This window comes from Chrysemys picta, chromosome 12, assembly GCF_011386835.1.
Source record: "Chrysemys picta bellii isolate R12L10 chromosome 12, ASM1138683v2, whole genome shotgun sequence".
NCBI classification, from domain to species: Eukaryota; Metazoa; Chordata; order Testudines; family Emydidae; genus Chrysemys; species Chrysemys picta.
In genome coordinates, this window is record NC_088802.1 from 4,769,457 (window position 1) to 4,830,404 (window position 60,948).

Sequence of the window (60,948 nt, forward strand, 5' to 3'; positions counted from 1 at the left end):
TAAATAGCTGGTGCGTTCTGGTCTCACGGTGATTCCTGGAGCCGGGTTCAAGAGTCATTTTACAGAGTCTCTGCATTGTCGGGGAGGGGGAGGGGGAGGTTCTTTGTCACACTTCAAAGGACTTTGTGAAACAAACCCGTTGGGTGGGAGCTGGGCGGGGCCGGGCGCTGCAGCTGCAGGAAGATCCCTGGAGGGGTCAGCGGGGGGCAGGTTTCTAGAGGGAAGGGGAAGCTGCAGATGAAGGCTCAGAAGGAGAACGGAGGCTGGGCCCTGCAGCTAGGGGTCACCTTAGCACTAGCGTTGGGCCAGGCGGGCAGAGGGGGGAGAGGCTGGACTGTGTTAAAGCTGCAGCGAGGCTGATGTCATGGGGGGGCAACTTTGCTGTCCGGCCCCCGGCCCTGAGCCCCCAGACAAAACCTGGACCCTCCTCCTGCTGCGTGGACGGGGGGCTGGGAGAGGGGGGGCTCTAACTGCAGGGAGATGCACGAGGGGAAGGGGCGGTCCTGCTCTGGGTTAAGGGATGTGCAGGAAGGGGAGGGGGAAGCAGGACCCTCTGGAGGACGCTGTCCCCTAATTCTCACCCCTCCCACACGTCCCTTTAGTCTCCTGGTCTCCGCAGCTCCAGAGCCCAGAACCAGGGGGGTCTCCAGGAGGGGATTTTGAGGCAAGAAATCCACAGAGGAGCCAAATAGCTCAGCCGCGCGGCCTGCTTGTTATTCTGGAGCCGAGCTGTAAAGATCACTCAAATTCCTGGCAAACTGCCCTAACTAATCCAGACCTGCAGGAGCCGGAGCTGCAGCCGGAGAGGAGGCGTAATGCTATTTACTCTGTCAGGCTGAAAGCAAAAGTTCCCCAGACTGGAGTTCTGATAATAACTCCCTTTCTGGGAAGCCGTGGGGGTTGTGAGTGCACCATCTGACCTATCGACTGGCCATTATTGGTAATGGTACATGGTACTGCTGAGAAGCCTGTCCCTGCAGCGTCTGGCCAGTGTCATAGAAATTTCTGTCCGTTCCAGCTGAGGACTAAGGAGAGACGGACACAGCTCGCCGAGCAAGGGGCCCCGGGAGGGGCGATCCGTTTATTTCAATTGCAATTGGGTTCGAGCTCATAAGTCAGCAAGAACAAAGAAAATACTCACCCAAAGCATTCTATGCAGTTGCTTATGATAATCTATCGCTCTATGATTGGCCAAAATTTGCCATCATTACCATACATAATTAGCAAGCTACATGTATCTGCCCCTCTTATGACCCCTTATTGTTCATCTACTTGCTCCCCCCTTGCGTTATTTTGCAAACCAAGCAGTTAGTTCTCTACAGGACGCAGGCACAGAAAGGTCCATTGTCTGCAGGTTTGGAGTTTGGCTACATTTCCTCTCGAAGGAACTTCCTGAGTTAAGATATAGCTGACGCTGCATGTTTCCCATGTGTAGGTGACAAATTTCCCCCCTGGCAGTTAAGTAGAATAATTTTATATCACCAGTGGCTATGTTACCTGATCCCAAGAAGGGCCGGTGCTCGGGTGATTCTGGGCTAGGACTCAGCCGCTTTGGATTCGATTCCTGTCTCTGACACAGTCCTTGGGCGAGTCACAGAGTCAGCTTGTGTCCAAGGGCTCGGCGCTCACAGCAAGGGCCAGATTGTCGAGAGATCTCAGTAACCAGCACGCTCTTCGAATCCCCCTGGGCCTCAGCTCCCCATCTGTAAAGCGGGGATAGTAATTCTGTCTATCTGCTGTGTCTGTTGATTGTAACCTCCTTGGGGCAGGGACCGTCTGTCCCTGTGTGTCTGTGCAGCGCCCGGCACAACGGGGCCCTGATCTCAGCTGGGGCAGGGACTGTCTCTCCCTGTGTGTCTGTGCAGCGCCCGGCACAACAGGGCCCTTATCTCAGTCAGGGCCTCTGGACCTCCTGTCATTCACACATTAATCAATGTATTAGTTGTGCCCTCAAGGGATGTGACCAAGTCCCTCTTCTCCTCCAGAAGATTAAAGTGACAATCTCTCGGTGTGGTGCCTGCCCACAGGGATGTGTGAGCAGGTGCCCCACTAGGCTGTGCAGAGAGATGCTAGGGCAGAGTGGGCAAACTACGGCCCGCAGGCCTCATCTGTCCCGCAGGACCATCCTGCCTAGCCCTTGAGCTCCCAGCCAAGGAGGATAGCCCCCTCCCCTGCTGTCCCCCCTCCCTTGCAGCCACACCGTTGCATGGGCAGCGCGGCTGGCTCCGGCTGGGCAGCTGCCAGTCCTGCTGCTCTGAGCAGCATGGTAAGGGGGCGGGGAGTGTGGGGGTTGGATAAGGGGCATGGAGTCCCGGGGGGCAGTCAGGGGACAGGGAGCAGGGGGGGCTGGATGGGGGTGGGAGTCCCGGGGGGCCTGTCAGGGGGCAGGGGTGTGGATAGGGGGCGGGGCAATCAGGGCACAGGGAGATGGGGGGGGTTGGATGTGGGTAGGGTCCCAAGAGGGGATGGTCAAGGGACAAGGAGCAGGGCGGGTTGGATGGGTTGGGAGTTCTGAGGGGGGCAGTCAGGGGGCGGGAAGTGGGAGGGGGTGGATAGGGGGCAGGGCCAGGCTGTTTGGGGAAGCACAGCCTTCCCTACCCGGCCCTCCATACAGTTTCGCAACCCTGATGTGGCCTTCGGGCCAAAAAGTTTGCCTGCCCCTGTGCTAGGGGGAAGTGTAGAAAAGAATGAGTGAGAGGGAAACACTGGGGGAGGTGGGAAAGGGGGAGACGGTGGGACTCAGCGTGTGGGGAGGAAGGAACGCAGGGCGAGCTGGGGGTGTTTGCAGAGTGGAAGGGGATGATGGAGCGCAGGGAAACGGAGAGAGCTCAGCCAGAAGGGGAATGAGGAAGGCTGAACTGGGGGTTAAGTCCCTGAACTGCCGATCTCGGTTCTATGCCTGACTCAGCTTCGCAGGGTGCTGTGGTAAGTCCCAGCCCGCTCCTGTGTGTCAGTTCCTCGTTCCTCCATGTGTTTCCTGGGAACGATACAGCCCAGCCGGATGGGGATGTGGTGCAGACAGCCTGACAAATATCAACGTGACCTCAAACCTAGGAGAGCCATGCCTCATGGGAGTGAGTCAGGGCAGAGAGATGCAGGAAAACCCAGGTGTGAAGGAAGACAGGAGGAAGTTGTGCAAAGGGGAGGCAGATGCCAAGTGGAAGGGAAAGGGGGGTGTGGGGAGACCCCCTGAGGAAGGAGGAGAGAACAGACTAGCCAGGCAGGGCAAGGAGCGCGGCAGAGGCTGTTCTGGCTGGGGAAGAGGCCTTAGAGTAAATGCACGTGACCCCCCTGACATGTCTCCGTCCCCAGCCAGTGTGCACGGCTGTGAGGGCTCAGTCTGCTGCCAGCCCCAGATGTAGGGAATGGACTGCAGGCTGTGGCCAGATGCCCGTCGCTATGTCTGCCTGCCAGGAGCTGTGGGAGCAGAGTTCAACTTAGAGCTGCCCTTAGACTGCTCTACCTTATCCCAGGGGCTGGGCCCTGCAGGGCCACAGAATACAGAGCACAAAGGAGGCTTCAAGCTGCCTTGACCCACCTCTGTCCCTTTCCCAAGAACAGGAAAAAAGGAATGAGGCCCAGTAAGATTGATTGGGAGTTACCAGAGCGATGTGACTGTGGTACACGGAGGGCTTGTGAGAACTAGCTGTGACTGGCAAGGTGCGCTGTGCTCCAAGGTTTAACTGGTGTAGGTTTACAGGCCTGTTACTGGATTGTCAATGTCTTTATAGATGGGTGTTGGCGCAACCTGGTGATATGCCAGAGAGTTCAGAGCAGTGGGTTCCTCTCCCACTTCTTGGCATCCTTGTAAAAAATGCCCCTTGTCTCCCTGGCAGATTATTTTCATAGTGTGAAATTCACCCGGGTGAAATGTGTTTCTCTTCTGCAGTGCAGGAAATCGCAGCTGGTATTTCCCAATGCTCCAGAAATCTGGGATCTTTCTCCCCTATTGCATAACCTTCTTTCTCAACAACTTCCCTACAACCCAAATCCCATGAACACTCAAAACTGCTTAACATAGTTGGTTAGAAAACATTTTTTCCATTAAAAATTATTTTTTTAGTGGAAAAAATCAAAACCCAAATATTCAGAGGTGAAAAACAAACATTTCAATTCAGAAATGCTACCCCAATGCCTTGTGGGGGTTGTAGTTCAGGTGCTTCATGCCTCTGTTCTTCTCTATAGGCCAGGCTCCCTGGCAGGACTACATCTCCCATGATGTACCATGGCCGCCTCTCTTGTTCAGCCACTGCAGCACATCATGAAAGTCCAGTGGCCGATATGCATCATAGAATCGTAAGATGGGAAGGGGCCTCAGGAGGTCGTCTAGTCCGGCCCCCTCCACTGAGGCAGGACTAAGTATTATCTAGACCATCCCTCACAGGTGTTTCTTCAAATTGTTCTTAAAAACCTCCAATGCTGGTGATTCTGCAACCTCCCTAGGTAACTTATTCCAGTGCTTAACCACCCTGACCGTTAGGAAGCTTTTTCTAATGTCCAACCTAAATGTTCCTTGATGCAATTTAAGCCCATTGCTTCTTGTCCTTTTGATCCGCGACCGAGTCCCCAGTGAAGTGATCAGACAGCAGAGCGAAGTGCGGGATGCCGTTGTTAAAAGCAGGTAGAGTAAAATGCGATGGGCCAGGCATAGAGCGAGGCTCCCTGATAATCGATGGACTGCAGCTGTCGCTGAGTGGTATCCACGGGAACTGAAATCACCACTCGGCCGACCTCCAAAGAGAGGGGAAGATTTTTATCTTGGAAAAGCCTGGCTGCACACGGAGAAGGAAGGCCAGGGTCAGAGAAGAATGGAAGACGGGTTGTGATCGGCGCAATCTATATGAGGCTGAAGGACCGATTGATCGAGGTGATCAAGGCTACTTGTCCCGTCCTCAGTGGATAAGGAGAACAATGAGAAGTCCTAAGGAATCTCCATCCTTAGAGGTTTTTGAGGCAAGCCCTGGCTGGGATGATTTAGTTGCTGTTGGTCCTGCTTTGAGCAGGGGGTTGGACTAGATGACCTCCTGAGGTCCTTCCGACCCTGATATTCTATGGTTCCGGGGCTCTATTCCCAGTTCTACCACAATCTCTTTTGTGCAAGTCACTTCATTCATCGTAACAGCCTTTTATGTCCTTGAAGACTGTTATCAGGCCCCTCCCTCAGTCTTCCATTCTCCACATTAAACAAACCCAATGTTTTCAGTCTGTCCTTATGGGAGATGTAGTCCAGTTGGAGAGTCAGGGAGCAAGGGCAAGGGTGAACGGGGCCCGGTCTGGTTGAATCAATATTAAATAGTGCATTCACGCTAAACAGAGCGCCTCCGGGACAGGGGATACGGCCCTGGTTAGGCAAATGGAAAAGGAGCCTCATTTGAGATGGAAATTTCTCAGCTGAGCGGGATTTGAATAGCAAAGAGCCTGGGACACACACTTTTGAGGAAGCTGCTCCAGCCGCAGTGTCTATATCTGCTGACACTCCGCAGCGGTGGAATCGGGCGCGTGGTCCAACGTGACAGTGGATAAGGGTGGGAGGGGACAGCGTGTGTGTGGTCCAGTCGAGGGGTGGGGCTGGAAGAACTGTGCCTATGTGCTGTGCAGATCCCACTCCCAGGCTGTGGGTGGTTGGGGCTCGGGTCCCTCACAAGAGGCTGTTGAGAAATCTTAAGGTGGCTGATCCAAGGCCCAGTGACATCCACGAGTGGCTTTGCATGAACTTCAATGAGCAGTGGGGTGAGGCCCAGGATCAGAGGCAAATTATTAATATGGGAGCGTCTGTCACCAGCCCTGTGCAAACACACCACAAAGAGACCTGCTCTTTTGCAAGAAGCTGTGGGAGACGAGTGGGGACAAGTGGAAACCTGTCCTGTGCTCTCCACACTGCTTTCCCATGGAATATCCTGTCAAGTTCAAGTCCTTGATCCTTACCTTCAAGACACTCCGTGGGCTGGGCCCAGGGTCGCCGAAGGAGCTGAAAGCTCCGAGATGAGGATCACGGGTAACAACTCTGCTTCTCAGGCACAAGGGAGCCTCTGCCTTAATGGTAAAGCACGTCAGTGCAGGGCAGAGCTTTCTTGGGGGGCTGCTTTGAAACAGGCCTGGATTCCCCTAGGCACCAGCACAAACCTCCCCACTAAAACTAGGTGAAATATTTCAATCAAAAATTTTTTTGGCAGAAAAGAGTAGATGAGTCGACACTGAAACAGTTTGTGATGTCACCAAATTGCTCATTTTGGGGAACGGGAAACCCCCGTAAATTCTGAAGAAATCAAAATGTTTTGTTTTGACATCTTCCGTTCAAAATGTCTTTTTTTCCATTCAGAAATTTCCTTTCATTTTAGTTCTATAAATTCAACAATTAAAAGAAAAAAGGCTTGAAATCAAAACAAAATGTTTCATTTTGAGTCGAGCTAAACGCTTTAATTCAACCTCTTTTTTGTTGTTTATTTTTTTTGCTTTTCATTTTGCCAATTTTTTTGAGACTTTCAGTCCAACCCGACATTCCCCTCCCACCCACCCACCCCAACTTCTCAATATGGCCAGTCAACTGGAAAATGCGTTATTCACCTGCGCTACTCTCCCCCTTCCACTCTGATCTGCTTTCTCTGGTATAAACACAGGTCAGGCTGTAGATAAGAGAAAAACCCTCCACTTCACGCCCACATAATTTGCCCCCCGGGAAAGGATGAGAGAAAAAACAAACTCTACTGTCTGTTGATTCGTTTAATGCACACCTGGCCTGGCGCTCAGATATTATGGTGACGAGGGCGGGATGAGAACACACTGAACAGAACTGATTGTCACCCACTCACTAATCAAAAACCTCTCAAGGGCTTTTGCTGAAGCTTTCCCATGAAATGTTTCCTCTGCTCCCACACTGAATTTTTTCCCTTCTCGCTAGGCTGAAGGACCTCCTTAATTAGCAAATTTCTGCTTGGTTCCCACTCATGCTCTCTGCCTTTCCCAGCCAAGCCTCTTTCTATAGGAAGATGGAAAATGAAACATGTTTCTCCTATCTGGGCAGCTGGCTGGCCTCTGCTCTCCGATGAGGATGAGCTAGACACGCTCTGGACTCTAAAGATTTATGTATGTGATCAACTTTATGCACAAATGAATTCAGCAAGTGACTCAGGTACTTCAAGCCAAGCATGTGCATAAGTCTTTGCAGCATCAGTGGCTGGTTCTGTTTCCTAGCTACTGAACTCCCTGGATGGTTTTGATCTTCCCCTCTGTATGTCACCGAATTTTCAAATACCTGGGTGGGGCATTTATATCCCCGTCACTTGAGGATGGGTTCCAGTGGAGGGAATTGGGTGGCTATCTCCCTTGAGCTGTGATGCTTCAAAGAAACCTTAAAGCAAATCATGATCATTCTCTGGGTGATGGCGTGCACAGGGGTTAAATTCAGCCGGAGCTATCCAGAGCAGAGCTCCAGTAACTGTTTTCAACCCCTCTGGAGTTTTCATAACATGTTGGGGGTGGGGAGTTCCAGGAAATACTCTGTGCGTGATACAGGGGACATGTTCTAAGGTCTGTTTGGAAGAGAAAATCTAATCTTGAATAGCATAAAACTGCACCCAAGGTTATTGGCTCTTTAGCCGAGACATTCAGCCAGGGCTGAGCAATATATTTTTTTACGATACTGTAATTGCAAACGTTCGCTCTGACACTGAACGCGCTGGTTGATTTCAGATTCTGTGCATAACACCTAACTCATGCTGAAGGGGCCATTCTGACCATCTAATCTGACCTCCAGTGGGTCACATGGGCCAGAGAAATTCACCCAGGGATTCCTGAATCGAGGCCATAACATGTGGGGGAGCCAGAGTGTATTTCAGAGAGACCCAGTCATGACTGAAAGCCTTCAAGTGAAGGAGAATCCACCAGACCTTTTTTTAGAGATGGGGGGAACTGAAAGATAAGAATTGCACCTGGATCTCATAAATACCTCACCACGACCTTAAATGCAAGGCCAACCTTGCACCGCTCTGCTTATCAAGCTGAATTCTTGTGCCAAAGCTAATCAGTCATTCTGACTTTCTGGAAGGTAGGTGACAGGGGTCAGTGTGCCTGGAGCTCAGAAACCAAGGTTAGCGTCCCCAACCTGCAGGTGTGCGTGACTTATTATGGAACAGCTCTCCCAGTTAAGGCTGCAATGAGAAGCCCATTGCAGAGTATGTCTGTATCCGGGAGGGTGATCAGGATTAGATCCCACCTAACTTCAGTGTGTTTTCCTAATGCAGACATACCCTGCAGGGCAGATTTCGTTCCCTTCGTTTGAGGATATAACCGAGGGCCTCTCTCCCCGGGTCACTTTGCATGGCTGGGGGGCTGTCAAAGCCACCCCCGAAGGCAGAGGTTCTCACAACAAATTTTCTGGTAGCCTCGGTGTGCGGCCACCAACTCTTGCTGATGGTCGCTCTGACCACTTTTTCCTAACATACTTAATTAACTTTAGGAAAAACAAAAAAATATGCCCCAATACACACCCAAAGAATGGTAATTTTTTTAATTTTGCAGACTCAGTACAAATAACACTGGGAAAAGTGATATATGTATGTTCACTAATATCACTTTTCACAGCAGACTTAGTAGCTAACTGGGAAGCCCTGATAAGTGATATTAACAAGCCTACAAGTATCACTTATCAGGGCCTCCCAGCCAGTGCCGGCTCTAGGTTTTTTGCTGCCCCAAGCAGCAAAAAAAAGCGCCGCCCCCAAGCCCCCCCGCCGAGCGCCGCGCCGCTCCCCCACTGAGGGCCGGAGCCCGCCCCCCTCGTGCCGAGCGCCGCCGGAACCCCCCCCCCGACCGCACCGCCGGAGTCCACCCCCGGCCCCTGCCGAGCGCCGCCGGAACCCCCCTCCAGCGCCGCGCCCGCGCCGCACCCCCACCGAGCACCGCGCGCTGGAACCCCCCCCCCCCGAGAGCCGAGCCCCACACTGCCCCCCCCCCGCCGAGCGCCGCGCCGCCGGAGCCCGCCCCTGCCGAGCGCCGCCAGAACCCCCCTCCAGCGCCGTGCCTGCGCCGCCCCCTCGCCGAGCCCCGCGCAACCGGAGCCCGCCCCCCCAGCGTCCCCCCCCTCCCGCGGAATGCCGCGCCGCGCTCCCCCCACCGCCCCTTACCAGGTGCCGCCCCAAGCATGTGCTTGGGTGCCTGGTGCCTGGAGCCGGCCCTGTTCCCAGCTAGCTTTGAAAAGTGATACTTGCACGTTTGTTAATATCACTTTTCTCAGTGAGACCCAGGGCAAATTAAGCCCTGGACAGGCGGGTCATAGGAGGAGGCAGCAGGGGCCGGGTTAATGGGGGAGTGGCTGTGGGGCTGGGGGAAGCATTGGGGGCCCAGGGCAATGGGGGTGGTGGTGAGCCTGCGTGGCTGCAGCTAGGGGTCAATGCCCACCGCTGCGTGATCAGAGCTGGGGGCAGCACGGCTGAAGCCAGGGATCAGAGCCCGCTGCCACGCGGCTGGCACCAGGGGTCAGCACCCAGGGCCAGCTCCCACGGCCACGCAGCCAGAGCCAGGGTCCAGAGCCTGAAGCCGGGGCCACATGGCTGGAGCCAGGGGTCGGTGCCTGAAGCCCCATGGCCAGGCTCCCAAAGTCCCACATACAGCGGGACAACTACGCCTGTCTGACAAGGGCCCAGTTCTCTCCTCCTTTCCACATGTAACCCCAGCCGTGTATTGCCCCTGTAACACCAGCTTGGAGCGTGGGGCCGTGTCTGGCGTGGGATGGGACCTGAGCGCCAGGTTCTCCATGTGCTGTGAGTCAGTAGACTCCTGGGGCGTGGGTGGGGCCCCACCAGTGAGAGGGGGAAGTAAGATCAGTTCCAAATAACCTTATCTCTGACCCACACTGAAAACTCCTCTTTCAACGGCAAGACTGTTTGCACGGTGCTGAGTTGTGTATGGTTTAGATTTGATAAGACTGTTGCTTTTCTTTATTACACAGGAGGTACAAGGGTTATGAGACTCTGCTCGGTTTTTTTTTTCTTGATTTTTTAACTGCCTGTTGTTGGTTTTTTTTTAAACGATTAGATGGTAACTGGGCCGGTGTCACTAAGCAAACACGTTCCATTTGGGGTGGAAGGTGACAGCGCTGTGACACTTTCAGAGTATTCTGCACATGGCGTCTGGGGACCAGGGACACTAGTGTAGATATGCTCCAGGCAGGATGGGAACATGCATGGGTGGTGGGTAGCATAGGCAGGGGAAGGCTGTGCCTCTCCAAACAGCCCTGCGAGGCCCCACCCATGCTCCGCCATGAGGCCCCCTCCTGCTTACCACTAATTGGTCCCAGCCCAGGCAGACGGCTCCTCTTTCAGGAATTCTGCTGGGGCTGGGGCGGCTGGGAGTTGGGGGGGCTGGGGCCGCTCAGCGCTGGGGGGCCGCTCAGCACTGGGGGGCCCCTGGTGCTGGAACTGTGCTGCCCAGAACTCCAGGGCTGGGGGGAAAGGGAGGGGTGGCCGTGTGGCACTCACCCGCCCGCCCGCCCAGTGCTCTGGGGCTGTGGGGGTGTGCGCGCACTGCCTGCTCAGTGCTCCGGGGCTGGGGGGCCCACACACTGCCCACCCACCCACCCGCTCGGCATTCTGGGGCTGGGGCAGGGGGCCATGGACTACCCACCCACTTGGCAGTCCAGGTCTGGGGTGGGGGGCACACCATCCACTGGGGGCTCTGGGGCTGGAGGAAGGATGGTGCAGAGATCAAAGCACTAACTTGGGAGACCCCAGTTCAGTTCTGAGCTCTAATCCAGACTCCATGTGGTCTAGGTTAAAAAAGTCCCTTAGTTTATTTTCCCTGCCTGTAAAATCACCATGATACAGACCTTTCTATCTCAGGGGCTGTCCTGAGGCAGTTACGGTGCTGGGGGCGGCATCTGTATCTAACACAGGCCAAGGGAAATCCCACCCGCTGGGGGAAAGAACAAAAGCATTTCCATAAAGGTCGATTACAAAGGAAAGGCTGATGGGAGAAGCAGAGCTGGGTGGGGAATAATTTTCCTACCTCATGAAAATCTTTGCGACTTTTGAAAAAATGTCCTGTTTCTCATCAGGATGAAAACCGAACCCTTTTGGAATTATTTTGCAAAAAATGAGAGAAAAGATTAAGAACATAAGAACGGCCATATTGGGTCAGACCAAAGGTCCATCTAGCCCAGTATCCTGTCTTCAGACAGTGGCCAATGGCAGGTGCCCCAGAGGGAATGAACAGACCAGGTAATCACCAAGGGATACATCCCCTGTCACCCCGTTCCCAGCTTCTGGCAAACAGAGGTTAGGGACAACATCCCTGCCCAGCCTGGCTAATAGCCATTGATGGACCTATCCTCCATGAATTTATCTAGTTCTTTTTTGAACCCTGTTATAGTCTTGGCCTTCACAACATCCTCTGGCAAGGAGTTCCATAGGTTGACTGTGCGTGGTGTAAAGAAATACTTCCTTTTATTTGTTTTAAACCTGCTGCCTATTAATTTCATTGGGTGGCCCCTAGTTCTTGTGTTATGAGAAGTAAATACAATTCCCTTATTTACTTTCTCCACACCAGTCATGATTTTATAGACCTCAATCATATTTCCCCTTAGTCATTTCTTTTCCACGCTGAAAAGTCCCAGTCTTATTAAACTCTCCTCATATGACAGCCGTTCCATACCCCTAATCATTTTTGTTACCCTTTTCTGAACCTTTTCCAATTCCAATATACCTTTTCTGAGATGAGACGATCACATCTGCACGCAGTATTCAAGGTGTGGGCGTACCATGGATTTATATAGAGGCAATATGATATTTTCTGTCTTATTATCTATCCCTTTCTTAATGATCCCCAACATTCTGTTCACTTCTTTGACTGCCGCTGCATATTGAGTGGATGTTTTCAGAGAACCATCCACAATGACTCCAAGATCTTTCTTGAGGGGTAACAGCTAATTTAGACCCCATCATTTCATATGTATAAAGGCAGATGGAGAGACCCACCCTAGAATACCCCATATGGCCAAGTGACGTGGGCTGTGGGAGATCTAGTTTTAAGTCCCTGCTCCAATAATGATTTAATTATTTATACAAAGTGGACGAGTTCCCACGGGAATGCCGGGGGAAGGACACACCCTATATCCCAGCAGTCAGGAGGCTCACCTGGGGTGTGGGAGACCTTCACTCCGTTGTTGCTCCCCGTCAGGCGGAGCGGTTGGGGTTTAAACCTGAGTCTCTCACATCCCAGCTGAGTGCCCCAAGCAGGTTATAATGAGTGTGGGGTGGGAGTGTCTCTCTGACCAGAAATTCCATCCCGGCCCTGATGTCCCGTCTGCCTAAATGTCAGGGTTCAGTAGGTTCTTCCGGCCAAACAGGAACAGGGAATGGGAACCCAGCCCCGATGAGGTCAGTGGAAAAGGAGCCTGATCTGAGATGGAAATCCCCATGCGGAGACGGAATTTGAATTTCAAAGCGCCGACAGAACTAAGGGTCCTCAGCCGTGGGACCGGCGCGGTTCTGCAGCACAGGGGGTGTGGATGGGTATGTGTTTAGGTGGGTAGGGTGGGTTGGGGGATGGGGTGCTGGATTAAGGTGATCCAGGCCCACCAGAACCTGTCCCCTCTCCCCTTCCTGCCTTGCAATGGCCCCTGTGCCCTACCCTGACCCCTCTTGCTGTGACAGGGACTAGGCACACAACAGCTATGTGCTGGCTGGATTGGGGGGTCCTGCCTGGTCTGTTTTAGGGTCAGGCTGAGATTCTCTTTCTCCCCAGAAGGAGAGGAGCAGCAGCAGGGATCACTGTCCCATCAGGAGAGCAGGGGTAGCAAGGAGTCCCCACCCCACTCCACAGATGCCAGTCTGGCAGTGGGAGCCCCCAGCACTTAGCCGAGGAGCTGAGGTGTCTGTGTTTGGAGGAGGGGGACATTGTACTCCTCCCCCTCTGCCACACACACACAGCCCCATGCTGGAGTGGGGTCGACAGGGTGCCCTGAGCAGTGGGGTTGGGAGTTAGCACTCTATTGAGATGAATGGTCAGTTTTCCCCCCCCCTCACAGAGCAATCGGTTCAGGCTCTCTGCAGATTCAGGCAGCATTGCTGCATTGGTTATACTCAGAGCCATTCCATTATTTCACAGCAATCAGTTCAGGCTCTCTGCAGATTCCGGCAGATGTCACTGTGTTGGTTACACTGTGGATAGTCTTTCAAGGTTTTCCACACAACCTCAAGAGCTAGAAACCGACTACTTCATTTAATATGAGCTGAGACACCCGACAACAGTTCTGATACTGGTCCATGTTCCCTCAGTCACCAGTTTCCTTGGGAAAGACTGCAAACATACCATCACTACCAATACAGAATTAAATTATGGACTTGATTGTGGAATCTTTACATTGGGCGATACTTTCTCATATGAGTAGTCTCATTAAAGTCAAGGAAAAAGGCTAACGAATGCAGGTGCGAGCATGGCATTAACAAGCCCTGGAGCTTTCGTATAAAACTATAGAGAGAAGCGTTTACAAGAGAACATCAGTTTGAAGTTTAGCTTGGGAAGCTGCAAATGCTGAGTTGTTCTCTTAGAAGGCGGCTACTGGGAAGAATTGCTCTGTGCATTGGTTTGTTTTTGCTGCACTCATCGTGATGGCATGTGAGATCTTTATATGGTTGCAAAATCCACCCTGGAATGTCATCCTCTCCAAACGGAGGAGTAGGAAACCTGGGTGTCCCCCTGGAGAGTGCCCAGGGATTCAGAGAGCAGTGCCTGGTGCAGGGCAGCGGAGGATGGAGGAGAGGCCGAGGGATGGGGCCGGGGAGGTAAGGAGAGAGCAGGGGAAGGAATGGAATGCTAAACTGTATTTCCCTGTCCTATCACTAGGTGGCACCGTGCGTAACATACCTTATTGACGCTAACCTCCGCCATCCCTGGCCGGGTATTAAAGGCATCTATGGAACACACATTTCTGGTTTCTGTCTCTCTAAAGGAAGCTCTGTAGCCCATCCGGAGCTGACGCCTGACTTGCTAGGAGCTGCCCCATGCCCTACCAAGTACAAGGTGTCTGTGATGGGGCGGAGAGCTGGGCTGAGAGGAGAGGAAAGGGGACAGGGCTGAGGGGAGTTGAGAAGAAACGGGCCTTCCTTCCCCACCCCACACCCAAAGAATCCCGTGACTTTGAAGCCATCGTGAATTCTCGCGTACCTTTGTCTCATGATGGTTTTTTTGCCCAAGAGGATGACTGATGCTGCGGCAGGTCAGCTGGGCTGGGGGATGGAAATATCAACCCCCCCACCCAAATCAAAGCCCCCTCCTCCAACCCTGCATCCCGTCAACCCATGTTGCCTCCCCCAAAGGCCAATCTGTGTCCCCTCCCCTGCCCCGATTCCCAGGCCTCCAGCATTCCTGACGACAGCTGTTATATGCGTGTGGTTTAACTAGGGGCATGTGAATAATCTGGGAGCAGCCTAAAATAAATTCTCTTTTAAATCCCCTGTGACTGATACGGGGGCCACTGTGCTGACTGGCCCATGTGTTTCCATTTTAGGTCATTGAGAGCCTGGGTCTCAGTTTGATTAAAGCTATTCCAGGATCCCCAGCCAGCCGCACCGCAGCGCTGCAGAAACCAGAGAGGGGCCGGTACAAAATGCAGCCCTTGTCTGGAGAAAAACACTCACGCCAGGAGCTGCACGGGGACGTAGGCGATGTGACACTGAGTGTCCCAACGCCTAACTTTTCGGTGCCTAGAAAACCACAGGAACAATCTGGCGATCCACCAAGCCCGAGTTAGCTGCCTCGGCTCCCTGTACGATATACGGGGAGAAAGGGGCACCTAGGAATGGGATCAACAAAAGCCAGGGTGTTAGGTGGGTAGCTGCCTAGGCCAGTCCATGGGCGATGCTGACCCCTGGCTCCTCACGCAGTTAGGTGCCTACGTCTGGGTGGCTGAGTGACGTCTATGGCCGGGTCTGACCCAGTATGGCACCTCTTAGAATCATAGAATCATAGAATATCAGGGTTGGAAGGGACCTCAGGAGGTTCTAGTCCAACCCCCTGCTCAAAGCAGGACCAATTCCCAACTAAATCTTGTCTTAACCCCGCTCTGGAATCTGCTCGCTTAGGTTCCAAAGTGACACCATCTGTGCTCCACAAAGCCCAGAGGAGAAGGCGTATCTTTCAGCCTGGGCAAGGCGCTCACCTGGGTTGTGGGAGATCTAGATCCAGAGAAAGGATTGGAGCAGGGTTCTCCTATCCATCAGGTGGGTGCTCAAGCTATGGGATATTCTTTAGGGCTCCCGTGGGGTACGTCTACACTGGAATAAAAGATATGAGGCACAGCTGCGCCTGGCCAAGCTTGTGGGGCTCAAAACTGACCCCTTGAGTGGGGAGGGTCCTTGAGCCCAGGGTCCAGTCCAAGCCTAAATGTTTACATCACAGGTTTGCAGCCTGAGCGCAAGTCAGCTGACCTGGACCAGACCCAGGGGTTTAATTGCAGTGTAGACGTACTCTCGGTTTCTTCTATTGCAATTATTCCACACCATATAATTACTGAAAGAGTCACAGGGGAGGAGGAGACAGAGAGCAAGAGATGGTGAGAATGTGTCTGTAGCCTGGTGGCAGGGCGCTCACATGTGAGATCGAAGACCTACATTCTAATCCCCCTGCTCCAATCACTCATCAATTATTTATCCGATCGAGTGCAATTAAGGCTGCACTGAGCTGGAAATAGGGTGACCAGACAGCAAATGTGAAAAATCGGGACGGGGATGGGGGGTAATAGGAGCCTATATAAGAAAAAGACCCAAAAATCGGGACTGTCCCTATAAAATCGGGATATCTGGTCATCCTAGCTGGAAATAACCACACAGATATTGTAATGGCCACGCCGGTCAATGAGAACCAACCAGTAGAGGTGCCGGGGCTCAAGCCATTTTTTTACATTCATAAAGGACCTGGCAAGCTCAGAGGTGCTGGGGCCTGAAGGTGCCAGGGTCCAGCCTTGGCACATATTAAGCAATGGACCCAACCTTTTCTGGGAATAGAATTTAAAAGGACAACAGGCATCAAGTTGATGCAAATGCAGGTTCTCCATGTGCTGATTGAACGCATGATTAAATTGGGTGATTTAAATCACGCCTCCCTGGTTTAGTCAGTTTCAACACCTGTAGCGTAAAGGGAGGCACCTGTGTTTTGCTCTAGGTGCTGCTTGACCCATTTGTAGCACACCTTTATACAAAGAGACTGTGCTAGGCCCTGCCTTCCCCCGGTCATTAGCAGAAATCATAACCCAGCAGCTGAGCGTTGCACGCTCACAGGTGATATAAAGCCAAGTTAGCAAAAATCAGGCGGTGAGCAAAGGTCAGGCCTTGCTACAAAACCTGCCTGCTTGCAAGCTCACAGAACCTGGCCAGAACAGGACTGGTGCTGCAAAAACACAACCATGTCTAGGTACTCAGTATTCATGTAAACACATTCAGAAGTGTCATGCTAGAACCCCCCGCCCCCCCGATACAAGGTCATGGGGTAAACACACTCCCAGAAGGTGATATGGGGACACACTGACCCCCTCAGAAAGATAAGGTCAGCGTGATGGATACAGATCTCTTGAGCAAACCAACATGTACAAGGTGAAGGTAAAAACAACTAGGAGACCTTGTGGCACCGACCTTAGAGACTAACACATTTATTTGCGCATAAGCTTTATGCCCAAATACATTTGTTAGTCTCCAAGGTGCCACAAGGTGAAGGTAGTAACTGACCATGTCAGAGAGTGGTAACTAGTCATGTCAGTGGGGCAATATGTAACTTGTTTGTATTCATGTATAAAGATGGGTTTCAGAGGAAGGTGTCTTTGTCAGGCCAAGGGGGAAATGTAAAATCCCGCCATTCACTGAGTCGAGTCCATTCTCATGGGCATCCATGTCTCAGTATCCCCATTAAGTCAGCCGGGTGCTATTACGGGGCTTCGTTGACAGTAAACCCGGCCGGGAGCCTTCGCTATGGAACGGAGTCTGTGGTCTTTTGGGGCCGTTCGATTGAGGTTGGCTGCGCACCCGCGCAGAGGTGGGACAGCACGCACCGAGAACACGCCGTCCGCCAATGACTGACTATGGCAAATGGCAAATAGACGGAACTCAGCCTTCATCCTCCCTTTATATCTCTTAGTTTTTTAAGCCAATCCACTGATTTGGAGTTGGCTCAGTTCCAGCCCATCTGTAGGTGCTGAGCACATTGGCGAATCAGGCTAAAAGGGTGATACATTCGCAGACAGCATCTGAATCAGTAACGTGAGATCCAGAGGGGTTTTCGTCCTGCTCTCGCTGCCGGTATCAGCCCAGCTGTCTCTAAGGAGTTGTTACTGACGCATCCAAGCCGCAAAGTCTGTTGTTCCCAATCCCTGCTGAGGCCTTGGGCGGGTTCGTTGTATTTACTGTGTCTATTTAACTATCACACAGGAGGGGAGCAACCAGTCCAGTTCATATAACTACACACTGTGCATCAGCTGTGGAAGCCGGGATGTGGGGAGAAGGGGGGGGTTAGGAGAGGTTTGTGTTGTGTTGTGTTGGTTGGAGCTGCCTGTTGCCAGCTCAGAGGTGGCACATACAGAGTGACAAACTGCGCCCCAGCACGATTTGCCACGAGCAGCAAATACTGACATCATGCTATTAGTGTTGCTGGCCTGTCACAGTTTGCTACCCCACATCTTTCTTCGTCTCCTGGTCCAGGGCTAGGAACAGCGCTTAATTTGTGCCAGGGGTGACCCCCGGCACCTCTCGACTTGGCAGTTCATCGCCCCGGCACCGCTGGGCTTGGCAGTTCATCGCCCCGGCACCGCTGGGCCTGGCAGTTCAGAGCCCCGGCACCTCTGGGCTTGGCAGTTCATCGCCCTGGCACCGCTGGGCCTGGCAGTTCAGAGCCCCGGCACCTCTGGGCCTGGCAGTTCAGAGCCCCGGCACCTCTGGGCTTGGCAGTTCATCGCCCCGGCACCGCTGGGCCTGGCAGTTCAGAGCCCCGGCACCTCTGGGCTTGGCAGTTCATCGCCCTGGCACCGCTGGGCCTGGCAGTTCATAGCCCCGGCACCTCTGGGCTTGGCAGTTCATCGCCCTGGCACCGCTGGGCTTGGCAGTTCATAGCCCCGGCACCTCTCGACTTGGCAGTTCATCGCCCCGGCACCGCTGGGCTTACTGCATCAGTTATGAAAGTGGAAAAAAAAAGAGTCCTGGCACCTCTTTCACTACAACTTAAGCACTGGTTTGTAAACTGTGCTGCGAAGCAGTTTATACCACAACCCCGGCGCCGCTGTGTGGGGACTCTGGCTGCATTCAGCGCTGGTTGGCTCTTTACACATCGCGGTCTCTCTGGTGATAATTCCCACTGTGGGTTTCATTCTGAGTGTGAGTTCATCCGTAAACAAGGAGTGTAAGTTCATACAATGTCACAATCACCTAGAATGACAGATTTGTAATGCACGCCTGCTTGGTGTGGCACACTGTCCCACCGTAGCGTCAGCCAACCAATGCACCACTTGTAACGCCGACAGACGCCCCGACGGCGGCAGCTAGCGTCAGCCAGCCAGTGCCCCGCTTGTAACGCCGACAGACCCCCCGACGGCAGCACCTAGCGTCAGCCAGCCAATGCCCCACTTGTAACGCCGACAGACCCCCCAACGGCGGCAGCTAGCGTCAGCCAGCCACTGCGCCACTTGTAACGCCGACAGACCCCCCGACGGCAGCACCTAGCGTCAGCCAGCCAATGCCCCACTTGTAACGCCGACAGACCCCCCGACGGCGGCAGCTAGCGTCAGCCAGCCAATGCACCGCTTGTAACGCCGACAGACCCCCCGACGGCGGCACCTAGCGTCAGCCAGCCAATGCACCACTTGTAACGCCGACAGATCCCCCGCCCCCGTCGGCGTTAGCTAGCGTCAGCCAGCCAATGCACCACTTGTAATGCCGACAGACCCCCCCCGTCGGCGGCAGCTAGCGTCAGCCAGCCAATGCGCCGCTTGTAACGCCGACAGACCCCCCGTCGGCGGCAGCTAGCGTCAGCCAGCCAATGCGCCGCTTGTAACGCCGACAGACCCCCCGACGGCGGCAGCTAGCGTCAGCCAGCCAATGCGCCGCTTGTAACGCCGACAGACCCCCCGACGGCGGCAGCTAGCGTCAGCCGGCCAATGCGCCGCTTGTAACGCCGACAGACCCCCCCGACGGCGTTAGCTAGCGTCAGCCGGCCAATGCACCGCTTGTAACGCCGACAGACCCCCCCCGACGGCGTTAGCTAGCGTCAGCCGGCCAATGCACCGCTTGTAACGCCGACAGACCCCCGACGGCGGCAGCTAGCGTCAGCCAGCCAATGCGCCGCTTGTAACGCCGACAGACCCCCCCGACGGCGTTAGCTAGCGTCAGCCAGCCAATGCACCACTTGTAACGCCGACAGACCCCCCCGACGGCGGCAGCTAGCGTCAGCCAGCCAATGCACCTCTTGTAACGCCGACAGACGCCCCGACGGCGGCAGCTAGCGTCAGCCAGCCAATGCACCGCTTGTAACGCCGACAGACGCCCCGACGGCGGCAGCTAGCGTCAGCCAGCCAATGCACCGCTTGTAACGCCGACAGACGCCCCGACGGCGGCAGCTAGCGTCAGCCGGCCAATGCACCGCTTGTAACGCCGACAGACCCCCCCGACGGCGGCAGCTAGCGTCAGCCAGCCAATGCGCCAATTGTAACGCCGACAGACCCCCCGACGGCGGCAGCTAGCGTCAGCCAGCCAATGCACCACTTGTAACGCCGACAGACCCCCCGACGGCGGCAGCTAGCGTCAGCCAGCCAATGCACCGCTTGTAACGCCGACAGACCCCCGTCGGCGGCAGCTAGCGTCAGCCAGCCAATGCGCCGCTTGTAACGCCGACAGACCCCCCGACGGCGGCAGCTAGCGTCAGCCAGCCAATGCGCCAATTGTAACGCCGACAGACCCCCCGACGGCGGCAGCTAGCATCAGCCAGCCAATGCGCCGCTTGTAACGCCGACAGACCCCCGGACGGCGGCAGCTAGCGTCAGCCAGCCAATGCACCTCTTGTAACGCCGACAGACGCCCCGACGGCGGCAGCTAGCGTCAGCCGGCCAATGCACCACTTGTAACGCCGACAGACCCCCCGACGGCGGCAGCTAGCGTCAGCCGGCCAATGCACCGCTTGTAACGCCGACAGACCCCCCGACGGCGGCACCTAGCGTCAGCCAGCCAATGCACCACTTGTAACGCCGACAGATCCCCCGCCCCCGTCGGCGTTAGCTAGCGTCAGCCAGCCAATGCACCACTTGTAATGCCGACAGACCCCCCCCGTCGGCGGCAGCTAGCGTCAGCCAGCCAATGCGCCGCTTGTAACGCCGACAGACCCCCCGTCGGCGGCAGCTAGCGTCAGCCAGCCAATGCGCCGCTTGTAACGCCGACAGACCCCCCGACGGCGGCAGCTAGCGTCAGCCAGCCAATGCGCCGCTTGTAACGCCGACAGACCCCCCGACGGCGGCAGCTAGCGTCAGCCGGCCAATGCACCGCTTGTAACGCCGACAGACCCCCCCGACGGCGTTAGCTAGCGTCAGCCGGCCAATGCACCGCTTGTAACGCCGACAGACCCCCCCCGACGGCGTTAGCTAGCGTCAGCCGGCCAATGCACCGCTTGTAACGCCGACAGACCCCCGACGGCGGCAGCTAGCGTCAGCCAGCCAATGCGCCGCTTGTAACGCCGACAGACCCCCCCGACGGCGTTAGCTAGCGTCAGCCAGCCAATGCACCACTTGTAACGCCGACAGACCCCCCCGACGGCGGCAGCTAGCGTCAGCCAGCCAATGCACCTCTTGTAACGCCGACAGACGCCCCGACGGCGGCAGCTAGCGTCAGCCAGCCAATGCACCGCTTGTAACGCCGACAGACGCCCCGACGGCGGCAGCTAGCGTCAGCCAGCCAATGCACCGCTTGTAACGCCGACAGACGCCCCGACGGCGGCAGCTAGCGTCAGCCGGCCAATGCGCCGCTTGTAACGCCGACAGACCCCCCGACGGCGGCAGCTAGCGTCAGCCGGCCAATGCACCGCTTGTAACGCCGACAGACCCCCCGACGGCGGCAGCTAGCGTCAGCCAGCCAATGCACCTCTTGTAACGCCGACAGACGCCCCGACGGCGGCAGCTAGCGTCAGCCAGCCAGTGCACCGCTTGTAACGCCGACAGACCCCCCGACGGCGGCAGCTAGCGTCAGCCAGCCAATGCGCCGCTTGTAACGCCGACAGACCCCCCGACGGCGTCAGCTAGCGTCAGCCAGCCAATGCGCCAATTGTAACGCCGACAGACCCCCCGACGGCGGCAGCTAGCGTCAGCCGGCCAATGCACCAATTGTAACGCCGACAGACCCCCCCCGTCGGCGGCAGCTGGGAACAAACCTGGGACTTGTAGAGCTTAACGCACGAGCCTCTACTGCATGAGCTAAAAGACGCATCTCTCTTGGCTAACACTGTAGCAGGCTCATCCATCGCTTGGGGGTCTAGCTGCCACTAGAGGGGGACAGAGCACCACAGCAAGCTGGCCTGGGTTACATATGGACGGGGAAAGGTACAAGGGAGACGGACTGAATTAGTCCAAAGAAAAAGATCTGCTGATACAATTCAAGGACTGGGTTTAAATCATGCCTGGTCCACCCAAAGTGTGACACAACGTTGGTGTGTTGGAAACTAGGCCTAATTGGTGACCAAAATAACCCGTTCTGCCCACCATGCCCCTGTGAGGGCCTTAATGAAAGAGACTTTGAGGAGAAAAATTGGCTACTGGAGTGACCGTCACAATGGCAACTGCCCTGACTGCCCCATTGTCTCCTGGGACCCCCGACTTTCTGTGTCCTGCTTCGGAGAGACGTCCTGCCCTGACCAGTCCGGGCCAGAGAGAGGGACCCGGATAACAACGGCACTTTCAGCTGAATCCCAAACACCACTCTGGGATGAAACGGGATCGGACTTTAACAGCAACAACAGCAGCTCCAGCCCATCTCAACTAACTTCTCTCTTCCCCAAAAGGACATTTATCGCCGTCTGTGATACCATCTAAGGGGCTGGCAGACCAGGGGAGGGGCTCCCTTCTGAAAACTCTCTCCAGTGGAAGGGAACAAGCGGAGTTGTTACCACAGAGACTTACTAGAGTTGATACTTTACATTCCAAAGGCTTGGACGGTTTTTCCTTCTTTGTCTTTATCTTTAATAAGAGGTTAGGAGGAGGATTTGTAGTGGGGGTTGCCATGGGGCTGAGCAAGCTGAAGTCTCCATGTACCAAACCCCAGAGCTTGTTTGAAACTATTCAGAGCTGGGCAGTGACTGGAGTATATGTTCCTTCTAAATCATACAACCTCTCTCACCTCCTCCCCCTGGGTACCCCTGACGTGCCAGTACCTGCCTCATCACAAGACACGGTGGGGGGTGTGTGTGTGAAATCCGGCTTCACTGAAGTCACTCTTACGGATGTCCATGGATTTCACTCAGGGAGTCACTTTAACTGCCCTTCCCCTCCCTGCCCCCTGCCTCCTGCACAGGGAGGGAGTTGCTGCTCTGCGCTAGAAGAATTCTGTCGCTCTAAGTACCGTGACTGGGGCTGTGAAATATTTTTTAGCACAATAATTACACTGGTGCAGCCCTTGGTGTGGACAGTGGGTTATACTGGTGATGGTGGATTAGCCACTGGGCCAACGGGGCCCTGGCCAATTGGGGGCCCCCCAGAAATATGGGTGTCTTCACCCTCTCTGCCCAGCGCTCCTGCCAGGGAGCAAAGTTGGGGTGCAGTAGCCCCCACTCCCTGGCAGGAGCGCCAGGTGTGGGGGGGGGAAGCCCCCCTGCCCTGACCCTGCTTCCCGGCAGGAGTGCCAGAGGGGGGTCGGAGGGGCCTCTATCTGTTCTGGCCGAGGGCCCCACAAAACAGTGATCTGCCTCTGTATAAAGGTGCCCTGCACCTCTACAGCATGTTCCCTTCCTGCCTGGGGATCTCGGTACCGATCTGAGCCCCTTTATCCCAGTACAGCCCCATGCACACCAGGGAGCCGACCAGGACCCTGAGAGCTGCAGGACCCTACAGTGCAGGCAGGCCCAAGGTCAGCGCAGCCTGCAGGGTTCAGCCCCAGGGGAAATTTGCCCCCAAACTGTGTTACACTCGGGGACTAGATTCAGTCACTGGTGTCCTGTAGCCCGGCCTGACCTGCCTGACCCTTGGGGAGCTCACTGACACCAGTCTGTTGGCTCAGGATCCCTGGGGGGAGTTCGGATTCCTGCCCCCCGGGTCGTGTTTCTGAAGGAGGGAACAAGGCAGGGCAGTTGGTTAGTTATTTTCTGTTTCACTCTCCCTAGGAACCGATCAGAGGGAGGAGCTGTGTATAACCCGCCTGCCCTAGAGAGGAGAGACCAGAACAGGACTGGAGCGGTGCGTGTCCCACACCCTGTGCGATCGGAATTAACCCTTTCCTCGCTGTGTGTCCTGCCGGGAGCTGGGGGGCTGCGGCTCAGGTGAGCAGAGAGCTGCGAGGGGCGGGGGTGTGGGTGGGTGTGTCTGCATGGGGAGCTGTCCTGGGGATCGGGCTGCCTCCATACTGTCTCCCGTGCTTTGTCCCTACGAATCCAGCTCATTTGCCCGCGGGTCTGTGCGGGGCTGGTTGCGGGGGCTCCTATGGGGCAGGGGGCGCTGGGGACAGGGGCAGTGATGCCCTGGGCAGGCCCCAGTGCCCAGCCCGGGATGTGTCCGCCCTGCAAAGCCAGGTGGGGTCTGATCTCTGCACCCCACTGCAGAGCCCGCGGGGTTTGCCCTGGGCTCAGACCCTCGGTGCCGGCTCCGTTTGGTGCCTTTGCTGGGGCCGCCTGGTGCCCGGAGCTGCCGGATTCACTCTCTGGCTCCTGCTCTGTTGGGCTGGCGCCGTCTGTCCCTGCGGCTAGGGACCCTCCTGCAAACCCCCCCGGGCAACAGCTGCTGCTTCTCTCCCTGCCAGAGCAGACACAGACACTGGGGAGCGGTTATGGATTGCATTGGCTGGGTGTGTGTGTGTGTGTGTGTGTGTGTGTGTGTGTGTGTGTCATATGTGGTTTGCAAATGACATTCACCACCATCTGCAGATCCTGGACCCTGTGAGCAGCCCGGACAAATGCCCCCTGGGGCAGATGGGGGCTGTGAGGAGGGTGGGCTGCTCCTTTCATTGTGCCAGGGGAATCTAAAATCTAAGACTAATGCTGCGTTCCTTATTCTGGTAACTTCTTGCTGACCGGTGGAAGAAAACGAGTGTCTACACTGCACAGTAAACCCAGTTCTGACCCAGGTTTGAGCCCAAACCCCTTTTTGTCCACACACAGATCAGTCTGACTCAGATCCGTGAGCACTCAGGACCCGGGTCCTAGGACCCTGCTGGGATGTGGGTCTGAGCCTGTGTCCTGTTGTGGGGAGAGGGGCAGGGCAGGGCAGGCTGGCTCAATTCTGTCTTGGTCACAACAGAACACAGTGTGGACACAGACCAAGCTGCAGACCAGTCAGAAGGTTGGTGTGGTGTGGACCATTAGCACGGCTGGGAGACCCAAGGACAGCAGTTGTAAGCCCTGGTTTGCAGTGCAGTGTGGATGCTCACACACGAGCTTGGACACAGTCCCCGAGCCGCGGTCCCACAGAACTGGGTTTACTATGCAGTGTAGACAGACCTCTAGTGATTCATTGGCATCAGCCCAGGCCAGGTGGGTCGGTGGTGATGCAAGTGGATACCAGTGAGAGGAGAATTCTAATCCGGTGGCATTTATACCCCACTGAGCAGGTGACAGCGATGGTCCAAGGTGCCGGGCAGGGGAGAAATGGGCTCCCTGTATGAGCACAGGAGACTCTTATTGGGGAAACTGCTGCATTTTCTGTCTCCTGGATCCCTGCCCTTGTAGCATTTTATGACACACAATGGGACTATGGGGCAATTCCCAGCTGGCTGAGGTAGCCGTTACTCCCCCCCCCCCCCCATTACCCCACAGCTCTGCTAATACCCGAGAGGAGCTGGGAGAGGAGGGGGCTGTTTAGCTGCCTTTTATTGATTTACTGATGGAGCTGTTTATTGTCTGAGTGAAATGACATTTCATTTCCACTAGGGGGCTGGTGTCATTTTGCAGCAGCTCTCCCAAAAGCCCTATCAGATCCACTCCCCTGACCACGCCCCTGACTTGAAAAGGCGGCAAATTCAAATCTTATGAAATACATTTCCACACAAGGCACAGCTGGCCTGTGGAACTCACTGCCACAAGATCTCCTTGGTCAATCTTCCTTTCTGACTCCTGATAAGTTCTTGGCGTTTATAGGGATAATGGGACCATCCAGAGTTACAACCGTCAATATTACACAATAACCTGGAGTGGGAAGGGCTCTAAGTGACAAGGTACAAGGCCTAGCTTCTAACCAGTGGGGGTGAGGGAAGAATCTCTCCCCGGGGCAGGTTATTCCATCACTGTCCAGTACAGGGGTGTCCTGCCCCTCCCGCTGAAGCAGCTGGTGCTGGCTGCTGTGGGAGTCGCTCCCGTCAGATCTGCTCAGCTGGCAGCTCTGCCCCGTCACAGGGATCAGCTGGGAATGTCTGTGTCTGCTGCTCTCCCAGTCCCTGTCCTGCTAGGGGTGCAGGGACTTCATGGGACATCCCCCAGGGGCAGGCAGCAGGAACTGCCCCCCCCCCTGCAAAATTCCAGGCTCTCCAATTAAACCATAATGACTTCTTGTAAACTATTTGCATAAGGGGAAGCAAATTCATTACTACCAGTTCAGGTGTGGCTGTAACAACTGTATAAACAGACATCACCAATCAGAGCTGGGGATCTGACCTCATTGACTCCCATGGAACTATGGCTAATTTCACCAGCTGGGGGTCTGGGGTCAGTGACTTCAATGGAGTTGCCCCAATTCACACCAGCCTGGGATCTGGCCCCACTCTCTCTACATGGAACTGATCCCAGTTGAGCACCTGCCTCCGTGTGTTTGTCAAGTGCTTTGGGATCCTTCAGATGACAATTGCTGTAGAGAAACCGGGGCAGTCCTAGCACCGTCAGCTCTAAGCGACCCTGCTGTGCAGGGCTGTGTCTGGGCAGATAAACACCGACACAAGCCAGCCCGAGTAACCCGACAATTCTCTCCACAGGCAAACCTCGAATCCAGACCCCACGGGACGGCGCGCCAGTGAAAAGAAACAGAACAAGGACGATTCGGCGATGTGGAGTTTATTTGGTCAGCGCTTGCTAAGGCCAGGTTGACCCTGGGGATAAAAGCAGTGCCAAGGATACCTTTGAAACAGTTCATTCGAACACAGTCCAGACCCAGTCTGGCTGGTCGGGGTATTCGGACAAAACTCACAATTAAATTATATTTGAAAGGAGTTTTTCCTGATCACCCCACGTAGCCAAACCGCACCTGAGCTGTAATCGAGTGAGCTGCTTTGAAACTGTCCTTACAAAGGGCTCTGCCGGCACCGCCAGACCCACTGTGAACAGGGCCGTAGTTACCGCTGGCTGCAGAAAGGTGAACATGTCGCCTGTTTTGGACTCCATGAGTCTTTCGGAGACAGCAGAGATGTGGAACGGGTCATATCCCACTGAGAAGATGAAGCCAGATCCACACCTGGGTTCCGAGGAAACCCCATTGAAACACAACGGAACAACTCATGTGTCCATCCCTCGCCAGGGTGGAGAGAGCAGCACAATCTGCCCTACAGGTACAGCTGCCTCTCTGGGGACTTCTTACACTTTAACTCAGTGGGGGCCTTTATCGCCCTCTAGTGGCCAGTCCATGTAAAAGACACAAGTCAGCCACGGCCTCTCTGCCCTGCTCAGTCCCTGCATAGTCACCCCAATTCCTCCATCAGTGCTAGACAGGCTGGTCAAATTTCCATCAACGTCTTTTGAGTGGAAAATTCTTTTTTGAAGACAGATTTTTTTCCCCAAAACTCTTTTTGCTCCAAAGTTTTCTGGGTTTCAAATGGAAACAAACAATGACAATCTTCATTTCTAATGGGAAGGGTTTTGTTTAGGGGAGAATTTTGTGTTTGAAGTAGGAAAATACTAGATTTTTTTTATTTAAAATGTTGGGGTCTGCCCCCCCCCCATCCTCTCCCCTTTTAGATCAACACTTTCACTGGAAACAGTTTGAAGGCGCAGGGGAAAACTCTGAAAACCTCCAATTGAAACCCCCATTTTTCTGATTTTTTTTTTAAGTTGAAAAGACTTCCCCTCCCCCCCCCCATTTGGAATGAAAATTTTCACTTCCTGCTCTCTAAATTTCTCTATTTGCGAAATATCCCCTGTTTTTAAACCAGCTCCAGCTGATGCCGTTAATCAGTGCAGGGCCCGGCCCTCCCTACTCTAGCAGCAGCGTGAGCATTAATGGCTTTTCCTATTACAGGTTTGCTGTCTGGGTTGAAACCATGGGCACGTCGCTGGGCAGTTCCCAGTGTGGTTCTCAATCTCATACTGATCATCACCATCATCATCATCATGGCACTGCCAGGTGAGTGTGGACCCGCACTGACCCCGTCTCTGCACCTTACACTCCGTGCTGGAAACGTCACAATCCCCCCAACTTCTCCCCCCTTCCCCCACAGTTCACCCCTGCTTCAACAGTCACATTAGACTCTGCTGAACCCCTGGCATTTCTGTGGGGCCTCCCCCTCCCCAGTGTCCAGCTCCCACCAGCTATTGGTTTACTCTGCCGTGGTACCCAAACACACCTGGTTACCAATGGTCACCCCCTGCCTGCAGCAGGAGGGAGTTGTACCTGTGCCCGGCTGGCTATTGGCTCCCTGACCCCACCAGCCTGTCAGCCTCGCAAGCCCTCTCCTCCCGGCTAGGCCAGCCCTGGCTTTACCTTGTAGATAACAATAGCTGTCTGCACCCGGCCCCCACATCCCTTTGCAGTGCTCCCCTGTGATATCCAGCCCTGACACTGGCTTCTCACAGAAATCCCAGATCCTCTGCCCCTAAAGCGGCAGCGTGCCCCCATTTACCAATTTTACCATAAACCGCCGCTCCTGTATCACACACAGCACTTGTGAGCTCGGCTAATAAACAAGAGGAAGTTTGTTCAGGAAAGAATAAAGATTTAATTAGAAATTAGAGCGTGGGATGGAAAGAAATGTGTGACGGGTTGGATCACAGAAACCCCCTTGAGAGCTGCCACCCGATGTGCAAAGACTACCCCTGCTCCTGTTTTCCCTGCCAGCTCAGGACTCCAGCACCCTGTCTTGCTGAGCCAGACACTCCCGTCTGGCTCCAGACACAGACCCAGGGTCTGAATCACTTGTCTGAAAGCTGCAAGTTTACCTGAAAACAGCTCACAGTAGTGTGCTTGTCTTTAGCACTCAGATGCCCAACTCCCAATGGGGTCTAAACCCAGATAAATCCGTTTTACCCTGCATAAAGCTTATGCAGGGCAAACTCATAAATTGTTCGCCCTCTATAACACTGATAGAGAGATATGCACAGTTGTTTGCTCCCCCAGGTATTAATACATACTCTGAGTAAATTACTAAATAAAAAGTGATTTTATTAAATACAGACAGTAGGATTTAAGTGGTTCAAAGTAGTAACAGACAGAACAAAGTAAGTCACCAAGCAAAATAAAATAAAATGCGCAAATCTATGTCTAATCAAACTAAATACAGATAATCTCACCCTCAGAGATGCTTCGGTAAGTTTTTCTCAGACTGGACATCTTCCAGGCCTGGGCACAATTCTTTCCCCTGGTACAGCTCTTGTTCCAGCTCAGGTGATAGCTATCAGACAGCCATCTGCAGACAATGGGAGTCATCAAGATTCCAAACCATCATTAATGGCCCACACTTTACACAATTACAATAGGCCCTCAGAGTTACATTTTATATTTCTAGTTTTAGATACAAGAGTGGTACATTTATACAAATCAGATGATCACACTCAGTAGATTATAAGCTTTGTAATGATACCTTACAAGAGACCTTTTGCGTGAGGCATATCCCAGTTACTTACATTCACTTATTACCGTATTTTCTCTAAAACTATCTCAGTTACATTATATTGACTTATTATCAAGTTTTTATAAAACCATATAGACTGCACAACGTCACACCCTCCTCCTGAACTTACTGCCAGAGACTTGGACACTGACCATGGCGGAGGCAGTATACCTAAAATTCATTTTTGGGCTCCCCTATGGGGCAGACACACCTGTGTCCCCCACAAGGGAAAGAGACCCTGATCCAGCTGTAGGCTCACAGCTCCAAGCTATGAGAGACCTTTCGCTGGCCAGCAAAATCCCCACCCTTTCACTCAGGTTGGGTTTGCTTCCAGCTAGAGTCTTTGGGGTTTGTTCCCACCGCAGCAGTCAGGATACATGTCTCTGTGCACCTCTTCCACTCCATTACAGCCAGGTCATGCTTCGGGGTCTTAATTGCTTTGTCTCTTAAGTTCATGCTGGTGGGCAGCCTTTTCTTTTTCCAGGTCAGCCTTTTCCTGGGCAAATTGTACATCAATTTCCATTTGTCTTCCCTTGAGACCATCACTCAAGGAGCTGGGATCCACAGAGAACAACCCTCCTGCCAGAACAGGCACCCCTCCCCTCCTGTCTTGCTAGGTTAGACACTCCAGTCAGCTTCAGCACAGACAGAGGTTGGGCCACACCCATCTGCAGTTCACTGAAACTGAGATGCACTCAGCTCAGGGGCTTCTTAGTTAACAGAGACATTGCCAGCGCCCATGGTTCAGTCTTTCTGGGCAATTTGCAACTTGTGTAGTTTTAGCTTCTTTTGATCTTCATTCTTACTTATTTTGCTTCCTTTTCTGTCCCTACTTCTCTTTCCCGAAATAAGCAAACAGAAAATAAAAAACCAGTAACCACTTTGTCTGTTCTCCAGCCACCACACTTAAAATCACTACCAGTATCTCAAAGCAATCAGCTGTGCAGAGACCCTGCTCGACTACGCCACTGTGACGGGTTGGATCACAGAAACCCCCTTGTGAGCTGCCACCCGATGTGGAAAGACTACCCCTGCTTCGGTTTTCCCTGCCAGCTCAGGACTCCAGCACCCTGTCTTGCTGAGCCAGACACTCCCGTCTGGCTCCAGACACAGACCCAGGGTCTGAATCACTTGTCTGAAAGCTGCAAGTTTACCTGAAAACAGCTCACAGTAGTTTGCTTGTCTTTAGCACTCAGATGCCCAACTCCCAATGGGGACTAAACCCAGATAAATCCGTTTTACCCTGCATAAAGCTTACCCTGCATTGTTCGCCCTCTATAACACTGATAGAGAGATATGCACAGTTGTTTGCTTCCCCAGGTATTAATACATACTCTGAGTGAATTACTAAATAGAAAGTGATTTTATTAAATACAGACAGTAGGATTTAAGTGGTTCAAAGTAGTAACAGACAGAACAAAGTAAGTCACAAGCAAAATAAAATAAAATGCGCAAATCTATGCCTAATCAAACTGAATACAGATAATCTCACCGTCCGAGATGCTTCGGTAAGTTTTTCTCAGACTGGACACCTTCCAGGCCTGGGCACAATTCTTTCCCCTGGTACAGCTCTTGTTGCAGCTCAGGTGATAGCTAGGGGATTCTTCATGATGGCTCCTCTCCCTCTCTGTTCTCTTCCCCCCTTTATATATCTTTTGCATAAGGTGGGAACCCTTTGTCCCTCTGGGTTTCCACCCCCCCTCACTGGAAAAGCACCAGGTTAAAGATGGATTCCAGTTCAGGTGACCTGATCACATGTCACTGCAAGACTTCATTACTCACTTGCCAGCACACACATATACAGGGAGACTCACATGTAAACACAGCCATCTGCAGACAATGGGAGTCATCAAGATTCCAAACCATCATTAATGGTCCACACTTTACATAATTACAATAGGCCCTCAGAGTTATATTTTATATTTCTAGTTTTAGATACAAGAGTGGTACATTTATACAAATAGGATGATCACACTCAGTAGATTATAAGCTTTGTAATGATACCTTACAAGAGACCTTTTGCATGAAGCATACCCCAGTTACTTACATTCACTTATTACCGTATTTTCTCTAAAACTATCTCAGTTACATTATATTGACTTATTATCAAGTTTTTATAAAACCATATAGACTGCACAACGTCACAAAATGATAACAAAACAAAACCAAGTAATAAAATGTGAACCTGGATGTACACTTGTCACGGAGTGTGGGGGGACTCAGGGCCCTGCACCCCCGAGACTTCCTGCAATTCACCATGACTCTCAGCCAGCCAGTAAAGCAGAAGGTTTATTTAGATGACAGGAACACAGTCCAAGACAGGTCTTGCAGGCACAGACAACAGGACCCCCTCAGTTAGGTCCATCTTGGGGTCCCAGGGCGCCCCAGCCCCCTTGGGAGGTCAGAGCCCCGTCTGCCTCCCAGCCAGCTCCCCAGCCAGCTCCTGAAACTCTGCCTTCAGCGACCCCTCCCACAGCCTTTGTTCCGTTTCCCCGGGCAAAGGTGTCACCTGGCCTTCAACCCCTTCCTGGGTTCTCATGTTACACGCTCAGGTATTCGCCTTCGGTCAGTCTCCCATCCCCCAATGCAGACTATCCTAGCCACACTCCCCTGTCAGCATTCAAAGACCACAGTAAGAACAGTCCCAGTTCGTCACATCTCCCCCCTTCGAGACCGAACTGAGCGGGGTCACTTTAGCCAGTGACCCGGGGAAGTTCGAACCTACCCCCGTTCCCATGGATGCCCCTGCATCCCTCCCATTCCTTGGTGAGAATTACACCAGGCCCTTCCAGTTTCACGCACCCCCTTAGGTCGGGGTTGCTCGATGGCACTCGTAGTTCGCATGTGGGAAGGTTTATGCGGCCCGTGCCCTTTTCCCACCCCAATACCCCTGGGGTTCCAACTGGGCTGTGGTCTTCTCCCAGCGCTCCAGTCTGGAGGTAGGTGATTTGGGCTCTCTTGGTTCAGAGCCCCCCTTTGAACCTTGGCCACCCTTTGGAAAGGCTCCTCTATGCTGGGCAAGGGTCCTAAAGCCGTTTCCCCCTTGTCCCAGGCCTTCCTCCCCCTCTGACAGGGGTCACAGGATCGGCAGTACTGTCGGACAGTAACACAGACCCCAGGCCAGTAAAAGCTCCGTAGCAGCCTCTGCTGGGTACGCCAGGTTCCCTGGTGCCCTGAGAGGGGAATGTCATGGGCCCGGTACAGCAGCTGGCGGCGATACTTCTGGGGTCCCACCAGCTGCCTCCTGATCCCCCCTGACTCCATTTTCCCTGGGGGAGCCCATTCTCGGTACAGGAACCCCTTCTCCCACAGGAACCTTTTCCGTCCACCTCTCCCCATGGTCTGTACCGCACTGAGGTCAGCCAGGTCCCTTATCTTCCGCAAGGAGGGATCTCTCTGCAACTCGGCCTGGAACTCAGCAGCTGGGACAGGGATGGCCACCTGCTCTCTCTCGCCGGCTGGGTCTGAAGCTGCAGCCTCCCTGAGCCGTGTCCCTGGGTGTTCCCTCCCCACCAGGTTAGGGTCCTGTGCCTCGGGCAAGGCACCCTCCCCAAAGCCAGGGCACCGTGCCCCTCGCCGGCTCTGACTGCAGGTCACAACCAAGGCACCCTGGGGGTTGCTTGGACAGTCCTCCAGGTCCCCCCCCATCAACACCTCATTGGGCAAATACGGGTGTACCCCCCACATCCTTGGGGCCCTCCTTGGCCCCCCACTTCAGGTGTACCCTCGCCCCAGGCTCCTTGAATGGGGTCCCACCGACTCCCGTCAGGGTCAGGTAGGTGTTGGGCACCACGCGATCTGGGGCCACCACCTCAGGCCGGGCCAGTGTCACCTCTGCGCCTGTATCCCAGTATCCATTGACCTTCCTCCCATCCACTTCCAGGGGAACAAGGTACTCTCTCCGGAGGGACAGCCCCGCGCCCACTGTATAAACCAAAAACCCTGAGTCTGGAGCATCCAGCCCTCAGAGGAGCTGGCCTGGAGCTCTCCTCCCTCCTTAGCAGGTGGTACTCTGCCAGCCCCCTTCCCTGGGAGTGCTGCCTCTCGCCCGGCTGGGTCTCTACCCAGTCAACCCTCTGTGGGTTCGGTCTGCTCAGTCTGTCCCTGAGCCTGGGGCACTGGGCCTGTATGTGGCCTCTCTGGCCACAGTGATAGTAGCCCATGTTCCATGGGTCCCCTCGAGTGGGTCGGAGGGCCCTGATGCCGGATGTTCCCCTTTGATGGGGGTTTTCCGTATTTTCCCACTGGGAGGTCCCATGGTGACTCTCTCTCTGCGTTGCGGTGGGACTGTTCCTTTGGGACTCCTCCCTGTTATCCCCTGACCGGCTCTTTACAAACTCATCGGCCAGCCAGCCTGCATGTCGCGGGTTCTCTGGCTTTCTGTCCACCAACCACAGCCTCAGGTCGGATGGGCACCGCTCATACAGCTGCTCCAGTACCAGCAGTTTAACCAGGTCCTCCTTCGTCTGGGCCCCATCAGCCCACTTGCTGGCGTATCCTTCCATGCGGACGGCTAGTTGCAGATATGAGATCTCAGGGGTTTTATCCTGACTCCGGAACCTTTCCCGGTACATCTCAGGAGTCAGCCCAAACTCATGTAGCAGGGCCTTTTTGAATAGTTCGTAGTCCCCTTTCTCCGCCTCTTCCAGTTGGCGGTACAATGCCACGGCTTTGGGGTCCAGTAAGGGGGTGAGAACCCGGAGTCTATCCGCAGGATCAACCTGGTGCAGCTCGCAGGCCGTCTCAAAGGCATCCAGGAAGTCATCCATGTCCTCCCCCTCCTTGCGTGGGTCCAGGATGCACTTCTCAAAGCTCCGTGCAGTCCTGGGTCCCCCCTCACTCACCGCAGCCGGGGTCTCGCAGCCCCTTAGCCTGGCCAGTTCCAGTTCATGCTGACGTTGGTCCTGCTCATGCTGACGTTGTTTCTCCTTCTCTTCCCGCTCCTGCTTCAGTTCTTGCTGCCTTAACTCAAGCTCTTTCAGTCTCAGCTCCCTGTCATATTCCAGTCACATCCGCTCCCAGGACAGGGAGCTTCGCCGGGAGGATCCCCTGCTGGCCGGGGGGGTCACGGCGCCCTCGGTATTTGCTGGGCTCCTCCCCACCCTTCCCCTAGGCATAGGAAGGAGGGGTCTCGGGAAGCCCTCAGCAGCCGGCTGACCACTCCCAGCTGGGACAGACACTGGGGCCTGCGCTGCATCTGCCAGGCTGCTTCCCTGAGACACAGGGATCAGTTCATTCGAGCGATCTCCCTCCTCCAGCCGGGCAATGAGCTGTTCTTTGGTGAGCCTCCCACTGCGCAGCCGCCTCTGCTTGCACAGCTCCACCAGGTCACTCTTAAGCCGCTTGGCATACGCCACTCACAGGCCTGTGTGCTCACCGCTCCCCACAGTTCCCAGGGGGACCCCTAGTGTGCCAGCCCGTCTCGAGGTCACCACCTCTCTGCCAGGGTCGAGCTGCAGACTCCTCCGCCCCTGGGACCACTCGCTGCGATCCCCCCGGGGGACCCTGTTACTGCAAAAGTCCTTCTCGCTGGTCACACACTCCCAGGGGTAATAACCGTCTCTCTCTCACTCTTCAGCGCGCCTGGTCCCCGTCAATCCCCCTTCGTTTTACTGCTCCCCAGTCACTTACTGCAGGAAGCGCCGTCCACGGGGTGCAGTAGATCCCACCGCTACCACCAGTTGTCACGGAGTATGGGGGACTCAGGGCCCTGCATCCCCGGCTTCCTGCGATTCACCATGACTCTCAGCCAGCCAGTAAAGCAGAAGGTTTATTTAGGCGACAGGCACACAGTCCGAGACAGGTCTTGCAGGCACAGACCACAGTACCCCCTAAGTTAGGTCCATCTTGGGGTCCCAGGGCGCCCCAGCCCCCTTCAGAGGTCAGAGCCCTGTCTGCCTCCCAGCCACATCACCAGCCAGCTTCCAAAACTCTGCCTTCAGCAACCCCTCCCACAGCCTTTGTTCAGTTTCCCGGGCAAAGGTGTCACCTGGCCTCTAACCCCTTCCTGGGTTCTCATGTTACATGCTCAGGTATCTTCCCTCAAGGCCAATCTCCCATCCCCCAATGCAGACCGTCCTAGCCACACTCCCCTGTCAGCATTTAAAGACCACAGTAATAACAGTCCCAGTTCATCACAACACTCACCATTTCTGTCTAATAAAGCTGCTTCCCCCACAAGTCCAGTCTCTCTCAGAGCTGGCCGGCTTCACAGAAACCAGGATCCAAACCTTCCTGAAAGCCCCCCTGCTCTTCCTCAGTGAATGGATCCGGAGGGTCTTTCCCCCTCCTCTGTTATATTCAAACAGAGAGAGAACAGCGCCACCTGGTGGCTAGTTGCATCATTGGTGGTGTTCCTATTCTGTACCTAGCATCTCATCTGTAGGTGCATGGGGGTAACAGCGCCACCTAGTGGCTGTTTATAATGATCTTAGTGGTTGGTCATAAGTGGCCTCAACCCCTGGCCTTTTTGAGAGCACAGTTTTGTGCCCACACCACATTGCCCTGGTATTGCTCCCCCTACAGACCAGCCTGGCCATTCAGATGCCAACACGTCTGATGTGCAGGTGCAATCAGGTATCTCAATGACCGTGTCTGTGTGGCGTAGGGTACATGGCAGCCCTCACTGAAAGGTCAGGGCAGGCTGCAAAAGGGAGAGCAGATACTCCCAAGACTGGTGAGTAACACTGAAGTTAGATGCCCCAACCAGTCACAAACTGTGCTTCTGATCCCCCACACTCATTATCAAGAAGTTAAAAAAGAAATCACCCAGCCCCCTTTATTGCATTCCAGTTCTCTGGCTCCCAATCAGCACCTTTGTCCAGTACAGTGAAAAGTTATTTAAAAACTCTGCTCACTATACAAAATGTTCTTCTGACCCCGAAAGACCAGCCACATTACCAGACAATATTAGGTTGGATCTTACCCAAAATACCACACTGCCAGCCAATCCTTTAGCGTCTAAAACTAAAGCGTCCATGGAGTAGGGCGGGGTTCTCAACCTTTTTCTTTCTGGGCCCCTCTCTCCCCACCCCCCACAACATGCTATAAAAACTCCAGGTGCCACAACAACCGTTTTTTAGCATATAAAAGCCAGGGCTGGTGTTAGGGGGTAGCAAGCAGGGCAATTTGTGGGGCCCCTGTAAAGCTAAGCTGATCAGTCTTTGGCTTCAGCCCCATTCAGTGGGGCTTCAGCTTTCTTCCGAGGGCCCCAATGAGTCTAATGCCAGCCCTGCCTGATGGACCCCCTGAAATCTGCTCACCCCTGGTTGAGAACCATTGGTGTAGAGTGCATGTGTGTGTGTGTGCGCGGGGGGTTCCTTTGGCTACAGAGGGAGATGGGTAAATCTCTCACCCTGTCACTTTCTCATCTCCAGCAAAGAAATCTGAGCCGTGTTCAACTGACCCTGTCTCCCCAGTGGCTGTCTGCCCAGAGGGCTGGGTCAGGTACCTGGGGAAGCATTACTATTTCTCCGAGGCTAGAGCAAACTGGACCTACAGTCAGAGCAACTGCTCTGCGCTCGGTGCCTCCCTGGCTACGATTGACACCCAGCAGGAAATGGTGAGACACATTCTGGACTGCACAGGGTGGGGGTGGCAAAGTTGGCTCTATGCTGGGTTTGCCCTGGGGCTGAGATGGACCCAGATGCTGCTTGAATTTAGGGCAACTTCTCACATCCCAGAATAGCTGGAGCTCCGAGTGCTCCACTCAACTCCATCCTCCCTGTATACTGGGGACTGAGTTGGAGCGGTGTGGGGATAATATACCAACCCTCTGCTCTAGGGGAATTCACAGCAGGGGAATCTAGATGCTTTCCAGCCGCTTTTATGTGACAGGAGCAGCATTGCCAACCCAGGTGTCCAATAATCATGAGTCAGGACCTCCAAAGCCATGAGACTGACTTTAAAGTAACAGCTCTGAGGGCGTTGAATTAGTTTTCTGGTGTTGAAGCTTTTAGGGGTCACATTTTCAAGTTTTTCTCTACAGCCAGGAGGGTTAGAAACTTATGAAAGATGAGAGTGTCTTGTAATCACCTGACTCCAGGAGCTGGGGTGTTAAGAAAAGCACCAAACAGCATGAGACTCTCAATAAAACCACAGGATTTGGTCAGAATGCAGGAGTGTTAAAGGCCTGGAATACAGCTGGAGCAGAGCCAGATGGCTGCTAACTACCAGAGCTGGTTGAAAATCAGAATTTCCAGCCTATGGGAAATTCAGGATAAAAATAAATGTCAAAATATCAGAATCGGGACAAGAAGCTGAAATAACTAAACTTTTAACTTTCCCCTTCAGTTCCAGAAATATGTGACAATGTCTGGTTTTAATATTTGATCAGACCAATTTCTTTTAACATTCAGAGATCAGAATAGTTTGATTTGTCAAACCAAATCAAAACCTTTTGTTTCAGCATGGTGCAACACTGAACAGCAGCTGTGGTTCCTCATGGGAGTTGTAGTTTGGGTGCCTTGTTCCCCCATTCTCTTCTGTATGCCAGGATTCCTGGCTAGACTACATCTCCCAAGATGCACAGCAATGTCTCAACCAATAGGGAAACCATGGTGCATTATAGGAGAAGTAGTCTGGGGGCACTCAACCCATAGCGGAAAATGGAGGTACGAGGCACCCAAACTACAGCTCCCAGGAGGCACTGTGGTCGCTCAGCTGGCTAATGTTGAACTGACCCAAAACAAAATCATTGCTCAATGGAAAATGGAAAAATTTCAGCAAAACCTACAGTTACCTTTGGGAAAATTCATTTGTGCAAAAATCATTTTTTCTGTCTCAGAAATAGTTTGATGGAAAATCTCCTGCCAGCTCTAGGAAATACACTAGACTAGTGTTAGCACAATGTCCCTGCATGGACTGACCAACCCATAGTTCATGGGATGGATGGGTGCAGACTTTGAATCTGAATTGTTGTTGCTTGGTGTAGAATTCCCAGCCTGGACCCCCTGCCCAGCATCCTGTGTAGTAGCTCAGAGAATCCAGGGCTCAGCTGAAATGGTGTGTAATGCATATTTACTTCTATTTTTTAAAACAAAGGATTTCCTGATGCTCTATAAAGGCCCCTCTGACTTTTGGATCGGCCTCCGGAGGGAACCGGACCAGCCCTGGAAATGGGCCAGTGGCACCGAATTCAACAAATGGTGAGTCTTTTAGTTCTATGAACTCAGTGAATGATGCAGCTCACATGTAAAACCACTGGCCTGGTGGTTAAGGCCTGGGGCTGTGACTTGGGAAATCTGGTTCCTTTCCTGGTTCTACCCCAGGCTGGCTGTGTGACTTTTGGGCAAATTGCTCGGGGCCAGATTTTTGTTGTTAGTTTGAGCTGCTCTAATAGTTTTGTTGGATTTATTTATTAATTTTTATTATTTGCAGGTTTCCAATCGCAGGAGGAGAACATTGTGCTTTTCTGAACCACAACGACGTTGCCAGTTCAAGATGCTCTAGAGACACATATTGGATCTGCAGCAAACCAGCGGAGAAACCAGAAGGCCGAGCAAAGTGACTGTGACCTGGATGAGTCGGGCCTTGTCCTTTCCATGGGGCTGTCCCAAGCTGCCGCAGCGAGTGGGGGACTTGATGGGGCTGGTGAAGGGGGACATCCCCAGCAGCAAGGAAGAGAGACGCTCGCTGAAGGACATCAGGTAGCTGCTCCCCTGGGAGCCTCCCAGGCTGAGGGCAGCCCCTGTGTTTATGTTTAATAACATTTGGATCCTGCCACTTAAAATCCATCCATGGGCCTGTCCTTATTTTGCCGCTGTGTCCTCATTAATGTTCCTTTTCCTGCACATATGCAACTACCCCCGGCCTGAGTGAACCCCTTGTACTCCTACAGTCAACACCCCAATAATCAGACAGATGGAACATATAATAGCCATGAGACGGTACAGGATGCAGCTGCCCTGTCCTTCACGAGCAACATGCTGTGACAGGGGCTGTGATATAAGGCTCACTCTATGCTACAGAGAAAGGAATCGTTTGACTTGGAAACTGGAAGGGGAGCACTGGCAACCAAACCTGCAGCGTCCCGCCTGTCAGAGGCTCAGCGCAGGAGCCTGAGAAGAGCTGAGTGATCTGACCAGCGGAGTGAAGGGGCCGGGGTGAACCCTGCAGCCTGGGGAAAGGACTTGAACTCCTGCTGTAAGGCAAGAAGGGCTGGTTTGCAGGCCCTGCTGCGAGAGCATGAAGAGAAGCAGTGGACAGGAGGGGATGTGAATGGCTGCTCCCAACCCAGTAGGGAAACTGAGGCAGCAGCTGCATCCTGCCAACAGGGGAGTCCCCACAAGGACTTATAAACTGAGGAAAATCCCCTCCGTCTGTCCTTCTTTCCTATGTAATGCCTGCCTTTATACCACACTCTTCACTTCTCACAGGGAGAGACAGTCCCTGCCCCTGCTGAGATCAGGGCCCCGTTGTGCCGGGCGCCGCACAGACACACAGGGAGAGACAGTCCCTGCCCCTGCTGATATCAGGGCCCCATTGTGCCGGGCGCCGCACAGACACACAGGGAGAGACAGTCCCTGCCCCAGCTGAGATCAGGGCCCCGTTGTGCCGGGCGCTGCACAGACACACAGCAAGAGACAGGCCCTGCCCCAGCTGAGTTCAGGGCCCCGTTGTGCCGGGCGCTGCACAGAGAGACAGTCCCTGCCCCAAGGAGTTCACAGTCCAAATAGACAAGACAGACGAAGGGTGGGAGAGGAAACTGAGGCACAGATTGGGCAAGTGACTTCTCAAAAGTCCCATAACAGGTCAGAGCCAGGAATAAGCCCAGATGCCCTGAATCCCAAGCCAGCATTCTATCTGCTCTGTTGCCCATCAACATAAACACACACAGCTTTTGCACAGTTTACCAGAAAATCTTTAATGTACATGCGATGATAAGAATCCCTAGCTCTGGTCTAGAGTTTTCCAGAAGTAGATCTCAAAGCACTTCACAAAGGAAGGTTAGTATCAATATCCCCATTTCACAGATGGGGAAACCGAAGCACAGAGAGAGGAAGTGGGAACAGATCACTCAATACTATCCCTGTTCTGTTCATTCCCTCTGGGGCACCAGGCACTGGCCACTGTCAGAAGACAGGCCACTGGGCTAGATGGACCTTTGGTCTGACCCAGTGTGGCCATTCTCAAGTGGCTTATTCGCAGTCACCCAGCAGGCATGTAGCATCCTGCCCATCAGCCAATGCCAGGTAGGCTAGAGATGGTGCCACAAATGCCAAGATGACCCTTCTGTAGCAAAGCCAGGAACAGAACCTAGGCCTTCCATGTCGCACTCCAGTATGCTATTAGGACTCACTGCCTCCCTCCAATGACATTGCCTTCAGCATGTTGCATTTGTCCAATGACCAAACCGAAAACACACCAACGCTCTCCAGCCCTTTCTCTTCTGCACACAGGGGATCTCCGGTATACATATACGTCGTTTCGTGTATCCATCGCTCATCAATAGGGGAACGTGTTCCGATTCATGTTGGTCCCGATGTGCATATCCATCGCTTCATCTTTTACGTGGCTTGTCTGTGGGTGCTTCCCCTGGTGTTCAGGAGGCACTGGGAGGCAGGAGGAGGAGGAGCGGGGATGGGGTGCTGTCAGGGTTCCCTCCCCACTCTGAACTCTGGGGTACAGATGTGAGGACCCACATGAAAGACCCCTAAGCTTATATTCTACCAGCTTAGGTTAAAAACTTCCCCAAGGCAAAAATTCCTTTTCTTGTCCTTGGACGGCATTGCCGCCACCACCAAGTGATTTACACAAAAATTCAGGAAAAGGGTCACTTGGAATCCCTATCCCCCAAAAATATCCCCCCAAGCCCCTTCACCCCCTTTCCTGTGGATGCTTGAGAATAATGTGAATACCAACCAGACCCTTTGTCTCTAGGACACTGAAAAAATGAATCAGGTTCTTAAAGGAAGAACTTTATTTAAAGAAAAAGTAAAGGAATCACACCTGCAAAATCAGGATGGAAGGTAACTTTACAGGGTAATAAAAAGATTTAAAACACAGAGGATTCCCCTCTAGGCTCAGCTTCAAAGTTACAAAAAACAAGAATAAAACTCGGTCTTAACATAGGGAAAATTCACAAGCTAAAACAAAAGATAATCTAATGCATTTCCTTGCCTTACTTACAATTTTTGTAATCTTAGCTGAATCATTTTAGGTATGTTTTCAGGAGATGTTGTTCCTGCCTGGTCTCTCTCTCCATCCAGAGAGGGAACAACAACGAGAGCCACAAACAAAACCTCCCCCACCAAGATTTGAAAGTATCTTCTTTCCTTATTGGTCCTTTTGGTCAGGTGCCAACCAGGTTATTTGAGCTTCTTAATCCCTGGGTACAGCTACCCAGGAGGGATTTTATGGTACCCTTATCTGTATGTATACGACAGGTGTACTCAGAGGAGGGGGTGGAACTGGGTGGGAAGAGGTGGGGCAGGCCATTATTTCTTATGGGGAAAAATGTCCTGGTATCTTGTCTTTTTGATATCTGTTCCCCTTTTCAAGAACCCAACGCTGATGTATACTGGGGACCCCCTGTACCGGACAAGGTCTGTCCTGTTACACTCACAAGCCAAGCTGTGTTGGGGGGCGGCTCCTACGCATACCTTGGTCTATTTGGAAGGTCACCTCTCAGCCTGGCCAGCCAACCTGCCCTCCAGCTTTCCCAGTCCATCTCCTCCTGGGCTGCTGGGACATGGGGTAACAGAGTGTTCGTTAGCCCCCAGCCCTCTCTGTAGTGCCCCCCTCACTGCCACGGAGCATCCCAAACCGGCTCCTCTGACAGAGACAGTGACACCAGAGATTGTCAAGTAATACTCAGGGAAAGGTTCCATTTGGGATCACAGGTGATGTGGTGGGCGAGATTCTTTGTACAGATCCTCCAGGGAGATAGTAAGTGGATGGCCTGGTAAAGGTCTCAAGCTGATACCTGAAGCTGAGACACCTTGTTAGTGACAGGAGTTAACAATCTGTTAGGGCAGGATGGGCAGAGGTGTGTCAGGTGACAGGATGGATGGGAGCAATGGACAGGCCGTGGAAGAGAGCTGAGAGCGGGACCTGTCAGAGGTGAAAGGAAATTAATCAGGGGTGAAATATATGCAAAGCCGGAGCTTAGAATCGCTCTTCTACAGGCTGAGGTATGATTGGGCGTCAGAACACCTGGGTTCTATTCCCAGCTCTGGGAAAGGGGGAGGGGCTAGTGGGTGGGTGGGGGGGGAGGGCTGGGAGCCAGGACTCCTGGGTTCCATTTCCCACTTTGCCACCAATTCTTGGTGTAATTTGGGCAGGTCAGTGTCTGTGTCTTAGTTTCCCCATGTGTGACGTGGGGATAACAGGGCCACGCTCTGAGGTCTCTTCCGCACCCTGCTCAGAGCAGGATGGCGTCTCTCTGGCAAATCCACTGAAATGCAGAGCTGCAGGTTTCAGAATTAATCTGATTCCCCGCCACCGCCCCACAGCTGTTCCCCTCAGCCGGGCCTGGTTCCTGGAACCTGTGGGACAAAGGAGAGGGGCCCTGTCAGCGTGTGTGGGTCCATCACACGCAGTCGGTAGCGGATCTTCCCTGGTCTAACGGGATCCGCAGCCATTGTCTCCTCCAGCTCTGCCCTGGGGCTGCCCCCTCTCCCCACTGTCAGGGCCCTGGCCAGGGTCTTGAACGGCCTCTCCCTGCCCAGAGCCCGGGGACCTGCTCCAGCCTCGTCCTCCCTGCTGGGCTAGACCCTGTCCATCTCCCTCCCCTGCTCCGCGTCTCCTCCCCACCGGGCTGGGCCGACGCTGCCCCCTCCTGGTCCCCTCCTGCTTCTCTGACTGCTCTGTGTCTCCCCCTCCCCCCTGCCCCATTGTCTGGGGGATCCCCAGGGCTCTGGCCTGGCCCCTTTGCTCTCCCTCCACACCGCGCCTCTGAGCCACCTCCCCACCCCCAGGGCTCCAGCCACCATCTCTGTGCTGGGGGATGCACAAATTTCTCCCTGCCCCATGGCCCTGTCTGCTCCCGCCCAGCCCCCCTCTCAGCTGGGCTCCCCAGCCCCCCTCCTGGGGTCTCAGCATCGTCTGACACTGAACACGGCTCCCCCTGAGCTCCCGACCTTCCCCCCAAACCTCCCCCATCCCTGGCCCTGGCCCCTTCTGCCCACGGAGGGGAGGGAAAGTGTTTGACTCAAGGAATCACTCACAGACTCTGATCCAGCCGGGAACCGTCCACCCAGGTCCAGGCCTTCTCCGGGGAGGGGACGGACAGTCCGATCCAGAACGGCTTTGAATCTTGTGTCAGGTCCTTTATGAACTCCTGCAGTGAGTGTGTGACAGGCAGCTGGTGACCAGACGGGCTGCGGGCTCTTTTCTTGTGAATCCAGGTTGTCAACAACTTCAGGACAAAAACTACTGTTTGGCTGTCAGTCTATCTAGCCCCATAATCTATCCTCATACATCTATCCTCATACACACCCATCTCTCTATCCATCCATCTATTCCCGTACATACCCATCTATTTATCAATCTATGCCTCATATATACCCCTATATCCACCCGCCTTATACATACACCTTCTCTCTGTAGCCATCGATCCTCATATCCCTCTCTCTCTCTCCGGCTGAGTGGTGTTGGGCACACCCCAGAACGGGGGCGGCACTGGTGGCTTTAAGCCGCCTTCGTGTGCCACTGGTCCCGGGGCTACTGATTTAGGCTGGGATTGTCGAAGCTGCCTAGGGGTTTTGGACACACTGTTATTAACAATTAATGGCAGTGGGGTGTCCAAATCCCCTAGGCAACTTTGAAACTCACAGCCCTAAAGTGTATCTAACAAGCCCCCTGGATTCTGTCCCCAGGGTCCAGCCCTGCAGGGGCAGCTCCAGCAGGAAGGTATCATCCCCTTTACCAGCTCCTTGGGGTCCCGGATCACCAGCAGCTGGGAGCCCCTCGCTGAGCAGTCTGCGCGGCTCTCACTCCACGTTTTACTTCCTCTGACAACCCAGTAGCACTTGTCCCTGCGCAGCCGCCAGTCCGTGGGGCAGAGTTTGCACCCGGAGCCCCCTGCAGAGAGACAGGCGTCATTAATTGTCTGAGCCACAGACATTCCTAGATACACCTTTCCTGCAACGGGGGCAGGGAGGGGATAAAATGTGTTTGAGTCCCTTTTGTGCTCCCTGAAATCTGGGGCTGGACTGGGCCCTGCCTGGCTCCTGGTGTCACTTAGAGCAATCCTGAGACTGCTCTACCTTATGATTTGCTTCTTATGGGCCCTGGGAAGCAGAGAATACCCACAGTGCACTGCATTCTAGTCACAGCCCCCAATCTGCGCCCTACATTGGGGGGTGGGAGTAGGACGGTGCAGGGCTCTTACCTCAGCTCCACACCAGCCAGAGAGACCCCTAGCACACAGGGGAATCTCGAGAGGCTGTTTGCATCCATTTTAATGCCACTTTATGCACCAGAGTGGCCTAGAAGGGGCTTAGTGGAAATCTAACAAGATATGGGAGGGGAGGTGGGGCTGAGAACAAGAGAGGAAGTAGGGATCCCAGGGCTGGCTGGGAATGGGAGGCGGAGAGTCCGTGAGACTGTCTCTCTGCTGGGATCTGTCCCTGCTCTGCAAACATATGGCCATCCTGGTACTAAATTATTTTAAAACCCATCTGTGCGGTACTCCCTTGAGCAGTACCTGGCATGGCCACTAGATGTCGCTGCCTCACCCAGTCTCAGCAGAGCACCCACACCCAGTCCCAGTTGAGGCAGATACATTCATGGCATGGCACCAGAGGGGCTGGTGGCTAGATCGGTGCAGCCAGCAGGGGGCGCCGTGTCCCTGCCCTGCAGGATCCCCAGGAGCTGGGACGGCAGCTGGGTTCCCACTGGCCGTGCCCGGGGCGGAGGGCGGCTCAGAGACACACGAGCTGGGGTTACCTGCTGGGCCGGGCGGGGCCGGGGGGCACAGCTGGGATCGGAAACGCTCCAGGCAGGTGCTGCATTCTGCTGTGCTGGGGTCTGCGCTCCCTGGGGCTGTCAGTGTATCTCTGCTCCCAGCTCCGTCACTCCCAGGGGCTGCCGGGGTCTGTCCCTGCTCGGACATCAAGTGGGAAACTGCAAAGCAGCATCGGTGGGAGGTCAATGTGCCGGGGGGTTGCTGAGTAAAAGCACTGGCACAGAGCCCCATGGAGACACAGGGCCTGGCCCAAAGCCCGTTTAGCTCCATCTCCTCTGATTCCCATGGTCTTCGGAGTGGCCCCAAAGGGCCATGGTCTAAAAACATGGCTGGGATTGAAAATTGGGGTGGGGGTTGGGTGCCTAAATCCCTTGGGCCTTTTGCAAACCCAGCCAGTGTTTGCATCTAAGTTATCCAGCCTCCATCAAAGCAGTATCAGAACCTCAGAGTCTTTGCTAGATTTCATCTCCCAATCTCACTCTGTGAGGCAGGGCACAGGGCTGTTATCTCCATTGTACAGGTGAGGAAACTGAGGCACAGAGCTCCTCATGGTGGCAAGGACTAGCCTGGGTTCCGGGCTGGGGACAGGCCATCTGACCTGCTCCTCTGGAGCTGCAGGTTCAATACAGTGTAGCCCTCCTCACTGGTGAGAGGAGGGGCCGGGAGCCGTGTGGGTGGGGGTGTGAGATTGCACGGGAAGCTGAGACGCTGGGCTGCAGCCATGTGGGCGTCAGGTTGGTGGTCACAGCGTCCGGCGTCAGGGGCTCTCTGCTGCTATGGAAGTTGGCTCAGTCAAAACAGGGCTCCCAGACAGACTCCCCCTCCGATGCAGCCACCCTGAGGGGCACAGCCTGTCTGTTGTGGAGTTTATCTGGCCCCTGTCACTTGCTGTCTCTCTCCCTCACCCACATACCCTGTGAAGAAGGGGAGGATCATGGGGACAAATTATTCAAGGGGTTTAGGCACTTAAAGCTGCAGATAGGCCCTGAGTACATTTGAGAACCTGGGCCCTAGGAGCCCAATTCCCATTGACTTCAATAGGCGTTAGGCACCTAGTGGGTTGGTTTTAGGTGCCTAGATGCATTGTTAGGTACCGAAACCGCTGTGGAATTCCAGCCTTAAGGGACCAGCCCAGGGTCACTCGGGGAATCAGTGGCAGAACCAGGAACTGGTCCCAGAGCTCCTGCGTCCCAGATTAGCACCAAAACCAGTGGGCAGCCTTCCCCTCGGGATACCTGTGAGCTCCCGCCCAGTCCCCCATCCCGCTGCGAACAGCCAGCTCCGTCTGACATGTCAGCCCGGCGATGGGAACACGACATTCCGGGGGAACATTCCCAGCCACATTTTGGGAAAGTCCTGTCTCCATTTCTTGACCAGCTACATTTCCTCATAATTGCATGTTGGTGACAACTGTATTGAAATACCCAAGGCTGATGAAAAGCTGGGGGGACACTAGGATCATTTCCCGCTGCCCCCAGATTTTCAAGCAAGTGGAATGTTTCAGATTTTGAAATTACACCAATCCCTTTACAACTCCCCAGCTGGTGTTACTAGCCGGTGCCCAGCATGATCAATGGAGAGGCAGCGTGAGGAGGAAATTGGGATTCAAGACTCAGCTCTGCCGTATGACCTTGGCCAAGTAATTTCAACTCATTTGCTTTGACTGTCTTGTCTATGGAGCTTCTGAGCTCTTGGAGGGGCAGGGACTGTCTCTCGCTGTGTGTCTGTGCCACGCCCGGCACAACGGGGCCCTGATCTCAGCTGGGGCAGGGACTGTCTCTCGCTGTGTGTCTGTGCCACGCCCGGCACAACGGGGCCCTGATCTCAGCTGGGGCAGGGACTGTCTCTCGCTGTGTGTCTGTGCCACGCCCGGCACAACGGGGCCCTGATCTCAGCTGGGGCAGGGACTGTCTCTCATTGTGTCTGTGCAGTGCCCGGCACAACGGGGCCCTGATCTCAGCTGGGGCAGGGACTGTCTCTCGCTGTGTGTCTGTGCAGTGCCCAGCACAACGGGGCCCTGATCTCAGCTGGGGCAGGGACTGTCTCTCGCTGTGTGTCTGTGCCACGCCCGGCACAACGGGGCCCTGATCTCAGCTGGGGCAGGGACTGTCTCTCGCTGTGTGTCTGTGCAGCGCCCGGCACAACGGGGCCCTGATCTCAGCTGGGGCAGGGACTGTCTCTCGCTGTGTGTCCGTGCAGCACCCGGCACAACGGGGCCCTGATCTCAGGTGGGTTACTAGTGTAGTGTTAATAAAACTTTCCATTGACTTAGATGCCCTTTGAAGTTGAATCACCCCCTCACTGCCCAGACACAGCTCCTGTCCTCATTTTACTTCCTCTCCTACACCACAAAGAGAAATCATCAGTATCTCTCCTGCCGCCCAAGTAAACAAAGTTACAAACAGGGACAGAGCAGCAAACGGCACCTTCTGCCCAGAGCCCAACTGGTTCCCTACAGCCCAGCACAGACACATTCTAGGCTGCAAATAGGCCGTAGGCCCTTGGACCAGCCTCTGTTATTTAGGGTTACCATACGTCCGGATTTTCCCGGACATGTCCGGCTTTTGGGGGCTCAAATCCCCGTCCGGGGGGAAATCCCCCAAAGCCGGGCATGTCCGGGAAAATCGGGAGGCTCGGCCGGGGCCTCTTTGTCCGGGGCCGGGGGCATGGTGCCGGGCCGGGCTGGGCACAGGGCCGGGGGCCGGTCCGGGAGCTGGGGGCGCGGTGCCGGTCCGGGGTCGGTGCGCCGGGCCCGCGGGGCCGGGAGCCGGGCCGGGGTCGGGGAGCCGGGCCTGCGGGGCTGGGAGCCGGGGGGTGCGCCGGACCCGCGGGGCTGGGAGCCGGGCCGGGGTCGGGGAGCCGGGTCCGCGGGGCTGGGAGCCGGGGGGTGCACCGGACCCGCGGGGCTGGGAGCCGGGGGGTGGTCGGTCGGGGCCGGCACCCCAGGGCCCGAGCCGACCCAGGCTGGAGCCGCCGGGGGGGGGGCCAGCCTGGGCCGCGCCTCCTCCCCCCCCCCCTCGCCCCCCTTACCTGCTTCAGGCTTCCCGCGAATTAAATGTTCGCGGAAAGCAGGGGAGGGGGCGGAGACTTTGGGAGGGGGCGGAGTTGGGGCGTGGGCGTGGGCGGGGCTGGGGGCGGGGCCAGGGCCCCGGGGAGTGTCCTCCATTTGGAGGCACAAAATATGATAACCCTACTGTTATTGTTATTATATCTAGTGCTGTGGAGCCCAGACACACAGCGAGAGACAGTCCCTGCTCCAGCTGAGATCAGGGCCCCGTTGTGCCGGGCGCTGCACAGACACACAGCGAGAGACAGTCCCTGCCCCAGCTGAGATCAGGGCCCCGTTGTGCCGGGCGCTGCACAGACACACAGGGAGAGACAGGCCCTGCCCCAGCTGAGATCAGGGCCCCGTTGTGACCCTTGGAATAGTGTTTTACCCTTTTTGTTATATTTATCTCCTGTTTAATATAATTACTGTGTGGAATATATTGTATGTGTTTGTGCTATTTCTTGGGAGTCTCCAACAAATTGGCAAGTAAGTGGGGGTTACCCTGTGGTTAGACTTTTCCTGCCAAGCTGCCCTGGTAACCCCGCCAGGCAGGAGCGAGGGGGGGTTGGAGGCATACACCAAATAAATTAATACGGGAAGAAAATAAAAATGTTATACCCTGGGGAGTGGAAAGTGGGATCCAGAAGAACCCAGGCCCGTTCCTCAAAACCTGTCAGGGGACTGGTGCTAAAGAAGGTAACCAGGGGGATTGGAGTGCTACATATATAGCCAAATCCTAATTTTCCTTTTAAAAATCACATTTGGATGAGAAATTCGCAATCAGTGCTAGTATTAGAGTTGGCTGAAATTTTTTTCTAATTTTAAAATGTCGATGTCATTTTGAAATTTGAAACAAAAAATGAGGAAAAATGTTGATGAAACTGTCACATAATTCTCCCCTCTCCCTCCCATTTTTCAGCCAACTTGTGGAGCTTTTTAAATTTTCAACTTTCAAAATTTAGGGGGTCTTTTGAATTTTGAAAAGAGGGTGACAAGGTTTTTTTTTTTTTAAATATATCAGTAAAATTTTCCCCTTATTTTTAACCAGTTCTAGTGTATGCCTGGATCTGTCTAATTATCCATCCATCCCCATGCACACCCATCTCCCTGTCTATTTAATTTTCTCTCTGTTACAGTCAAGCTCTTTGGAGCATCAAAAAAAATTTACCAGCTAGTGGGAGGGGCTCCACAATGGAATTCTGGAGGGTCGGGACAATCCATGCTATACACAGATGGACCCGCACAAATAAACACGGAGCTGTCAGCTACTCACCCCAAATCCCCAGCGCTATCACAGCAATCACCAGGACAATATTCCCAATCCATCCGACCCCCAGCGCTGTCCGATGCCACCAGGGACATGTGGGACCTGTAAGAGACAACATCTGGTGAAAAACAGTCAGAATCTGGTGTATGAAAGACCATTTCAAAGAAAAATACGTCCCCGATCTTTATTACAGGATTGGGGCCTATACACTCGTCTGTTTTCCTTTGTAGGCCAGTCTGGGATGACTGGAGAGCTGCCTGACTTTTTATGTCAAGTCAATGGGATGAAATTTTGGCCATTTTCTTGAAAATGGGAATTTTTATGAAAATATTAACATTTTCTCAATATTTTACATTTCCTGCATTTTTAAATAAAAACTCCCCCCACTTTTTTTTTTATTCTTCACCATATTGGTTTGTTGTTTTTCAGGTTCTTTTTCTGTTTGATTGCATTATTCTTAATTATTGTCTATTGTGTTCATTTTGTATATTGTCAATTTGCATACCTTGGCTGTAACATGCACACCAATGGAAAGTCCAGGAGGAAATAATGTCACAAATTAGCAAGGTAGCACCTGCATGGACCAACTTAAAGAAGATTTGGTCATTGCAAATCTACAGTTTAAAGACCAAACTATGAATGTTCAACTCAAATGTTATTTCCACCCTAATGTATAGATGTGGAAGCTGGAAATCCACCAAAGGCATAGACAGATGTCTAAATACCTAGGAAAGCAAATGCCTTAGAACATTACTAGATATTAAATGGAATGAAGTAATAACAAATGCCAAGATTCATCAGAGTCCAACATCACCTGCTCTCTAAAGTTATCCAGAACAGAAGTTGGAAAGGTCTGGGATGCGTTTTCTTTGGCCACTGTTGGAAGACAGGATATTGGGCTAGATGGACCATTGGTCTGACCCACTATGGCCGTTCTTATGTTAAGAATGAAATGGAGCATTGGCCACTGGGCAGCTGGAAGAACATGCAAAAGGGGCCTAGCAAAGACTCCCTCCATCGAGCAGTCCCCAGAGAGAGAGAGAACTTACAGAACGTAACAACACAGAAGATAGGAAAAGAGCGGCCCAGGTTAGCCAGGAGTGGTGGAGCCTGGGTCGTCCCCTGAGCAACCTACAATGGCCTGGGCAGGATTCGGCATCACTATTATTATTTTGCTTTCCCAGATTTGATTTTCTCAAAGGTTTCCCATTTGCAACATTTTTGGCTGGAAACTTTTTCCCATTTGTAAACATCTTTGGTTCGGTGCTTTCTCTTTCCATTTTTAAGGCTTAATTACTATGTTGCATGGCCGAGCTTGATTGGTCAGCTGAGTCACATGACATTATTGTTTCAGACTGAACATCTTTCAATCTTGAAGACATAGAATCACAGAACTGTAGGGCTGGAAGGGACCTCAAGAGGTCATGTAGCCCCCCTCCCCTCTCCCTCACCCCGCACTGAGCCAGGACCGTATTTACCCCTAGACCATCCTTGACTGGTGTTTGTTTAAACTATTCTTAAAAACCTCCAATGCCTGAGTTTCCACAGCCTCCCTAGCTAACCTGGGTCAGCGCTTAACTACCCTGAGAGTTAGAAAGTTTTTCCTAAAATCTAACCTAAATCTCCCCTGCTGCAAAGTAAGCTGATTATTGTCTATTGTACCTTCAGTGGCCATGGAGAGCAACTGATCAACACCCTCTTTAGAACAACCTTTTTCATACTGGAAGACTGGTCTCATGTCCCCCCTCAGCCGTCTCTACTCTAGACTAAACATGTCCAGTTCTTTCAACCTCTCCTCATCCGGCATGTTTTCTAAACCTCTTCTAAACATTTCTCTGTCTTGAAATCAAAACGTTGGGTTTGATGTTTTTTGAACTCAGAAATTTCAAGGCTGGAAGGGACCGTTCTGGTCGTTTTGCCTGACCTCCTGTATTACACACACCAGAGAGCTTCCTCAAAATAATTCCTAGAGCAGGTCTTATAGAAAAACACCCAGGGTTGATTTAAAACTTGTCAGTGATGGTGAATCCACCACGACCCTTGGTAAATTGTTCCAATGACTAATTACGCTCACCATTAAAAGTTTACACCTTATTTCCGGTCTGAATTTGTCTAGCTTCAACTTCCAGCCATTGGATCGTGTTAGAACCTTTCTCTGCTAGATTGAAGAGCTTGTTATTCAATATTTCTTCCTCATGTAGATACTTATAGACTGTCATCAAGTCACCCCTTAACCCTCTCTTTGTTAAATAGATGGAGCTCCTTGAGCCTATCACTACAAGACAGGTTTTCTGATCCTTTAATCATTCTTGTGGCTCTTCTCTGACCCCCTCTCCAATTTAGCAACATCCTTCCTGAATTGTGGTCACCAGAACTGGACACGGGATTCCAGCAGCGGTCGCAGCAGGGCCAAATCCAGAGCTAAAATAACCTCTCGGCTCCTACTCGAGATCCCCCTGTTTATGCATCCCAGGGTCGCATTAGCCCTTTAGGCCACAGCATCGCACTGGGAGTTCATGTACAGCTGATTATCCCCCATGACCCTCGAATCTCTTTCAGAGTCCCTGCTTCCCAGGACAGAGTGCCCCCCCCATCATGTAAGTGTGGCCTGCATGCTTTGTTCCTGTTGGACTCAGTCATGTCAATTAGGGCCAAGTTCAGCAAAACATCCTTATCCAGCAAAGAACTTGGCTGTGGGTTTAACTTTAACAGTGTGCTCCAGTCCCATTGACCGTAATGGGGCTTAAGGAAGTGGTTAAAGAGAGGCACAGGTGTTAAGTTCTTTGCTGAATTGGGGCCTTACAGCGTAAAGAAGAATAATTCTAATCAAAACCGGCGTCTGTAGGTGAAACTCTCTGGCTTGGGTTATGCGGGAGGTCAGACTTGATGATCAGAACGACACTTACAGACATGCAACGTGTATGAATCACAGACACCTAGCAAGAGACATGCTCTGCCCTGAAGAAACTGGGTGCACGGGATGAAATTCACCCCTGTGTAGAGAACCAATGCAAAGACTAGCCACCACTCTAGTCCTATTTTGCAGGCTATAAGTAGGGCATTGGCCTTTGCGCTGGGCCCTCTGCAGAGATGTGCATTTCCCCCACAGAGGTAGGAAGGCAGGGGAAGGAAACAATAGCTTAAAAATAGCCGCTGTGAAGTCAGAGCTGCCCAGAGTGAGGTTAGAGCCGTAGGCTTCTTGAAGGGCTTCTTAAGAAGTGTGTTAATGCCACGCATTGCAGAGATTCTGTGCAGCAGGGGAAGTGAACCCCGGGGCTTGTGATTCTGGGCTTCTCCAAATCAGCTCCCGGTGTCAATTAGAGCAGCCCTGGGATTGCTCTAATTTATGGACAGTCCAGAGCAACTCGCATTATCTGGAGCAGCAGAAATTCTCCTTACTGCTCCCAGACCCACCCCTGCTGGAAACCATCCTGCACTAGGGTTGTTGGGGTTTTTTTCAGGGAGGGCAGTGTAGTTTATGGCTGCCCTGCACTGGGTGAAATTCTCCTCTGATCACTTGCAGCAAAATCCTGCCCCCGTGTGCTGCCGGTGTGGAGTATAGGGGCCGAGGCAGGCTGGGTGCTGAGCTGTGTACCGAAAACTGGTTCCAACTGTGGGGGGCTGAGCACTTGACCTAAATAAGGACCCACCATGTCCAGATTCCCAGTGCGGGGGTTTACCCCGGACGCCAGCCTTCCCCGCCCAGCCAGCGCTCCTCAGCTCTCTAGTAGCAGCTCCATGGACCATTACAGAGGACGCCCGGCGGCAGCATTACAGTTGCACGTACTGGCTTTCCCCGGAAGGACGTGTCAATTACAGTAGCACCCTGAGATGCTGGGTGAGATCAGGGCCCTGTTGGGCTGGGGGCTGCAGGAGCATATACCAGAGACAGCCCCCGCTGTCTCAATAACACTAGAGTTAATGTAGTGTCTACAGCTCATCCCCACTCCAGAGACGTGTCTGAGCAGTTCACATTATTCTTGCCAATGCCCTGGTAGCCTGAGTCCATCATGCAACCATCTAGAACGCTACAAGTCCCCAGCTAGAACTTGGTGGGTTGTAATTGGAGAAGTACCATCTAATGCACCATCCAGACTGGCGAGTGGGTGCATGGACTTCCCCTTCCCACCCCAGGCTTCTGCACCGAGATAGCCCCGCACACAGAAGTGAGCTGCTACAGAGAGCTGATCAAATGTGTTGCAGCCACCTCCCCAAAAGCCAAAAATTCCCCTGGCACAGACCTACTCAGGGGCAGCCAGTGAAAGCAAGGGGCTCCCCAGCAAAATCCATCTTCGGGTTTAACATGAACTCCCTGGAGAAATAAAAGGCACTTACTGTGGGGCTGAGCTGAAAGGGGCGCCCTGGAGCCAGGAAAGCCAGGGGAGAGGTTCAGATCGGCGTAGACTATCTCCCCAGCCATGGTGCGAGCAGCTGATAACAGCACCTGGCTGTGTTTGCAGGGCAGCCTGATATGCTCCGTACCAACATCAGGAAGTGCCGCCTCTGAGAGCTGAATTCCACTCCTCTCACATGTGACTGCGAAGGGTCCTGTCACAGCCAGGTCTGTCTAGGTCCTGCAGCCTTAAACCAATGCAACTGGCCTTGAAATGCAGAGACTGGGGCAGTCTTGGGGCCAGGGATTTCAGATGCACCGTAGCTTTCAGGTAGCTGTTGTAGGGTCTAGGCATGGGAGCTCAGCTATTGGGCTGGGAATTCAAACTCCTGGCTTCTGACCTGCTGTGGGAATGTGCACAGGTCACTTCTTTTCCCCTGTGCTTCAGTTTCCCCTCCTGCTTCTTGTCTATTTAGATTGTGAACTCTTTGCCACATGGACTCCGTGTGTGTCTGTGCAGCACCCGGCACAACAGGGCCTTGATCTCAGCTGGGGATCAACTCCTGTTGAAAGTAGGTGCTTAAATACCTCTGAAGTCTGCTCCTAAGTGACTTGTCAAGGTTACACACTAAGTTAGTGGCAGAACTTTGTAACCGAGATCTCCTGGGTCCCAGTCCAGTGCATTAACCAGGAGACATCTTCAGTTCTCTTTTTAACACCACGTGAGGACATTGGTTCAGCCTGGGAATGATTTACCCAGTGCCGCTGATGTGCCTGGCATTGTGCTGGTGAAAGGTTTTCTGTGATGTAGCATTAGAACGGATCAATATCACTAACATGGTTCACAGAGTTCAGCAGAGAGTCTAACGGAAGAACAAACTAACCGGACTAGTTATTGACTGAAGTCTTGGACGATGTATTTTGCAAGTGTGGCCTGAGCACAGATCGGAAAATATTACTCTCATACCACAACCGGTGAGCCGAGAAAGTATTCTTGTTAATACTTGTTCACAGTCGAATGACAGTGGTTAACAAGTATTAACAGGGCTCTTTGGCCGGATCGCCACCTGCAGTGAATTCACCCTATTTCCGTTGGAATCAATAGGGCCAGAGAGCCCCTGCTAGTGCAAAGTCATTTTTTACAATGTGCAAAGTAACACACATTGGGAGAACAAATCCCAACTACACAGACACAGTGATGGGGTCTAAATTGGCTGTTGCCACCCAAGCAAGAGATCTTGGAGTCACCATGGCTTGTTCTCTGAAAAAGTCCACTCAATATGCAACAGCCGTAAAAGGGTAATAGTATGTTAGGAAAGGGATAGAAAATAAGACAGAAAATATCATAATGCACCTGTATAAACCCGTCATGCACCCACACTTTTGAATACTGTGTGAAGTTCTAGTCGCCCCATCTCAAGAAGGAGATAGTGGAACTGGAAAAGGTTCAGAGAAGGGCATCAAAGATGATCAAGGGGATGGACCGGCTTCCGTACAAGGAGAGACTAAAAAGATTAGGGCTTCTCAGCTTAGAAAAGAGAGGGAGGATATGATTGAGGTCTCTAAAACCATGGATGGTGTGGAAAAAATGAATAGCGAAGTGTTATTTACCCTTTCCCACAACACAAAAACCACGGCTCACCTGGTGAAATGAATAGGCTGCAGTTTTAATACAAACAAGAGGAAATACTTTTTCACACAGCACGCATTGAACCTGTGGAACTCATTGCCAGGGGATATTGTGGTGGCCAAAAGTGTAACTGGGTTCTAAAAAAGAACTGGGTAAGTCCCTGGAGGATAGGTCGATCAATGGCTATTAGCCAAGGTGGGCAGGGATGCAACCCCATGCTTGAAGTGACCCTAAACTTCTGACTGCCAGAAGCCAGGAAAGGCAGATGGGGTGAATCTCTCCAAAACTGTCCTGTTCGGTACATGTCTCCTGAATCTCTGGTACTGGCCGGTGTCAGAGAGAGGATACTGAGCTAGATGGACCATTTCTCTGACCCAGTATGGCCTTTCCTATGTAAATTGTCTGTAGCTCCATTGGTGCCAATGGGGCCAGATGCCCATTGTGTATCTGAACTAATTCACTGAGCTCCCCAGGGCAGTGCCGGCTTACACTAGCTGAGGGTTTGGCCCATCGCACGTCAGAGAAGACTCGGTGGCTACATGTGCTAACCACATCCCTTTTCCACTGAGGGAAGCGTGTCCTCTTACTTGACATGGCTGTTTCTCATGGTTTCACGCCACCCTTTGGTGTGTTCGGTATAAAGGGGATGTGAGGGGACAGGAAAAGGGACGTGCAGATTTGAACTGACCATTCTCGCTCGAGCTCTCCCATCCCTCGGAGACACGAATCGACGCAGCGGAAAACTCAGCAAGGCAAGAAATAACCCAGGCAGAGGCTCTGCGGTGGAAGGACACAATTTAACGGGAAGGCCACTGGGTGATGTAGAGGCTGAAGTAAAGAGCTCTTTAAAGGTGGGGCAGTCAGATATCAGTGCCCCACTGATGCTAAACACAGCTGCGTGTCATGTTTAGGAATGGGTTAGTATCTCTTTAAATAGTTTGTGAACCCTCTAATGACGCTCACCGTGTTGTACCCTTTTATTGACTCACGTTACTGTAACGTTACTTCTAGCCTGCACCACACTTACTCTCACAACGCCCCTGTGGGGCAGGAAAGTGCTGGTCACCCCGTTTTATAGCTGGGGAACAAAGACTGAAACGAAGGACCAGATTTTAAAAGGTATTTAAGCACCCACAACTGCAGATAGGGCCCCTAGTGGCATTTGGAAAGCACGCAGGGCCCTGGTTCACAGAAGGTCTTCGGCATTTCAGTGCTGAGCGTCATAACACCTGTATGTGCCTGAGGGAACCCCGGCTTCGGCGGGCTCAGGATGTCTGGAACTGGGGTGAAATAGGAGGGGGGGAGGCACCAGTAAAGGAGGTACAGAGGCCCCAAATTTATTTTGATGGGTCTGTCACCTTAGAACCTTTGTGAACTCCACCCCTAGGGGCTACTGGGGACGTTTTCTGGTCTGTGATATATGGGATGTCAGACTAGATCAGTGGGCTCCAAACTGTGGGGCATGCCCCCCCCCAGGGGGGCGCAGAGAAATGTCCAGGGGGATGTGGCGGGGCCCGGGCCAGCCCCCATGGGGAGGGCAGGGAGGGAGCAACACCTGGCCCCACTCTGCCCCCAGCTCCGCTTTGGTCCCGCCCCCAGGCTTAGCTGCAGTAAAGAGCCCTTTAAGGGTGGGGCAGTCAGATATCAGTGCCCCATTGATGCTAACCACAGCTGTGTGTCATGTTTAGGAATGGGTTAGTATCTCTTTAAATAGTTTGTGAACCCTCTAATGACGCTCACCGTGTTGTACCCTTTTATTGACCCGTTACTGTAACGTCACTTCTAGCCTGTGCCACACTTACTCTCACAACGCCAGTTCCATTCCCGACCCCCGTTCCTGGCTCCCCGCTCTCGGCCACGGCTTGGCTGCCGGTCCCCAGCCCCTGCTCTCGGCCACCAGCCCCAGCTGCGGCTTTGCTCCCGGCCCCGGACCAGCCGCGACTCTGCTCCCAGCCCGGGTGGGGGCCCAGACACATTCCATTACTGGTAACGGGGGGAGGGCATGAGAGGAAAAGTTTGGGTACCACTGGACTCTATGATCAGAATGGTCCCTTCCAGCCTTGGAATGTATGAATCAGTTGCTTTTTATGCCATGCTCAATGACGTAGCTTGTGCATCACTTCAACATCAGAGTGTCTGTGGCAGCTGCTAGCACCCCCCCCCGCCCCCGCCAGCACCCAAAGATGATGATAGGTGCCTAGTGGGGTTTTCAAAAGCACCGAGGGGTGGGGTTCACAAAGGTACCAAGGAGAGATGAATGTGAGAACTAGTCATGAGAGAACTAGATTTGAACCGGGTTCTGGGGCCACACAGCTCACTGGAAGAGAGGTCAGATAATGGTGTGCTTCCACACATGGATTATTTGTAACAGCTTCCAGGTTTCAGCCCATGAATAACAAGAAGTACACATTTCTGTAGCCACCGGGCCACGATGCAGCCTCGGATCGCGTTCTAGTTCTAGTTCGAAACCCCCAGACTAAACTCATCTGGGATGCTGACCTTGCTCCGGAATCTGGGTGACTCCTAATAGCAACAATGATGTTCCGCTTAATGAAGTTTCAGAAGTGGTGTGATGAAGCAAACGGCTAGCCAGCACGGAAGGGGTAAAGGAGAGACTTTGGGCCCAGCTAGCCCCGGTCTGTTATACCTGCAGCCAATGCCAGGCCTGGAGAGGGGAGAAAAGGAGGGAGCCTGGCCCATTTCGGGGCTGGCTGGTGAAGAGGCAGGAGCTGGCTGCCTCCCTACCTGAGGGGAAGGAGCACTCGCCTGCCGACTAAGGCCGCCAACAAGGAATAAGCACCGTCTCCCCAGTCGAGGGAGACTGTGAAGGGGACCTAAGAGCCTCCAGTCACTGAGGGAGCGAACCCCAGAGACAGTGTGGGGCTTGCCCTCACCAACGTACGGCTGCCTTGCCCAAAGGAGCCTGAAGGACCTCAGAAAGGTCCCGCCCAAGGCCGAAGAGGGGATTCAACGTGAAGCAACCCACCCAGCAAACAGGACTAGAGGGGCCACGCCCCAAACTGAACAGACATTGGTAGCAAGTAGCCCAGGGCAGCAGATTTTGACTCCCTACTGAGAGGGCCTTGATGTGCACAGGGGCCTGGGAGGGGACTCCGTGGCGAGGGTGGGCCTGGGTCTCCCTATCGCCCCCCGGCCTTAAAGACTGAGGCTCCTCAACCAAGCAGGGGGGCTGAGAGCCACAAGCCCTAACCACTAGGCCACCTGGCTCTCCAAGCTGGCTGTTACACATCGGTGCCATAAATAAATCCAACAGAAAGTCGGCTGGTGACAGAAGAAGAAGTGATACTTGCAGTCAAAACAGTCACGAAATGATAAAGGATCTGGCCTTGCTAGTATTTCATCAGAACTGCTAAAGAGGGGAGGTCCGGATTTCATTCACTGGCTTCACAGAGTCATTTAAAATGTTTGGGAAACAAGTCGCTTTCCAGAAGATTGGGAAAAGGACGGCATTATCCCTTTTTTACAAACGGGAGTGTGACCAAATTGCTCAAATCACATCACGCTGCTGTCAATCCCAGCGAAGGGACTGTTTATGGACATACTCCTGAACCAACTGAAATATTGGAAAGTTTCAGAGTAGCAGCCGTGTTAGTCTGTATCCGCAAAAAGAAGAACAGGAGGACTTGTGGCACCTTAGAGACTAACAAATTTATTAGAGCATAAGCTTTCGTGGACTACAGCCCACTTCTTCGGATGCAAATGAACGACAATCAGTGTGGCTTCACTACAGGTTAATTTGCAATCCATGCTGTATAGGCCTTGTGGAATATTATTAAAAATGACTAGAGCTACAAAGGGAAATTAGCACCACGTTTATAGACTCTTGTACCAGTGCTTTGATTGGCACTGTGGTTACTGTTACATCAGTATGGGGCACCTGACAATTTAGTGTCCCTAGTGAGGAATTTTACTGGGGTACCTTTAAGTTGTGTGAGTGTCAATGATTGTATTACAGACTGATTTTCCGTAGAATCAGGAGTACACCAGGGATGCATTCTCTTGCCTACATTATTTCACGTTCTAATAGATTATCTGATGACAAAGCTGATGGATGCCAAAGTAGGAGATGTGAAATACGAAGATTAATCATTAAAGGATTTTGAGTATTCAGAGGATATTGCCTTATTTGGAGAGACAACAGCTAATGGTCGAAGAACTGTAGACTTTATGGGACATAAACTCAATGGTGATCAAACTAAAGGTATGCCCGCCTCCTAGAAATGGAAACGGACAACCTGCCAACACTGCAGGTAGATTGCAATGATATCAAATGGGTGAATAGCTTTATTTCTCTAGAAAAAAAAAGGAGGAGTACTTGTGACACCTTAGAGACCAACAAATTAATTTGAGCATAAGTTTTCGTGGGCTAAAACCCACTTCATCGGACGCATGCAGTGGAAAATACAGTAGGAAGATATATATATACACACAGAGAACATGAAACAATGGGTGTTGCCATACCAACTCTAACAGACTAATCAATTAAGGTGGGCTATTATCAGCAGGATAGGTTCCTGGGTTATTGTTTTTGTTGTAAGCAACAGAGAATCCTGTGGCACCTTTAAGACTAACAGATGTATTGGAGCATAAGCTTTCGTGGGTGAATACCCACTTCGTCAGACACGTGGGTGAATACCCACTTCACCAATCAGACACGTATGACGAAGTGGGTATTCACCCACGAAAGCTTATGCTCCAACACATCTGTTAGTCTTAAACGTGCCACGGGACTCTCTGTTGCTTTTTACAGATCCAGACTAACACGGCTATCCCTCTGATACCTGTTTTTGTTGTGTGGTGTGTGGTTGCTGGTGAGTATTTGCTTCAGGTTGGGGGGCTGTCTGTAAGCGAGGTAGTCCCTCGGTAGTCAGTTGGCACTGAGTCCTGCATCGATGGACCTTCAGTATCTTCAAAGGGTGGCGGGATAGCTGTGTGATAACTCAGGGGAACATTCAATACAGTGGCGATGACAACCCGGTTCGATGGAGCAGAAACATGGCTGTTAAAAACAGCTGAGGAGAGAGAATGAAACAGTTTTCAATGTCAAAAATTACGGCGTATTCTTAACATCTGTTGGCTTGAGTTCTGTCACAAATCAGGAGATACTTGGACATTTGTAGCTTACATGGGTTGAGAATGAGACAGTTGCAATGGTGGGATCGTGTCCACCATGCAAAAGAATGTACGCATCTACAGAGGGTTTATGGAGCGGAGGTTGAAGGAAATAGACCATGCGGTCGGCCATGAATGAGGTTGGAAGACACCATTTTGAGGGCTGTAAGAAGGCTAAAGCCTCCCGTACTGACTCTTGACGAAAGAAGGAGACTTGCAAGTGGCCATTAATCTAGAATGGACTTCCATCTCAGCACCATGGCTGCATTTATAGCCATCTGAGTCTGGACTCTGCTTCTGCAGCGCCCGGCACAACGGGGCCTGATCTCAGCTGGGGCAGGGACTGTCTCTCCCTGTGTGTCTGTGCAGCGCCCGGCACAACGGGGCCCTGATGTCAGCTGGGACAGGGACTGTCTCTCGCTGTGTGTCTGTGCAGCGCCCGGCACAACGGGGCCCTGATCTCAGCTGGGGCAGGGACTGTCTCTCCCTGTGTGTCGGTGCAGCACCCAGCACAACGGGGCCCTGATCTCAGCTGGGGCAGGGACTGTCTCTCCCTGTGTGTCTGTGCAGCGCCCGGCACAACGGGGCCCTGATGTCAGCTGGGACAGGGACTGTCTCTCGCTGTGTGTCTGTGCAGCGCCCGGCACAACGGGGCCCTGATCTCAGCT

The 60,948-nt window shown here is 53.2% G+C and overlaps 2 protein-coding genes across 4 annotated transcripts; one reads left to right on the forward strand and one right to left on the reverse strand.

Annotated features, from left to right (window-relative positions):
* The first annotated feature begins 22,947 nt into the window (after nucleotides 1–22,947).
* Nucleotides 22,948–40,429, forward strand: LOC135974908 (C-type lectin domain family 2 member D-like). 2 transcript variants are annotated; one of them, XM_065564141.1, is made up of 7 exons: nucleotides 22,948–23,069; nucleotides 23,323–23,478; nucleotides 26,115–26,684; nucleotides 27,371–27,475; nucleotides 36,335–36,519; nucleotides 38,001–38,104; nucleotides 38,337–40,429. In XM_065564141.1, exons 3-7 carry the CDS (start codon nucleotides 26,498–26,500, stop codon nucleotides 38,464–38,466), a joined length of 711 nt encoding a protein of 236 aa, XP_065420213.1. In that variant the 5' UTR covers nucleotides 22,948–23,069; nucleotides 23,323–23,478; nucleotides 26,115–26,497; the 3' UTR covers nucleotides 38,467–40,429. The 2 variants fall into 2 exon arrangements, with proteins under 2 accessions (XP_065420213.1, XP_065420214.1); XM_065564142.1 differs by having other exon boundaries at nucleotides 23,323–23,395.
* Nucleotides 40,430–40,795: 366 nt separating this feature from the next.
* LOC112060968 (killer cell lectin-like receptor subfamily B member 1B allele C) lies at nucleotides 40,796–53,699 on the reverse strand. 2 transcript variants are annotated; one of them, XM_065564139.1, is made up of 6 exons: nucleotides 53,520–53,699; nucleotides 49,191–49,286; nucleotides 44,850–45,026; nucleotides 43,828–43,982; nucleotides 43,127–43,239; nucleotides 42,210–42,445 (listed from the first exon to the last, which is right to left on the reverse strand). In XM_065564139.1, exons 1-6 carry the CDS (start codon nucleotides 53,602–53,604, stop codon nucleotides 42,322–42,324), a joined length of 750 nt encoding a protein of 249 aa, XP_065420211.1. In that variant the 5' UTR covers nucleotides 53,605–53,699; the 3' UTR covers nucleotides 42,210–42,321. The 2 variants fall into 2 exon arrangements, with proteins under 2 accessions (XP_065420212.1, XP_065420211.1); XM_065564140.1 differs by lacking the exon at nucleotides 44,850–45,026 and having other exon boundaries at nucleotides 40,796–42,445.
* Between the last annotated feature and the right edge of the window lie 7,249 nt (nucleotides 53,700–60,948).

Excerpts from the sequence above, each read along its gene's own strand:
- LOC135974908 (XM_065564141.1), top strand. The coding sequence starts at position 26,498 with ATGTCGCCTGTTTTGGACTCCATGAGTCTTTCGGAGACAGCAGAGATG. Across the intron at positions 36,520-38,000 it reads TTGACACCCAGCAGGAAATG|GATTTCCTGATGCTCTATAA; the intron begins GTGAGACACATT and ends TTTAAAACAAAG. Across the intron at positions 38,105-38,336 it reads GGCACCGAATTCAACAAATG|GTTTCCAATCGCAGGAGGAG; the intron begins GTGAGTCTTTTA and ends TATTATTTGCAG.
- LOC112060968 (XM_065564139.1), bottom strand. The coding sequence starts at position 53,604 with ATGGCTGGGGAGATAGTCTACGCCGATCTGAACCTCTCCCCTGGCTTT. Across the intron at positions 49,287-53,519 it reads CCTTTCAGCTCAGCCCCACA|GTCCCACATGTCCCTGGTGG; the intron begins GTAAGTGCCTTT and ends TGTCTCTTACAG. Across the intron at positions 45,027-49,190 it reads GATAGCGCTGGGGATTTGGG|TTTCCCACTTGATGTCCGAG; the intron begins GTGAGTAGCTGA and ends GCTGCTTTGCAG.